At 58.1% G+C, this 66,680-nt stretch overlaps 4 protein-coding genes and 1 long non-coding RNA gene across 8 annotated transcripts; 1 reads left to right on the plus strand and 4 right to left on the minus strand.

The window, feature by feature from the left end:
- Window positions 1-965: 965 nt before the first annotated feature.
- On the minus strand, window positions 966-6,501 carry Chrng (cholinergic receptor nicotinic gamma subunit). The gene is made up of 12 exons (XM_070021752.1): window positions 6,438-6,501; window positions 6,176-6,315; window positions 5,950-5,994; window positions 5,690-5,799; window positions 4,975-5,130; window positions 4,461-4,558; window positions 3,826-4,026; window positions 3,539-3,653; window positions 3,196-3,310; window positions 1,852-2,068; window positions 1,546-1,676; window positions 966-1,278 (listed from the first exon to the last, which is right to left on the minus strand). The coding sequence occupies exons 1-12, from the start codon at window positions 6,490-6,492 to the stop codon at window positions 1,105-1,107; spliced, it is 1,557 nt and encodes a 518-aa protein (XP_069877853.1). The 5' UTR covers window positions 6,493-6,501; the 3' UTR covers window positions 966-1,104.
- Window positions 6,502-11,109: 4,608 nt separating this feature from the next.
- Window positions 11,110-18,678, minus strand: Chrnd (cholinergic receptor nicotinic delta subunit). The gene is made up of 12 exons (XM_070021837.1): window positions 18,627-18,678; window positions 18,289-18,434; window positions 17,968-18,012; window positions 17,493-17,602; window positions 17,181-17,336; window positions 16,949-17,058; window positions 15,137-15,337; window positions 14,342-14,453; window positions 14,046-14,160; window positions 12,602-12,806; window positions 12,400-12,518; window positions 11,110-11,490 (listed from the first exon to the last, which is right to left on the minus strand). The coding sequence occupies exons 1-12, from the start codon at window positions 18,676-18,678 to the stop codon at window positions 11,308-11,310; spliced, it is 1,554 nt and encodes a 517-aa protein (XP_069877938.1). The 3' UTR covers window positions 11,110-11,307.
- Window positions 18,679-19,319: 641 nt separating this feature from the next.
- Prss56 (serine protease 56) lies at window positions 19,320-24,448 on the minus strand. Its single transcript, XM_070021934.1, has 13 exons — window positions 24,349-24,448; window positions 23,361-23,468; window positions 22,972-23,025; window positions 22,391-22,580; window positions 21,959-22,058; window positions 21,723-21,882; window positions 21,242-21,384; window positions 20,998-21,157; window positions 20,696-20,875; window positions 20,443-20,607; window positions 20,308-20,370; window positions 20,022-20,128; window positions 19,320-19,526 (listed from the first exon to the last, which is right to left on the minus strand). Exons 1-13 carry the CDS (start codon window positions 24,446-24,448, stop codon window positions 19,320-19,322), a joined length of 1,737 nt encoding a protein of 578 aa, XP_069878035.1.
- A 4,375-nt stretch (window positions 24,449-28,823) lies between these two features.
- LOC138826753 (uncharacterized) lies at window positions 28,824-37,015 on the minus strand. Of its 3 annotated transcripts, none has more exons than XR_011371860.1 (6): window positions 36,929-37,015; window positions 34,429-34,676; window positions 30,710-30,812; window positions 30,292-30,444; window positions 29,038-29,080; window positions 28,824-28,923 (listed from the first exon to the last, which is right to left on the minus strand). It is a non-coding gene; the product is annotated as an uncharacterized lncRNA (long non-coding RNA). The 3 variants fall into 3 exon arrangements; XR_011371847.1 differs by having other exon boundaries at window positions 30,710-30,838; XR_011371868.1 differs by lacking the exon at window positions 36,929-37,015 and adding an exon at window positions 35,904-35,943 and having other exon boundaries at window positions 30,710-30,838.
- Window positions 37,016-53,246: 16,231 nt separating this feature from the next.
- Window positions 53,247-60,677, plus strand: Ecel1 (endothelin converting enzyme like 1). Of its 2 annotated transcripts, none has more exons than XM_070022176.1 (17): window positions 53,247-54,104; window positions 54,594-54,662; window positions 54,762-54,872; window positions 54,947-55,039; window positions 55,188-55,312; window positions 55,943-56,165; window positions 56,674-56,772; window positions 56,985-57,059; window positions 57,192-57,295; window positions 57,803-57,861; window positions 57,935-57,986; window positions 58,756-58,823; window positions 58,987-59,111; window positions 59,287-59,352; window positions 59,729-59,824; window positions 60,089-60,165; window positions 60,281-60,677. In XM_070022176.1, exons 1-17 carry the CDS (start codon window positions 53,247-53,249, stop codon window positions 60,378-60,380), a joined length of 2,400 nt encoding a protein of 799 aa, XP_069878277.1. In that variant the 3' UTR covers window positions 60,381-60,677. The 2 variants fall into 2 exon arrangements, with proteins under 2 accessions (XP_069878277.1, XP_069878362.1); XM_070022261.1 differs by having other exon boundaries at window positions 57,192-57,289.
- The last annotated feature ends 6,003 nt before the right edge of the window (window positions 60,678-66,680 follow it).

A 66,680-nucleotide genomic window follows, 5' to 3' on the forward strand; every position in this document is an offset into this window, starting at 1 on the left:
TTCTAGAGTGTCTGAGATTGAGTCAAGTCAGAAATTCTGGACTCCTTACTTTGTGAACCACCAGTGTTCTTTTCTAGAGCATTCCTCTTACTCTGGACTCACTTTGCTCCTATGAAACAAGGGAGAATAATGACTCATGCCTGTCCACCCTTACTGCTGTGAAACCTTTCAATAATGGAAAAAGACAAATTCAGGAAATCTTTTGGGATCAATGGCAAAAAAAAAATGCACATGAATGGAAAGGCACCACTGCAGCTGAGTACTAGTGCTTATGACACTCAAAACACCTTAAGAGGCCAGATGGTGTGTGCTACTGCCACACACACACACACACACACACACTCTTACAATGCTGGGGATGTTGCCTAGGCCCTCACATGCATGTGAAGGACCATTGCTCCATACTCCAAACCTCTCCTACTCTTTTGTTGTTTTGTGTGTGTGTGTGTGTGTGTGTGTGTGTGTGTCTGTCTGTCTGTCTGTCTGTCTGTCTGAGTACTGAAGCTTGAACTCAGGGCCCAGGCACTGTCCCTTAGCTTTTTCACTCAGGGATGGTGCTCTACCATTTGATGCTCAGCTCTACTTCCAGCTTTTTTTACTGGTTAATTGGAGATTAAGAGTCTCAAGGACTTTCCTGCGAACTTTTGATATGCAGTCCTCAGATCTTAGTCTCCCTTAAATGAAGAGAGCTCTTTCAAAGCTGTCTTGACTGCCCTCTTTCCCAGAGGGACTCATAAAAGGGAAGATGTTTCCAGAGGGACAGGACCATGCCCAGTTAGGAGCATTGTGCAAACCATACTCCTTAGGGCTTTCAAATGACTTGGAGGTCAAGAATGCTTGGCTGAAGTGAGGGCTGTGCTATGTGGAAGTGTGGTAAGTGCAAAGATGAGCCAGCCAATGCCACACGGACGGTGACCCCCATTCCCTGATCACAGCCCAGCCCCAACCACTCCAAGACTCCAGCTCCATATTTTATTTCTCCCAGATCTTCTCAGGCCATATGGTTACCTCCCAAACAGCCCATTGGAGCCTCAGCAGCTGAAGAACACCATGTGTAAGACAGCACAAATATACCTCTGCTGGGTCCAGCAGCAATTAACTGGTTCAGTTTGGTGAGGGCAGGTAGGGGCGGGGGTCTCCAGGGAATGGCAGGGCTGGCACCCTGTTGTAGTGGGCCATGAGGAAGATGCCAGCGGTCCCACAGATGAAGAGTGAGAGCATAGCCAGAAAGCAGACCCGGTCCAGCACACGGCCCACTAGGAACCACTCCTCGTTTCCCTGCACATGGGAGGGCACAGGGGAGGGAGCGGAGGGGATGATCGGCAGGGCCCTCAGGCTGCCTGACACCCTCTTCCATGCTCTAGTTTCCAGCAAGCCTCCATTCTCTTTCCTTGAACTGTTTTCCCCAGGCCCTAGCCTATCTTCTTCCATGATCCTTGTCCCCAATTTCCTTGTCCCCAGCTCTGCTTGTCCCTTCTCACTCCCTTTGCTGGACACCCCACTCACCCTACCCCAAGATACTCCTTCCAGACCATGCCAACCTACACTGTCAAAGTGATTCTGCTGGTGTTGGGCATGGGCCATGAGGTTGCAGGCATCCACACAGGCCTGGATGGCGGGGGCAGCTTGTTTCAGGCTGCCACAGAACTGACTCTGCCCGGTCTCTGGGCCTTTTTCTGATGGGGCAAGGTGTGGAAGTAAGATGAAGATCAGGAAGAGCAAGTGGCCTCTCCTTAGAGTTCCTGGCCCCTTTCTCCCAAATCTGGACCCTTTCCCAGAGCTCCTGCGCGTTGCAGCTCCCCGGCATGTGCCTGTGTGTATAAACGTCCCCCGTGGCAGCCCAGGCCTCACCCAGCTTCTCCAGAGCAGCTCGCACCAGCCCATCGCGTCGCCGCTGCCGGAAGAGGAGCTCGCTGCGGGGCAGGCAGAGGCCCCCCTCCTCCCCCGTTGGCATGGCCCAGCCTGAGGAGAAGCCGTTCTGGAGCTGGGGCCGGATGTCCTGAACAGCTGCTGGGGCCAGTGGGCGGACATGCATGCGCAGCAGCTGCGGCAGGAGCCGCAGGAACACCTGTGGAGGGCAGGCTCCCGTTGGCTGAGTTTGGGCAGCTAGAGTTTGAAGCTAGAGGTGGGCATAAAAGGCATGAAAGCCTTACACAGCCAGGGGAGGCAGCATGTTCAAGGTGGCAGCTGGCCCCGGGACAGCTTGGCTTTTCTACCCTGTGAAAGGAGCATGGGGTCCCAAAGGCACTCGTTACAAACACAGGTGTGCGTACGTGCGTGCGTGCGTGCGTGCGTGCGTGTGTGTGCGTGCGTGCGTGTGTGTGTGTGCGTGCGTGCGTGTGTGTGAACTCAGGGCCTGAGTACTGTGTCTTAGCTTTTTTGCTCAAGAAGGCTGAGCACTACGACCTGAGCCACAGCTCCACTTCCCGCTTTTTTGGTAGTTCACTGGAGATGAGTCTCATGGACTTTCCTGTCTGAACTGGCTTTGAACTGTGATCATCAGATCTCAGCCTCCTGAATAGCTAGGATTACAGTCATAAACCACTGGCACAGATTCTTGTTTCCATCCAGTGACCTGAAGTGGACCTAGGAATCTACTTTTTTTTTTTTTTTTTTTGGTTGTGGGGCCTGAACTCTGGGCCTGGGCGCTGTCCCTCAGCTCTTCAGCTCAAGGCGAACATTCTACCACTTGAGCCACAGTGCCACTTCTAACTTTTTCAGCTTATGTGGTGCTGAGGAATTGAACCCAGGGCCTCATGCATACAAGGCAAGCACTCTACCACTGAGCCACCTTCCCAGCCCTGGAATCTGCATTTTTAACCAGAGCCCTGGCTGTCCGAGGCAGAGCTCACAGACTCTAGGATCAGAATCTTACCTCCTTCACCTTCTGACTGAGCGACCCTGGACAAACTACCTAACCTCTCTGTGCTTCTCATCTGTTAAATGGAAATGTTACTAATTACTTGCTGGAGTTTTGGGGAAATTAAATAAGTTAATATTTGTAATCTCCCTGCCACCCAGTGGGTACCCACTCTGTTCGTTCACTTTGGCACATGCCTGCACGTTCATACAGGGTAGGTTTGCCACCAATTTCATATAGAAGAGGAAGACGGCCAGGGATGGAGTGCAGAGGGAGTCACTCCCCAGAGAGTGGGCGGGGCAGAAGGCTGCCCACGCGGGAGGGGGGTGACTTGCCTTGCGAACGCCTCGGGCCATGGAGTGCGTGTGTGGGGACCTCAAGGACACGTTGAGCACGACCACGGCATTCACAACGATCAGGATGGTCACCACCATCAGGAAGGTCAGGTATCTATTGGTCGGCAGGGATAAGCTGGTACCCCAGATGCACATGTCACCGGATGCCACCCACCCTTAACCACAGTTCCCTTTGGATCAGTTGATGGAGAGCTAGGGAGGTGGAGGCATGGAAGGAGGCATGGTGGGGGAACGGAGCAGGGACCTGGGGAGGAAGCTCCGTGGCAGGGCACTTGTTCTGGAGGCTGGGAAAGGAGGAGGCAGGTGGGAGACCCAGACTTACTTGCTGATGAGTGGCACGGCCTGGGAGGTCTCAGGCACCTTCTTGGCCACGAGAAAGAGGAAGACAGTCTGGGCCAGGAGCACGTTGATGGCCACTGTACACTTCTGGCCACCGGCTGCCCATGAGCAAGAGTCTCTCAGAGGGGGTCTTCCCACCCCTGGCGTCCCTCAGAGCAACTGCCCAACCCATGAGAAGCCCACTGTCCCAGTTCTGGATCGCAGTGCCCCCTTCCCCCCCCCCCCCCCCCCCGGGCAGGGCCGGCCCTGGCCTCCCAGGAACCCAGGTACCCTTGGCAGGAAGGAAGTAGATGAGGATGGCGACGGAAGAGATGAGCACACAGGGGGCGATGATGTTGATGACGTAGAAGAGGGGCTTGCGCTGGATGAGGAGGTAGAACACCACCTTCTGGTGGCCTGCCTCTTCGGCCGGAGCCTCTGTGTCCAGCAGCATCTTGGCTGGCCGGTGCTGGATGGCCCACTCCCCGTTTTCTGTGGGGGTGGGGGCACAAGGGATGAGTGTGGGCAGGCCTGCGGGCAGGGGGCAGATGATGGGTGCCCCAGGGGGCAGCAGCAGAGGGACCTAGATTGGATGTTAATTCTCCACCTTTCGTGATCAGTCATCATCACAGGAGAAGTGGGGATTCCATCGGATCTCCCTTTGTATTCTTTGAGAAAAGCTGTCTGGATAGCCCAGGCTGGCTTTAAACTCCCTATCCTCCCCCCCTCGGCCACCTGAGCGCTGGGATGACAGCAGTGCACCACCTGGCTCTTCATCGAATCATTTTGGAAAACTTAAAGCTAGAGTTTTCATTTAGAGCTACGCGGGAGGGATGCGGCCCTTGTTTGGCCTTGCCTCCAGAGCGACACCTAGTGGGAATGCTGTGGGGCTGCCAGGGAGCCTCTGGGAGCCAGGGAGCTGCTACCTGTGAAGGCCTCGGGATCAATGAAAATCCACTCGATGGTCTGCCCGTCTTCCTGGCTCAGCTGCAGGTTAATCTCACTGGTACTGTAGGTCTGGGACCTGAGGGCCCGGAGGAAATAAGGATAAACTGCCGCAAGGGAGAGCCACCCGTGAGGTCACAGACATTGGAGGGCAGGGGTGAGCATCTGGCTTTAACAAATGCAGCCCTGAACTTCTGAGGCTTCCATAAAGCTTTGGTGGGAGAAGGGAAGGAAAGAAGAGGGGAGATGAGGGGAAGGGAAGGGGAGGGAAGGGCTAGGAGGCTATCAGTTGATGCCATCGCCTGTCCAGAGAGCCCAGGGCCACTCTAGCCCTCCCACTGATGAAGACCACAAGGTAGAAAACACATGCCTGCCACGAGAGGACCTCTTGAGCCTCAGATGGAGCCAGGTCCCTAGCCTCCAGGTGACTCAGAAAACTCATCTCCCACCTCCACCCAGGTGCTGCTTCGCCCTCCCCTCCACCAATGGCCTCACTGGAAAACGAGGGAGCAGTTCTGCCAGTCAAAGGGGAAGTAGGTGACGGAGACGGAGCAGGCCGAGCGGAAGATGGCAGGTGGCAGCCAGTAGATACAGCCATCAGGAGACACGAGCAGGTTGCAGTAGAGGGCCACTTCGAAGACGCCGTCCACACTGTGTGCAGAGGCCAGACTGAGACCCCACAGCCGCAGAGCAGTCCTCTGCCTGCAGGAATGGGCGCCTGGGGACACCAACCCTCCGGTCTGCTACCACCCCCTGGTGGATCCACCTGGAGCTACCACTGCCTCCAGCAGTGGACAGCCTCCCTGGGGCTCCACCTCCTAGTTTTGCTTCTCTTCGAGGATGATCCTTTGTGGCATCAATCTTGTCTAATACTGTTAAGCTTTCAGTTCCAGATAGCACCCAGGGAAGCTGCATAGAGCGAAGGGAGTGGCCCCAACCCATGGCCTGGCTCAGGGGGCAAAGCCAGGACAGAGGGAGGGGCGTGGCCTTACCAGATGATCCAGCCCAGGGGGTGGAGCCAAACTAGAGGGCCCAGCCCATGGTACAGAGCCAGGCTGAGTCAGAACCTACCCTGGGGCCCCAGCTCAGCCCTAACGTCCCTGATCAGCACCCTCCGCGCCTCTGTCTTTGCCCAGGGTCTCCTAGTTCTGCTGGTCCTGACCCTGGCATCTCCCCTCGTCCACCCGCTCTGTCCACACCCGCTCCTCACTTGTTCTCCAGCACGATATCTGGGCGCCACACCATGGTGGATGGCACCCGCAGCACCCACAGGCCTTCGTATTCCCCAGGGTCCCAGCGGAGGCGATAGTCACACCACTGCTGCAGGGGTGAGGGCCGGGAAATAGGCCAGGCTTCGGTACCAGCGTGGCAGGCCAGCCAGGTGGCCCAAAGGGCTGGCCAGACGACTTTCACAAGGGGAGCCAGGGCCCTTGATGACAGGCAGAGGAGGGTGACAGGGAGGCGTCTTACCATCTCAATCCAGACGTTGGTGGTGAGCGCCTCCTCTCGCTCATTCTGGGGGTACAGGAGGGAGGACTAAGCTTCCGGGCCTTTCCAACCCTATCCCCACTGGCCAAGAAGGAACACAAGAGGGCCCCAGGCTCTTGAGCCTCGCCTCACACCCTCCTCCCTTGGGGTTCTTCTCCACCCGGAGTGCTGGACAGGGTCTTCCTTCCCCTCCCGCCCTGCGGCTCACCAGGGAGATGAGGTTGGTGAGGGTTAGCTTCAGGCTGACATTGACCACGTCGGAGTCTCGCTCCGCCGGCCTCAGGAGAGGATCGTAGTTGCGCATCAGGTCAGCGAGCAGACGTTCCTCCTGATTTCGGCCCTGGACCCCTGCAGGCAATAAGAGAGCCCGGGTGCGTAGAGGTTTTGGGTGCCAGGGCTAGGGGAGGCCCATCAGCCTTCCAGAACCTCCATCCCCTGAGGCCTCGGACCCTTACTCCCCCAGGTCATACCCAAGAACACAGCCAGCAGCGGCAGGAGCAGCCGAGGCCTCTGGATCCCATGCATGGTGCCTCTGCTCTCTCCAGTGACTGTCCCCAGGTCCAGCGCAGAGATGGGCTGGGGTATCATGTGACAGCCTACCCTCCTGCCCTGGCCTGCCTGAGCCCCACCAGCTGTCTGACCACAGCACTGTCAGCTGTCCCAAGATGTGCACAATGTGGGGCTCAGATTACCTGGGCAGCCAGGGGAAGAGGGGCCCCTTCGGCATCCTGGTCCCAACAGAGACGGCCCAGCCCCCAGCCGCTCCCGGACTCAGGGACTCAGCATATAGCCAGGGACAGGTGGGTGAGGGAGAGAAGGTGGGGACAAGGAGACTGGGGCTGGGGCCGATTTGGCTCCTTCGGCCTGTTCATTCTGGCAGTTGGGGTCTGGTTAGGTATAGAGAGGGTAGTCATGTGTGGTATGTCCGAAGGGCTCCTCAACGGGGCCATGATGGAGACCCCAGCATGTAGCAGACACAGCCCAAGGCCAAGGATGTACCCAAGCTGCTCATGGAACCCATGCATGGCCCGTGGGAGCAGGTGGATAAGAATCAAGACCATGGAGCCAGGCACTGATGGCTCACACCTATAATCCTAGCTACTCAGGAAGCTGATATCTGAGGATCAAAGTTCAAACCTAGCCCAGGCAGAAAAGTCTGTGAGACTCTTATCTCTAACTATCCAGCAAAGAAGCCAGAAGCGGAGACCCAGCTTAAGTGGAAGAGCACCAGCTTTGAGCAAAAAGCCAGGTGAGAGAGCACAAGGCCCTGAGTTCAAGACCCAGGACTGGAATGCATGTGTGCACATGTGCGTGCCCATGCAACGTCAAGACCGAATCTCTTAGAGGCACATGAGAGGGCCAGAGGGTAGGCAAAGCTGGAGAAGGTAGATTGTCTGCCTTGCACTTTGTGATGAGCCACGCGAGAAGCTGAGACTTGGGAGCCAGGTTCTGCTGCTGGCATGTCTGTGCTCAGGCTGCCTGCCTTCTGTCTGTCTGCCTTTCTATCCATCCATCCCAAGTGGACAGGTCAGAGTGTGTCAGCACATGAACAAGAACAACTCAAGAGCCCATCAAGTGGTAGGGTCTTGGGGACAAGGCAGTAAGAACCTTTTGATTATTGAAAGACAACACAATGTCCCCGTGCCTCATGACTGGGGTCTGTGGAGGTCAGGCTTGGAACCCAGCCCCTGAAGGGCCTCAGGTCCTGCCTGTCTTTCCATGACCCCGAGAGTAGAGGCATGCACAATGCACGCCATCGGGGGGAGGGGGGAAGGCAGTAGTGACACCTGTCCTTTCCAGTCATTTCTAATGTCAACCTTTCTTCCACTGAGTTACCCTGTGGATGGTTTGTCTGCCGCCCTTGTCAGTCCTATATTAGGCAGCACGGTTTCCTCTAATGGCCCCCAGGCCCCTCCAAGCACCCAAGAGAAATCCTCTTTCCCTGGAGTTTCCAAAACCAGCAGCTCCCCACTGGGGATGCCTGACCTCTCCACGCAATCCACCAGTGTCCCCAGATGCAGTCTTCCACCAAATCCCAGAGAAACGAATCCAGCTCTTTATTCCCATCGAAGCCCACCTGCGCTCAAGACTAGTGATGGCCTTTATGGTGAGCAGAGGAGGTGAGCCTTGGCCATTCCTTCCCCGCAGTGGCTGGGAGGAAGCGCAGGGCATGGAACCTGCTTTCTGTAGTGATGTGAATTGTGCCATCTCCTTCTGGGGCGATTCCCGTTCTTGACACTCTCTGCTCCAGGCTGGGAGGTCTCCTTTGTTACCTCCTGTTATGGAGGCTGGAAAAGCCAAGTAGAGTCATCTCTCAGTATCAGCAGGGACAGTGTTTTTGGACCTCCCCAGATACCAGAATTTCTCCCGTCTCCTTGTATAGAATGGTGTAGTATTTGCATGCTGTGTCTGTGGTTCTCCTGCACAATTGAGATCAGCTCTAGATGGTTTATTTTTATTTATTTATTTATTTATTTTTGGGTCTGGTCATGGGGCCTGAACTCTGGGCCTGGGCACTGTCCCTCAGCTCTTCAGCTCAAGGCTAGCGCTCTACCACTTGAGCCACAGCGCCACTTCCAGCTTTTTTCTTTTTGCTTATGTGGTGCTGAGGAATCAAACCCAGGGCCTCAGGCATGTAAGGCAAGCGCTCTACCACTGAGCCACCTTCCCAGCCCCTCTAGATGGTTTATAATCCCTACTAAAGTATAAATGCTATGCAAGTAGTTGTTATAGTATATTGTTTAGAGGATAACAGTCCAAACATGTCTGTATAGGCACATTTTCCCCATATATATACATATATACATATATTTATAGATATTGTGTGTGTGTGCCAGTACTGGGGCTTGAACTCAGGGCCAGGGCACTGTTCCTGTGCTCTTTTGCTCAAGGCTGGCACCCTACCACTTGAGCCACAGCTCCACGTCTATCTCTTCCTTAGTTAATTGGAGATAAGAGTCTCAGTTTCCTGCTCAGGTTAACTTGGAACTGTGATCTTCAGATCTCAGCCTCCTGGTTAGCTAGCATTATTGGCATGAACCATCAGCGCCCAGCTCCCAAGTGTTTTTGATGTGTGTCACCAACACGGGGGGCTGACTATATTTACTTCCCAGGCTCCCTTGCAGACGGAGGTAGCTATGTGCTGTGTTGAGCAATGGGATGCCTCAAGGCGTCATGGAAGACGTTAGCTTCTAGAGGAGAGGCTGAGAGCCCTTTTCTGCCAGGACACAGATGTCATCTGTGGAGCAGTGGTAACCAGTTCCCAGCTCATGGCAGCAAGCGTGAGAAATGAGGCCAGTGTGCTGGACAGGAAACCAAGAGCCGGGTCCCTGATGGCTTTGTTGAATGAACAAGCCAGTGAAACCATCGCTGCTTCTTGGAGTCTTTCTATATGAAAAAAAGACAGTATTGTTTGCTTAAGCTGTGGTTTTCTGTCCTTCCAGCACTGTGTTTTCCTATTGGATTCCCTGCTCGGTGAGCGGGTGGGCAGCCCTGTTGGAATGGAGTAAGTGAAGGCCACCTGTGGCTGGGTGTGACATTTTGGGAAGACCTGCAGCCACCTGTGTTGGTCTTGATACACCAGAGTCGTCCCTGGAGGCTGGTTCACAACCCACTGCCAACAGCGCCACCGTGTGGCAGACAGTGGCAACGAGCGTGGTGGAAGGTCCCAGCTGCCTGACCCCTCCTGTCTCTGCGGGCATGGCAGGATGAATCCAGAGATGTCCTGAGCTCCCAGCTCTGCAGGTTTCCCTGTTCCCAGAGGAGCACTGAAGATTTGCATCCTGAAGTTTTGGGCACTTCATACAAGGAAGTAGAACAACTTAGGATGATCTTTTTTTTGTCAGTTGTGGGGCTTGAACTCTCGGGTTGGGTGCTGTCCCTCAGCTCTTCAGCTCAAGGTGAGCACTCTACCACTTGAGCCACAGCACCACTTCCGGTTTTCTAGCGGTTTATTGGAGATAAGAGTCTCACAAACTTTCCTGCCCGGGCTGGCTTTGAACCACGATCCTCAGATCTCAGCCTCCTGAGTAGCTAGGATTACAGGCATGAGCCACTGACACAGCTAGAGACCCATCTTGCATAGCCCAGGCTCACCAATGAGGAATGGCTAAGTAATCATTCCTTAAATTTACAGGATACAGATGAGCACCTTTCCTGCGACTTGCAAATTCAATGTTACTGCACCAGGTGAGCCAGAGTATCATCCACGCCTCGTGCAGATCAAGAGCCAAGAGCCAAGGGAGGCAGCTCACCCAAGGTCACACTGAGGAAACACACCTCTCAAACTCAGCAAAACAACAGACATTTATTCTCTCACAGTTTCTGGGGGTCCAGAATGCAGGAGCTAGTGAGCAGGGCAGTGCTGGGCAGTCTGGACTCTAAGACTTCCCCGGGGCCGACGTCTCATCAGGAGACCCCAGTGGGAGTGAGAGGACTTGCTTCCAAGTCACCCGTGTGGCTGCGGACAGGAGGCCTGGCCCTGTGGCTTCTCCATGGGCCTCAGCAGCTCAGCTGGCTCTCCTGAGTGCCAGCCGCTGGTGTAAGTGCCAGCGAGCAACCGAAGCCGCGTCTTTGAAATGCCATGCCGCCCCAGGCTGCGAATGGAGGCGGTGAAAACCACATCTCCCAGCTCCTGCCGCCTCCCGCTCGGGCCCCTGGGATGGAACCCAGGGTGGGCTTCAATTGGATAGGGTTGCCAGAGACAGTAACTGAAAACACAGGTGCCCAGTGAAATGTGAATTTCCTACCAACCATACCTCGGAATACACAGGTGCCAAATGTTGTACCGCAACCCTCCTTTGGGAAGGAGGAGGAATACGTGGGGTGGGGACCTTTTTCGGTGCCGAGTAGTCCTCTGGGATTGTGTGTGTGACCTCAGCCAGGCGGGGTAGGGATGGGTGGGGGTATCTTGGAGGATGCCAAGCCTGCCCCACCCACTCCAACCCCCAGCTTCCCAGAGGGATGATCCAGATAGGCCCAGGCAGAAAAGGCTGGAAATGACACTGAGCCTGCTGCTCCCACACAGTGCCTGAGCCTCCCTCCCCTTCCCCCCCCCCCCCCGTATTACCCTCCCCCAGCCAGATCGCTCAGATTCCTGCCTGCAGCGGACGCAAGAGAAGAAGAAGCTCCTTGTCCCCATCCCTGGCCTGGGAGCAAGCCCCCTTTATCCCCCCAAATTTCAGGGGGGCTCCTTCCGCCCATGTCCACACTCAGTCCATCTCAGGATTCTAGGGTTCCAGCTTGAGGAAGGGGGTGTCTGCCTTGCCCTTGTAGGAGCAGCTGGGCACAGGCTCAGGGCCCAGAGCTGACCTTCCTCCCACTCTGGTGTCCCGGCCCGTCCTAGATGAAGCGCCTGTCTCTCTCGTCGTAGGAGAAGGGATCCCCGGGGAAAGGCTGGGGCGGGGGCTGGTTGTAGACTCCCTGCAGGAAGATCCAGGCCGTCCCCACCGCCATGACGGGCGTCACCACAAACAGGCAGAGGCGGTCCATCGTGCGGGCCACCTGGTTCCAGCTATCCTTCTCCTGGGGGGGGGGCAGACACGGCGGGGTAAGGGGACCCTCAGATTGCAGACCCACATCCTCAAGCCTAGGCCAGTAATAGAGGCAGAGGCCTGGCCTCGTGTGTCTCGTGGGGCCACCATGGGCTGGCTGCAGGCAAGATGGCTGGACATTGTCCTGGGCCCCAGGCAGGGCTGGTTACTGTGCCAGGCCTGAGGAGGCAGGGCCGTGGCTGCCATCCCTCCTTAGTGAGGGGTTTCAGGGACTGCGGACAGTGATGGTCCCCCCTCTCTTCTCTCTGAGCCCTGAGACACCCAGACACCAAGTCCTGAATCCTTGTGTGACGTGGGGAAAAAAATAAATGTCCTTTTGGGGGCTGGGAATGAGGCTCAGTGGTAGAGTGCTTGCCTCGCATGCATGAGGCCCTGGGTTCGATTCCTCAGCACCACATAAGCAGAAAAAAGCCAGAAGTGGTGCTGTGGCTCAAGTGATAGGGTGCTAGCCTTGAGCTGAAGAGCTGAGGGATAGCGCCCAGGCCCAGAGTTCAAGCCCCACGACTGACAAAAAAAAAAGGTCCCTTTTTTGGGGGTCAAAGGAGAATTATTTCAAGACAACCATTACAGCTACACTTTAAATGTCTGGCTTTGGAGTATCAATGTTGGGTTTGGGCGGGGTTAGGAATGATTGGCAGCTAGGAGAAAGGAGGGAGGCTTAGACGGTGGCCCGGCAGGGTAGGGCCCCTGAGTGTGTAAGACCCCCCCCCCCCAGGCTGCTGTGGCCTTCTGTGCACGAGTCTCTCCATCCCTGGGAAATGGTGCACCTGGGAATCTGCACCCACTGTGAATTCCCTCATCTAAGTTGGTCTGTGTATGTGAGGGGACCCAGTGGCTCAGCGCACTCCCTGAACCCCGGTGCACACCTGTGGCCACTCACCTCATTGTAATTGTTCTGATCCCGCATGTGGTTGACGATGAAGTTTGCTCCATCCACGGCCGGCTTCAGCTCATTGAAGAGTTCCTGCTGGGCCTGCTCAGAACTTGCTGGAGGTCGACCTATGGACATGGGCCACAAGAGATGATGCTCCCCACTCCCCCTCCCCTGGATGGGCCTTGCCCCAAGGCTACCAGAGACCCACGTGCGGTGGTGAGACGCCGGGCTAGCCCATGCCGTTCGGACTGCTTCTCGAACATGAGGTCACTGCGGGACTTGAGGGAGAAGTACTCCTCGGCTTTAGAGATGTAGCCCAGGGAGCTGCTCCTCCGGATCAAGGCCCTGGGGCCGGGGCTTTCGTCTGCTGGGCGGGACATGTGCAGGAGCTTCGGCAGGGTCTCCACGAAGAGCTTTGGCAGCCAAGGGGACATGAGAAAGGCCATTTTACGAATGTGGGGGTGGCCTTGGCACCTCTGAATGTGCCTGACTCCGTCCCTGGCTGTCACACACTGCTCCTTCCTTCCCACTGAACTATCTGTGCACTGTCTCCAGCCCCCTGCTGATGGACGCTCCAGATAGCCCTCACTACTCACAGCCCAGAGCAGAAGCTAGTCACTGAACACAGATAGTGAAAACCAAAAGGTAAGCCAGGTGTGGCGGTGTATGCCTATAATCCCAACACTGAGGCTAAAGCGTCAAGGGTTAAAGGCCTAGTTGGATACAGATGGTTCACACATGTACCTGTATACTTTGTCCTCACTTTTTCTTTTTCTCTCTCTTTCATCTTTCTCTTCCTCCTCTCCATCCTCTTCTTCCTCTTCTTTCCTTTGTTTTGTTTTGTTTTGTTTTGGTTCCCATTCTGCAGCTTGAACTCAGGGCCTAAGCACGATGCTTTTGCTCAAGGCTAGCATGCTACCAGTTGAGCCACAGCTCCATTTCTGGCCTTTGGGTGGTTAAGTAGAGATCAGAGTCTCACAGACTTTCCTCCCTAGCTGGCTTGAACTGAGATTCTCAGCTTTCAGAATCCAGAGTAGCTAGGATTACAGGTGGCACCTGGCTCTTTCTTTTTTGTGTGTACTAGGGCCTAATGCTCTCACTTGGCTTTTTCCCTCAAGGCTGGTACTCTATCATTTGAGTCACATCTCTACTTCCAGCTTTTTGCTGATTAATTGGAGATAGAGTGTCAGAGGCTTTTAAGCCATGGCTGGCTTTGAACCACAATCCTCAAATCTCAACCTCCTGAGTAGTTAGGATTACTGAGCCACTAGTGTCTGGTACTCACTTAAATATATATATATATATATAGCTTTTGCAGTGCAGAGAATGGAAGCCAAGACCTCACTCGTGCTAGACGCTTCTGTCTTCTTATTTGACAAAACCCTAGGCAAAACCTTCCTTCCTTGTGTTTGACACGGAATACTGGATGAATCTTACAGTGGCATCTACTGCAGAGTAAGGTAGCGACGTCCCTCCCTCGGCCCCCACCCCTCTTGCCTTCCCAATTTCCAGCAGAAAGGCTGTGTGTCTGTCCTTGAACTCCGGGCGTGTGTTCTTCAGGCCTGGCCTCTCTCCTGCCCTAGGTACGGCTGAGCACACATCCCCAGCCCCTTACCCCTTCCACTTCCCCGCAGCTTTTGGCTGTTGCTCACCTTCTTGACCGCATCGGACAGCACGTGGGTGCTGGGTGTTCGGAAGTGGACGTTGAGCACGATGACACAGATCACCACGACCATGGTGACCAGCACCATGCCGAAGAGCAGAAACCTGTGGGCACAAGCTCAGCCTGGTGCCCAGGAGCGGGAGGGGCGGGGCCTGAGGTGGGGCGGGGCCACGCGCCTTTGCCAATCAGCAGGGCCTGGGTGAGGACCTGAAGTGGGCGGGGCTACGCTCACTTGCCAATCAGCGGAAGCTGGGTGGGTGAGTGGGCGGGGCTGGCTACACTCACTTGCCAATCAGCGGGATGGCCATGGACGTGGCTGGCAGCCGCTTGGAGATGAGCAGCAGGAAGACAGACTGGGCCAGGAGCACTGAGATGGCCACCGAGGTCTTCTCTCCGCCTGGGGAGTCAGATCTAGCTGTAGCCTCAGACCTCGAGCACACAAGAGTCCTCTAGGGGCCACACCGTGTCCTGATAAACGCTGTGGTATTATAGGCTACAGGGAGGGAGGACCTGGGTCTATCAAATCCTGGCTGTCACTTACTAGCTGGGTGATCTAGACAAGTAGCACAACCTCTCTGTGCCTGTGCTCTCAACTGTTTCATGTTAGGGGAATGTGCATTAACAGACACTCTTCCTGGACTTGGGTAATCACCGCCCCCATAGCTCTTCTGAAGCACAGCTCTGTATGTGTGGCTCCTGCCCCAAAAGCACCTGGGTCTCTTCCTGGGGCCAGGACAGTACCCCACCAAACAGCCCTTCCCATAAACCGACAGCCCAGGTGACCTGTCCTTCCACACGAACTCCTACACACCAGTCCCACCAGTTCTGCCCCAGCCTCCTTCGTGGACATATTCTGGTTTTACCCCAGTCCCCAACATGGGCAGGGACTAGGTAGTCTTTGTCCCCAGGACCCACTGGGGCCTGTTTTCAATAACTATTCAGACTGGTTTCTGTGCCCCTCCTGCCAGCTTCCTGGAGAGATGCCTTATCCACCAGCTGGGTCATCCCTGGGCGCCCCTAGGTGCCAAGCCCGTAGCCCCTGCCAAGGTGAGCATGGCGGGCGGAAGCAGTAGAGCTCACAGTCGCCAGGCAGGTAGAAGACCAGGTTGATCATGAAGGAGATGAGCACGCAGGGGACCAGGATGTTGATGACGTAGAAGAGAGGCTTGCGGCGGATGATGAGGTAGAAGGTGACGTCCTGGTGGCTGGTGCTGTCCAGCGGGGCGCTGGGGTCCACGTTGACCCTGGCTGGCCGGTGCACTATCTCCCACTCCCCGTTCTCTGCGGACGGCACAGGGACAGCTTAGGATCCGCCCCGGCCTGGGGCACAAGGGGCCTGGGACAGGATGAGGAGCTGAGGTGGAACTGGGCCAGGGGCCCAGCAGGAGGCCCGGGAGGATGTGAGGTTCAGAGGGGGCATCAGGCTGGCAGGGAGGGGCTCAGTCTGTGAGTGGCCCACGCAGGGTTCCAATAAGGAGTGTGTTTTGCCTCAAAAGATGTCCTGGGGCTGGGATGTGGCTCAGTGGCAAAGCTCTTGTCTAGCAAGTGGCACATCCTGGGTTCAATCCAGAAAAGGCAAAAAATACAGTCAAAACCCCCAAACAAACAAATAAGATATCCTGACCTCAAACTAGGTCATGTGCAGATTAAAACAAAACTCTCTCAGTCTTTAAATTTGTTTTCTAATTAAAAAATGAAGCTCAAGGGGCTGGGAAGGTGGCTCAGTGGTAGAGCGCTTGCCTTGCATGCCTGAGGCCCTGGGTTCGATTCCTCAGCACCTCAGAAGCAAAAAGAAAAAAAAGCCAGAAGTGGTGCTGTGGCTCGAGTGGTAGAGCGCTAGCCTTGAGCTGAAGAGCTGAGGGACAGCGCCCAGGCCCAGAGTTCAGGCCCCACGACTGGATCCCCCCCCCCAAAAAAAAATGAAGCTCAAGCCAAACATCAGTGGCTCTCACCTGGGATTCTAGCATCTTAGGAGGCTGAGAACAGAAGGATCATGATTTGAGGCCACCCCAGACAGAAAACTTAGTGAGACTCCCTTCTCAACCCAGAGTTGGGGACAGTGGCACATGCCTGCTGTTCCAGGCTACTTGAGGGATGGGAGTATGACACACAGTTCCAAGTCAGCCCTGGGTAGAAAACTCCATACTTGGCTTTGTCCCAGTGGACAAAGGTGGGCAGGATGCACATATCTCCTCCCAGCGACCACAGGAAGGCCAAAATAGGCAGATCATGGTCCAGGCCCATGGCTAGAGCAGGAAATGAGACCCTATCTCAGAAATAACCAGGGAGAGACAGGATGAAAGTGTGGCCCAGTGGTACAGTGTTTATCTAGTAAGCATGAGTTTAGGACCCCAGTAGGGCCAAAAAACAAAGCACAGAAAAACAAAAACAAAACAAACTGAAGCCCAGGACATGACTCTGAAAGACTATGAGCTGGTGAGAGTTCTGTGCCCCCCATAACATCCCCACCTTGAATCCAGGTCTCCTCTGATGGACAGGGTGAGCAGCAGGCCTTATAGCTCTGAGTATAGACGCAGAGGGTCCAACACAACAGACCAACCAGTTACCTGTGTCACCCAGCCCATCCTCAGACTTCTGGGTGGCGTTTGAGCGTTTTAGGGCTGGATGTGGTGGGGGTGGGGGGGCGGGGGTGGTGGTGCTGGCCCTGGCTTCCTGCCAGCTCTGCCTTTGGAGGTCTTTTTGTGTTGTCCGTGTGTGTTTCTCTGAATGTGAGATGTGTCTGCCTCTATCTATGTGTCTATGGCTGCATTGTAGCTCTGGGGGGGGGGGGGAAGGCAGGGGGGGAGGTGGAGGGGGAGGGGGAGGTCAGCAGGCATCCATGGCTGGTGTGGCTGAGTCCCTGTGCCTACCCATCCCCTGCTAGACAGATACCTGTGAAGCCCTCAGGGTCAATGATGATCCACTCCACGGGGTACGCACGGTTGTCCTCCAGCTCCTGCTTCAGGCTCAGAGTGATCTCCTTGGCCGTGTACTTGAGCGAGCTGCGGAGGGCAGTGGGCAGCAGGTGACCCTCAGTCCTGGGCCGGGGCCACTGCGGGGGAAGGACCCATAAAACAAGGAGAACCCATCTAAAGGATGGAGGGGGCCAGAGAAGGAGGCGCACCTGAACTTGAGGGAGCAGTTCTGCCAGTCGAAGGGGAAGTAGGTGACCGAGATGGGGCAGGAGGAGCTGAAGATGGCAGGTGGCAGCCAGTATACATAGCCCGAGTCATAGACCAGCACGTTGCACCAGTAGGAGATCTGGAAGGAGCCGTCATTGCTGGGGGACAGGGACAGGGTCACTGGGAGCACTGGCCGCCACGGCAGGGTTGGGGGGGCAGCAGAGGAAGGGCAGGAGGGCGCCTGGGGCTGGCCGGGCGTGCGGAGAAGGCCTGGAGCACGGGGGGAGGAGCGTTGGGGGAGGACTCCACTCAACTTGTTCTCCAGCACGATATCTGGGAGCCACACCATGTCGGGCGGCAGGCGTAGGACGCTGATGTTCCCAAATTCATTGACATCCCACTGGAGCCGGCTGTCTGTCCAGCCCTGGAAGGCCCAAAGACATGTGGGCAGTGGCCTGTGCCACACTCCCGTCCCCATTTCCCCAGGGGAGCCTGAGCCGGGTCTAGGAGCCAGCCTTGAAAGCATGGGGGCGCGTGTCCATTGCGGACAGCTGTGTGGTAAGGTCTGTGTCCATGCCTTTCTACTGTGACTCCTAATGAAAACCAGAATGGAGTCACCATCATGCCAGCGGGCGGGCAGGTGCCGACAGAGCGAGCAGAGGCTCGGAGGATGGAAGGGCAGCTGGGCTTCTGTAAGGATGAGGGGTCAGGCCCTCCGAGGGGACCATGTCCAAGGCAAGCTGGGGTTCCGGATTACAGGGAGCCGGGCCCTGGGAGGGAAGTTCTTACGTGCTCTATCCACACGTTGGTGGTGAGGGTCTCCTCCACTTCTTTCTGTAATCAGACAAGAGGGCTGTCCCTCAAAAGGCCACACCCACCTTGCATCCACACGCATTCACTGGGCACCTAACCCTGCCACCGCCGCCGGCGCCAGGAGTCCCGTGGACAAGGGCCAGCCAAGTCCCTGCCCTGAGCACCACCCCTGGGGGTGGGGTGGGGGAGCATGGGGTCACTGAAGGGTGACAGCCCAGACCTGGTGCTGAGGGCTGGTCCCGCAGGGCATGGGGCGTGGGCACCCCTGGGGAGGCCAGGCGGGAGGCGGCAGCTCACCAGGGAGATGAGGTTGGAGAGGGTGAGCGCCAGTGAGATGTCCACGCTGTCCTCCTTGCGGGCCACGGGCCGCAGCTCCTTGTTGTAGCCCTTCTCCTTGAACAGGTACCGGATCAGACGCTCCTCCTCGTTCAGTGCCCAGCTGCCTGAGAGAACGAGGGGTGGGACCCAGCTGGTAATCTGTGCTGGGGCCTGCGGCGTGGACCGAGCCAGGGGAAGTTACTCCTCCCTGGGATGAGGGCCCTGGAGGTCAGACAAGGGGAGGGGGGGAATAGGACCTGGGAAGGGGCCTGATGGGCACAGAGGGTGCCCAGGGAGGAGGTGATAGCCACCCTTACCACACACAGCCAGGGAGGCCAGCAGTCCCAGTGTCAGCACAGGGCCCTCCATCCTCACCGTCTGGCTAGATCTCGTGTCTGTCCCTTCCTGTCTGCAGACTGTGGAATGGGAAGGGGTGGGGAGAGGGGACAGGTGCAGGCTGGGGGGGGGGGAGCAAAGGAAAGAAGCAGCCGGAAATGCAATCTGACACCTCCAAGCAGGTGATGAGGGGGTGGGGACTGGCTAGCCAGGGCGGATGCCCAAGGACAGAAGGCCGAGATCCCAGGCCCAGCTTAGCAGGAAGGCGAGCTGGGTAGAGACACCCAGGCCAGGGCCGGCCTGCCACAGACGAGAACCAGCAGCTGCCACTTGGGAGGCAGAGGATTTGTTAGGACAGAGGCCTTGTGTCTACCCAGCTCCTTTGTGACATCTGCCAGCTGCTTCCGGAGACTGAGCTCTGCCTGTCCATCTCCCATCTAACACCCACCCACACGGGTCCCATCCCAAGAAAGTTCCAGTTTGTGGATTATAAATAACATTTATTGAAGCAGCTTTGACTTTGATCATACAACGGGGAAGACAAGGGGGGCCAAGGGCTACGGCTTAGGTTCTTTGAACCTCCTTAGTCCCTGAGGGCTGTGGCTCCTGCTCCTGGCAGCCTGAGGGCTGCCTGGATGGTGCTCCTTCCTGCGCTTTCCCCTCCCCTCCCCCACTCAGGGCCCCTCCAGCTCTCCCTCTGCCAGGGCTGCGGATCGGAAGGCCTGCAGGGCCTGCACAAGCAGCCTGGGGAGGCTGCGAGCCAGCGTGGCCGGCTCTAGTCCCACCAGGCCAGGGAAGACCACGCGCCGGTCCCCCAGGCCCGCCTGCACCCAGGCTCTGAAGAGTCCAGTCAGTGTCTTGGATCCCAGGTCTGCCAGTACCTGCAGAAGACCCAGAAACCCAGTCCTGAGTGAGAACGCTGGGGTCACCCTCCTGGAACCTAGAATCCAGGGGTTTGGATTTAGGCTCCCCCACAATCCAGCTATTTCCACTCACCTCTCCACCTCTCCTGTGTGTGTGTGTATGTGTGTGTGTGTGTGTGTGTGTGTGCGCGCGCGCGCACGCGTGCCAGCCCTGGGACTTGTACTCAGAGCTTCTTTTGCTCAAGGCTAGCGCTCTATCACTTGAACCACAGCTCCACTTCTGGCTTTTTAGTGGTTAACTGGAGATAAGCGTCACCTGGATTTTCCTGCCCCAGCTGGCTTCAAACCTCAATTCCCAGATCTCAGCCTCCACAGTGGCTGGGACTACACCAGACTTGGGCCAAGACACTCCCCACCCACTTCCTGGACACCCTTTGGGCCTCCTGTCCCTTCTCTGCACCCAGGCAGAGCCAGGTGGTCTTTGACAAGCCACTGGGAAGCCTAGAGACCTACCTCGTGGAAGTTCATGGCCAAGTGCTCTGAGGGGAGCTGCAGGACCCAGGCATGGGCCCGCTGAAGGGCGGCCAGCCTCTGCTGCAGGGCCTTCATCCCAGGGCAGTCTGCAGGAAGAAGAGCGGCTCGCAATCGTAGAGAACTGACAGAGGCTGTGCGTGGGGCTTGGAAGGGTGAAAGAACTCAAAACCCCACCAAGTCTGGTACCCTTGAGGGGGTTTCCCGGGACCCAGCAGTCGGCCCCGGGGCTGCTCGCCTCCGAAAGGCCGGCAGGGGGCGGCATTACCCTTTGTGTCCCCGCGCGGCTCGGGCCTCTGCTTCGCCGAGGTCTCCCCAGCTGCCCGCAGCCCTGGGGAGACGCGGGATCAGGGACGCGCCTCGCCGGGCGGGGGGGGGGGGGGCTCGAGGACGGCGGCGGTACCTGAGGGCGTCCGCTGCTCGCGGGCCGAGTGCCCCGCAGGTTCCCGGAGCGCCCGGGCAGGGCGGGAGGAGGCCGGGGCCCGACGCCGCAGGCCCGGGCGCGGGCCGAGCAGGTCCTGGGCGCCCCGCAGCAGGCCCAGCAGCGTGTGCGCCAGCGAGCGGAGCTCTGCGGGCGGGAGCGGGGCGTGAGCGGGCGCGGGGCCTGGCGTCCTCCCCGAGGGCTCCCGGGCGCGGGGCGGGCGGGCCGCACTCACCGCACCGCCGCCGGCGCTGCAGGCACTGCTGGTGCGCCCGGCGCGCACAGGCGCCGTCGGAGCGCGGGCACCGGCGGGCGTAGAAGGCGCAGAGCCCGGCGCCGTCGGCGGGCGGCTCCGCGGGCGCGGCCCAGGCCAGCAGCTCCCTGCAGCTGGGCTCGCGGGCGGCGGCGGCGGCGGCTGCGGACAGGCCAGCGGCGTGCGGGGTCACTTCGCGGGGCCCTCGGCCCCCCAGCCCACCCCGCTCCGAGGTCGGAGGGGCACCGCCGGGCGCGGGGCCCTGGGGAGGGCGCGCTCACCGCTCATTTGCTCCTGGAGCCAGTCCTTGAACACGGCCACGCGGGTGTAGACCCCGGGCTTCCCCGGCTCCCCGCAGCCATCCCCCCAGGAAGTGACTCCGAAGAGGACCTCCCTGGGGCGGGGGCCGGGCTCCGAGCAGGTGAGGGGGCCTCCGGAGTCGCCCTGGGGGACGGGGGGGGCTCTGTGGCACCGGCCTCACCCCTGCGTCCTGCCCCCCACGCCCCCCCCATCAGTCCGAGCTCATACCTGGCACGAGTCCACGCCTCCCGCCAGGTACCCGGCGCACAGCATGGAGCTGGGGCGCAGGCCGGGCCCCAGGGCCCTCCTGCAGGTGTCCTCGCTGAGCAGGGGCACCCGGGCCTCCCTCACCGCCTCAGCCTCTGGCCCGTCTGCGGGGAGAGGGTCCGTGGGAGGGGATCAGGTTTGGAGGCAAGAGGCAGCGACTTTTAGTTTTGGGTCGGTCGTGGCCTTGAACTCGGGGCCTGGGCGCTGCCCCTGCGCTCTTCGCCACTGCGCCACTTCCGGTTTTCTGGGTGGCTCCTTGGAGATAAGAGTCCCCCGGACTTTCCTGCCCGGGCTGGCTTTGAACCGCGATCCTCAGATCTCAGCCTCCTGAGCAGCTAGGGTGACAGGCGTGAGCCAGCTGTGTTTTAGGGGACCCCCCTCCACCGGCCTCCAAATCCCCGTTCACCCCGCGCGGCCAACCCAGGCCCCGACCTGACCCTACCTTCGAAGAGGGCCCCCCAGCCCGCGATGGAGCACGGGGTGCCGGCGGGGGGCTCGGGGGGCCCCCGGGGCAGGCACACGGGGCGCGCCGGGCCCGCAGGGCTCACGGGCGTCCACAGCTGCACCAGGGCCAGGTCATTGTGGAAGGTCTGCGGGTCAAACTGGGGACGGGGTTCAAGGTCAAGGTGGAGAGGGGGTGGGGCGCTGTTCCCGGCGGGGGGGGGGCTGCCCCCTCACCTTGGGATGGGGCAGGATGCGGTTCACCGGCACCTCCTCCGCCTGCTCCCCACGGGGCCCCTCGGCCAGAGCCACGGTCCACAGGAGCTCATTGGAGGCGCTGCAGGGGGCGGGGGTGGCGGGAGGAAGGACAGGGGGACAGGCCGATGGATGGAGTCTGTGTCCCTCCGAGCACTGCCCCCGCCCCGGGCCTGTCCAAGGGACGGAGGACGGGGAGGTCTGGGTCCCGGAGTGGGCGAGTTGGCGCGCTGGGGTCCGGGCCCTGGGGTCCGGCGCCCCGGCCTCTGCCTGGGCCCGGTGGGAACGGCGGGACCCGGCCCGGCGGCCGCCAGGGGGCAGCAGAGAGCCGCTCTCCCCGCCGCCGCCGGGCACCGGCTGGACCTGACGGGGGGAAGGGGGGGCAGGTGCCTGGGAGGAGGGGGGCTGACGTACCCCACGAAGCAGTGGGCAGCCGTGAGCACCCAGGACGCGGCCACCAGGACGCCGCCGCACAGAGGCTGCCTGCCCAGCCGCAGCCTCACGAGCCAGGGCCAGGCCCCCGGCGGGGCCGCGCTGCCCCCGACGATGCGGCCGTGAGCCCGGGTCACGTTGGCCGCACCCGGGAGTCTCTCCCCGCATGGCCCTGGGATGGCAGGAGTGGAGCCGTGAGGGGCAAGGCGTGGCTGGCCGCCCGCCCATGGAGGCTCGCCTGTGCTCAGGCCTCCTCAAGCCTCTACTTGGTTATTATTTATCGTGCCCGTACTGGGGCTTGAACTCAGAGCTTGAGCAAGGCCTGAGCCTTGTCTTTTGCTCAGGGCTTTTGCTTTACTCCTCGAGCCACAGTTCCACGTCTAGCTTTACTTATTTATTTTTGCAGCTAATCAGAGATAAGAGTCTCCTTGACTTTGCAGCCCGGGCTGGCTTCGAACTGTGAACCTCAGATCTCTGCCTCCTGAGTGGCTAGAATGACAGGTGTGAGCTGGTGCTGTGATCCACAGGGGCCTGGCCCTCCTCTCAAGCTTTTTAAACCTCACCTGGCTCTGAGGGCTCCTGAAGGAAGGAGGCCAGATGCCTGGGATGTCCGGGTCCTGCTGAGAAAAAGCCTTATCACTCCTTCGGGCCCCTCCTCCCCCCACCTCTAGGCTGGGCCTGAGCATCTCGATTCCCTAGCAGCTCTTCCTGGCCCCCTCCCCACACATAGGCTCCATTTGCACAGCCACGGGTTCACCACATGAGCCCAGATTTCCCCCCACTTTTCTGTCTTTGCACACGCAGTGCCCAGAGCCTAGCAGAGAGACCTTCACGAGTCGTGTCTGGGTTGTAACACACCCCATCGATGCCCCCCCCCAAGATGGCTGGGGAGGGAGAGGGAAATGAGCACAAGTTCACAGGAGGTGTGAGTGTGTGGCATTGTTGGCACGACCTTGGCACCCATGCAGCCTGTGCTGGATCTCCATGGCCAAACTCATTACGGCCCACTGGGCGTTCCTCCGGGCAGCCTGGAGCACCTGTGTCCCCTGAGCCGACAGAACTGTGGAAACACAGGATACAAAGTCATTCTGGGCGGTAGGGAAGAGTCTCAAGGTAGTCGTCTGCCCTAGCTCCCAAGCCTTGCTTTTGTGGGGGGACCACAAGAAAGCAGGGTGAGCTTCCTGAGCACCCGGGAGGCGGGAGGCTACGGACAGGGTGCCGGGCCCCCAGGCTCCCAGAGGCCCAACTTTCAGAGCAGATGTTCACAGAGTTCTTAACCCAGGATCCGGCTCGAATTCAACTGAAATCCCTGCAACGCCCTTGTACTTCAGGCCTTCAGGGAGGCAGGCTCTGGAGAATCACACCTGTCATCCTAGCTACTCAGGAGGTGGAGATCAGAGGATTGCAGTTAGAAGCCAGCCTGGGCAGGAGAACCTGTGAGACTCTGTTTCCAATGAACCACCAAGAAGCCAGAAGTAAGTGCAGCTGTAGCTCAAATGGTAGAGCTCCAGCCTCGAGTGTAAGAGCTAAGAGACAGCACTCAGGTCCCGGGTTCAAGCCCCAGTACTGGCACCAAGAAAGAAAAAAAAAAGTTTCAGAGGAAAAACACTCTTCCAGATGGAGATATTGCAGATCTCAGATCTGGTGACCTAATGTCACCGTGGCTGAGGTGTCCTGCCCACCTTTGGACCCAGATGGCCGAGGCATGCTGCCTGGGCCTTGTCCTGGATCTACCTGAGCCATGTCTAAGTACCCTTTGCCAATACTTGGTGGCTCCGTTTCCAGTGCTCTGCTCCCTGTCTGCTCCTCTCTCACTCCTTTACCTCAGTTGCTGGCCCCTTGTCCCAGCAAGTGGGCCGAAGGGCCTACAGGTGTGTTCACGTGAGTGTGCCAGGCTCATCTTCATCGATGCCCTCCCTCCTCACCTGTTCCCGGCTCACCTTGCAGGGTGCTGGGGGGCAGGCGCATGTACAGTGGGTGCCCGTGGGCAGTCCTGAGGCCTGGCATGGGCAGCAGCAGCAGCAGCACAGCCAGTAGCATGGTGACAGAATCCTCTTTTCTCCTGGGACTCACTTCCCCACACTTCCTCTTTAGTGTCTGCCTCCCATGTCTCTCAGCCCCCACGCGTGGAATCGTTTGCCACTGATATGGAAACTCACTCGCTTGCCATGGTCTGCGCTCACCTGGCGATCACCTCCCTCGAGCCCTCCGGGAAATGGGGCTGCGGGGGGCTATATAGAGGACAGAAGGGGGGGTGCGTGGGAGGGCAGCCAGGACTGGCAGAGGGAATGAGGTAGTGGGCTCGACCCTCACCTTTGATGTCCCATCATCCCCGCTCTGAGCCCCCTTCTGTCAAAAGAGCCCTTGTTTCTGCGGTTCCATCAAAGAGGCTGAGACAGGGAAGAAGAGCTGACGGTTGGGCCAGGGGCCAGGCAGAGGGGGGCTGGAGGGCAGGGACTGGGAGGGGGCACCCCATCTGCTTCTGTGCCCCCCCCCCCCCGCCTGGGGAGTTTACAGCCATGATGGGGGCAGACACTCTTAGGGGAAGATGGGCAAGGGGATGTTTGGGGAGGGGGGGGTCTTCCATAGCCCCACCCCCAGGAGGAAGCCACTGAGATCCCAGCCCTGTGTCCCTAATTGCTTGGCAGCGCCCTTCCCCAGTGCGGCCATTTCTAAAGATGATCAAAGCATCCTAATTAGCGCCGTAATTGCCGCGCTGGAGGTAGTGGGGTGGGAAGAGGCGATGGCAGGCGGATGCTGGAGTGGCCCACAGAGGAAGCGCGGGAGATGAAAGGCCTCACAGTGGCCCAGTTTGGGGAGGACAGGCCCTAGAAGCTTCTGAGGCTCTCCCAGACCCCGTCCCTCTCCCCCTCCCTGCCCGCTCAGCCTGCCCAGCATTGTGTTCAGTTGCTGTGGTAGTGATCTAGCAGGAGGGGGTCCCTTAGGGAGGGCCACAGATGGGCAGCTCTCCTGGCATCCAGTTACCCATGGGGGACAGGGGTGCCCTTGGCCCTGTGGAAAAATGCCCTGCTCCCCAATCCATGCTGGGGAGACCGGGGTCACACAGGAGTGTCTGATCTGTTCATCTCCAGAGGCCCTGCGGGGGGGACAGCTCCCCGCACAGTGCCACCCTCACCCCGGCTCCCCTGCCCAGCTCCTCGCGCTTCACAGTCCACACATGCGGGAAGATGCTGGGCCTGGACCATCGTGAGAAGCTGAACGTCACACTGGAAATCACTCATTCATCAGTGTCTACCGTGCAAGGTTTCTTCCCCTTCTTCTCCTCCTTCTCCTCTTCCTCCTCCTCCTCCTCCTCCTCCTCCTCCTCTTCTTCCTCTTCTTCCTCCTCCTCCTCCTCTTCCTTCTTCTCCTCTCCCCCCTCTCCCTCTTCTTTCTCCTCCTCCTCCTTGTTGTGCCGGCTTTGGGGGCTTGAATTCAGGACCTTCTGCTCTTGCATGGCTTGTTTTTGCCCAAGTCTGGTACTCTACCACTTGAGCCACAGCTCCACTTCTGGCTTTTTGCTGGTTAATTGAAGATAAGAGTCCCATGAACTTTCCTGCCCCAGCTGGCTTTGTACCTCAGTCCTCAAATTTCAGCCTCCTGAGTAGCTAGGATTACAGGTATGAGCCACCAACACCTGGCCACACAGCATTTTCTTTTTCTTTTTTGCCAGTCCTGGGGCTTGAACTCAGGGCACTGTCCCTGGACTTCTTTTGCTCAAGGCTCACAGTCTACCACTTGAGCCACAGGGCTACTTCCGGCCTCTTCTGTTTATGCAGTACTGGGGAATCGAACCCAGGGCTTCATGCATGCTAGGCAAACACTCTACCACTAAGCCACATTCCCAGCCCCTCAGAGCATCTTCTTATGCATGACCGTCAAATGCTGGGGCAAGAAAGTCTGAACTCAACACTGCCTACATTTGCCCCTTTGGCTCCTGAGTTCCTCGGGACCCTACCGAAGGCATGCAGCCAGGCTGTGGCCTCCATTCTTTGGCCAGAGCCGCTCAGGGTGGGAGGCCTGGAGAGGGGCACCTGTTCCTCCTACTCCAACTCTGGGTAAGAACCCAGACACCGCCCAAGAGTTACTAGAGCCCTTGAAGATTGCAGTCCTGCTCTTCCACGTCCTGCCCCCCCCCCCACTCTGCTCAGTTCTCTGGCTTCTCTACCCACCCTGTTCCCAGCGCCTCCTCACCAGCCTCGGCCTCTCCACCCCCAAGTCTGGGTCAGTCTCGTTCACTGCCTCAGCAACTCTCTTCAGATCCACATCAGAATCCGTGGCTCCTGACCTCGGTTTGTTATTGTTATTTGCGCCTGCGCCTGCAGTGTAACCGCTCCTACCTGCTTCTACACTGGGATATGATGGAAAGGTACTTCCTGTCACTGTCCTTCGCAGGTCCTTAAGACCTGGAACACACACACACACACACACACACACACACACACACACACACACACACACACACACACACACACACACACACACACACACACACACACACACACACACACACACACACACACACACTGGGAATGGGAATGGGAATGGGAGGGAAACTCACCCAAGACCTGCCTGCAGCTGCCTTTAGGGGTAGTGTCCCTAGTCAGGGCAATGGCGCCTGCCACCATGCCTGCTCTGCTGACCACAGTGTCCTCCTGCTGGGCACAGAAGTGGCCATGAGCTGGCATTTGATGGACCTGAGTGCAGGGGTGGTTGATGTCAGAGCCATTGTGGGAAGAGAGGCCACTCAGCCATGATTCAGAGCTCAGACCTAGGGTTCCGATTGCACCCCTGGGTAAACTTAGGTGAGTCACTTCCTGTCACGGGCTGTATGACAGAAAGTCATGTCTCTTCATAAAGATATTCTGGAGGTCTAACGCCCAGTGCCTTGGGACATAACCTTAGCTGGCTATAATGGAGCTGCCTATGTACTTCGTAAAAACAAGGTCATCCTTGGGACTTTAGTGCCTCACGAGAAGCACAGAGATGGTTGCAGGGGCTGAAGTTGGGGCAGACACTGGGGGCAGACATATTTGCAAGGCAAAGAATGGCAAGGATTGCCAGCAGCACCGGAAAGCCAAAGACCATGGAACAGAATCTGTCATGGAACCTTCAGGAGAACAGGCCATGTATCCTTTCCTCCACTTCAGACTTCTGGTTTTTCAGGACAGTCAAGTTCTGTTCAGTCCTCCAGCCATGCCAGCTAGTGATGGCGGCCCTGGGAAGCTGGGCCTTTCCCTCCGTCCTCCTGTTCTCATCTGGGAGATGGAATAACATTCACCCAGTCCGAAAAGGCAAAGTGAGGCCTCCACACAGTCTCTGGCAGGGACCAACATTGCCATTTGCGTGATGGGTGTAGATCAGTGCTTTCGACAAACGTGTGGTCTGGCACAGAGCCGCTCTGCCTGGATGCTGAACAGCGGGCCTCAGAGAAAACCGGAGAGAAGGGACATGGTAGTCGCAGGGGGAGAGGCTCCCCAGGGTGTATGTGGCCGCCCCTCAGAGGGCTCCTCTTTCCCATGGGCTGAACTTGGTCTGCTGGGCCAGTGCCTGCTGGGATCGGGGCGGGGGGGACAAAGCTGGACTGTCCCCTGCATTCTCCTTGCATCTTGAGAATAGAGTAGTGCCAGGCTCTGCCAGGCTTCCTGTGGCCGGGGAAACTCCTCTCGACGTAGCACTACCTGCGCCACTGAACATCACTAGACTTGGGACCTGGGGGCTGCCCCTTAGATGTTGTTTTCCAGGCTAGTGCTCTACCACTTTGTGAGACTCTTATCTCCAATTAACCACAGACTTTTCTGCCCTGGCTGACTTTGAACCACAATTCTCAGATCTCAGCCTCCTGAGTAGCTAGGATTACAGTACAGGCGTGAGCCACCAGCACCCAGCTCCACTTCTGGCTTTTTGCTAGCTCATTGGAGATGTGAATCTCGTGGACTTTCCTGCCTGGTTTGGCTTCGAACCTCAATCCTCAGCTCTCAGCCTTCTGGGTAGCTAGGATGACAACCGTGAGCCACTGGTGCCCAGCTTCAGATTTCGTCTATTTTTTTTAATATAAATTAAAACCAGATTTAATAAATGATAGTGAAATGTTCAATAGGATCGTTACTTGCAGCAATATTTCTATAAATCCATCTCGCTTCTATCTGTTTCAGTGTCAAACCCGACTCCTGGAAATGGTGGTTGTTCATTAATAATGGCTTAATTTCTGAAATCAAGATGTGTTTTCCTATGGTGTTGCTTTTTTTCTTTCTTCTTTGTGCTTTCCTGAATTGCTGATCTTTTCAAAGCAGCAGGTAGCATTTATGAAAATACGAAACATCAAGAGCATTTTAACAACCGCAGGCACCAAGTGAAAACCTTATTACCTTATTAACGATGCCGAGCAATATCGATGCAGTATTTCACCCCCAAATATTTATTAATGCCAAATGCTGATTGAAAACAGGCAGCATTACGATGTTCCATGTATGACAACGTGTTAATCCCACACAAGAATTGTTTAAGACCAGTTGCTAAAAATAGAAATGAAAGTAAACCTGGGGCTGCCCACACTAAAGGCCACCTCACACCCCCGTACCCCCCCCCCCCGCCCAGCTCAACTGCCTGCATCCGCGCTACCTACTCACCCTGAAGGGGCTACCCCAGCTGCTGACACAAAGAGCGAAGGATCTGGAATGAGAATGGAGACAAAGGCTTTGCCCTCCCCGCCCCCCCCAAAACCTTTGTGAGGACCCCTGGGGGGGGTCCCCACACAGGGGACAAAGCAGATGTCAGGTTCCAGCACCCTGGAGGTGTGAAATAGAGCCAGAGGCCCACCAAAGCCTCACCAGGTTGTACAAAGTCTTTTCACAGTCTCAGCATCCTGTACCCCAGGACCAGCTTGACCAATGCTCCCCCAACCCCCAGGATTCCTGAGGTCCAGAACCTTCCTGGTTCTGGGTTTCAGCCACCCTGTTTGTGTGTATCTGCCAGGCATGGGGTAAGAGGACTTGCACGGGGCTGGGAAGGTTGCTCAGTGGTAGAGTGCTTGCCTAGCATGCATGAAGCCCTGGGTTCCATTCCTCAGTACCACATACACAGAAAAGAAGTGGTGCTGTGGCTCAAGTGGTAGAGTGCTAGCCTTGAGCAAAAGAAGCTCAGGGACAGTGCCTGGGCCCTGAGTTCAAGCCCCAGGACTGGCAAAAAGAAGGAGGAGGAGGAGGAGGTGAAAGAGGAGAGGAGGAGGGGGTGGGGAGAGAAAGGGGGGGGGAGCTGCGCCCGTATTAGGCGGCCCCTTGGCTGGCTGCACCTGCCCTCCAGCAGGGCACTGGGCCCCCTCCTCAGCGCCCCAGCCATTCTGGCCCAGGGTCCAGCGGAAGCTGGCAGCCAGGGCAGCGACTAGAGGCAAGGCCTTGAGGGTACAGGGCCAGCACACAAAGCCAATAAATCCCCCAAGGCAATTACAGCAGTGAGTGAGGCATAAACAGGGCTCTTTGGGTGCCGCAGCCACACGCAGCCACACACACACACACACACACACTCACATACACACACACACACACACACACACACACACACACACTCACAGAGCCCATTTGCAGGGTAATGGCTTTGCGACAGCAGGAATTATGGAGGTTGCTTCGCTGGGTTGGGACAAGCTGGGGGCAGGGGCTTCAGCCTAAGTCTGGGGACTCCCAAAGGAAAAGCTAGGCCCCCAAAGGCCAGCCCCTGGGCCCAGTGGAGCCTGGGGTTGGGGGTGGGGAGCGGAGCATGGGCGGGGCTGGGAGGGATTGGTGAGAGCCTGGGCCAGATGTGTGGTCTCTGTTGTAGCCCACAACTCTTTCCCTTTCTACTTCCAAGGTCCCTAAGTGGGCAGATAAGGAGGAGGACTGACTTAGGACCTGAAACGCCTCTGCTTTGCTCTGGTCTCAGCGTGTCCTGTAGTCTCTGGCTGCTGCTGGCCGGCTGGAGAGCTGGGCAGGGCTTGCTTTAGTTGATTGCTTCTCTCTGTGACTGATTGTCCCTGGGAAGTCGGGCTGGGCTGCAGGGCGGTGCTGGGGAGGAGAAAGCTTCAGAAAACCACATCGGGAAGCTGGGAGAAGCCTCCACTGGACCAGCTACCTGTTTTAGTCTGAAGATGAGAGGAGAGACAACCTCCCCGACCATTTCCCCTCAGCCAGCAGCCTTGGTGGCAAAACCCCAGCCAGGAGAGCAGGGTGAGCTAGGGATTCTCAGACCCCTGATACCCTAAGGGAGTTGCAGGGTGGAGTTGATCTCTGGGAGCCCTTGGGGGCTCTGCCTCTGGGTCCCGCCACCCACCTTCTCGGCCAGGCCTGGAGGTGCTGGCTGGTGAGCCACGCCTGTCAGCTTGACAACAAAGCTGGGTTCGGAGACGCTGGCAGCAACAGAGCATCCTGCCCACCTGCGGACACCCCCAGATTGCATTTGCTGAAATAAATTGCAGGAGAAAATAAATCCTGTGCACATGATTAATGGGAGGCACAGGCAGGCAGCCGCCACGAGGAGCCACTGGGGATGAGAGTGACACTCGGGCACAGGGCCAGTACAGATGCCAGGCCTTCCAGAAGGAGGTCCGGAAACTGCAGGACCTGCTCGCTCTGCACAGGGTGCCTGGCTTGCAGGATTACAGGCCCCAGCCTCGCCCATCATCGCAGGGCAGGACAGGCTCTTCCTGGGCCTGGACCTCGGACTTGGTTACTGAGGGCCCCATGGACCAGAGTAAGAGAAAGTAAAGTCAGGGTCTCGGGCAGAGCACCTCCCGTCTGTGAGCCTCAGCCCCCTCCTCTGTTCAAAGGAGCTAATAGCCTCTGGACGCCAGTTGGCTCACACCTGGAATCCTAGCTACTCAGGAGGCTGAGGGCTGAGGATCATGGCTCAAAGCCAAACCAGACAGAAAAGTCTGTGGGACTCATTTCCAATGAATCACCAAAAAGCCAGAAGTAGAGGTAGAAGTGTAACTCTAGCTAGCCTAAGCTGAGGCACAGTGTCCAGGCCCTGAGTTCAAGCCCTAGTACCAGCGCGCACACACACACACACACACACACACACACACACACACACACACACACACACACACACACACACACATGTGCCCATGAGGGTCCCAGACACAGGGGTCCTTCCTAGACAATGAGGGGCTCAGCAAGGACCAGGGTGTGGTCTTGCTCTCCTGGGGTTGGTGGTAGGCCATTACTAAAGAAATCATGGCGCCGTAGGTAAGACCATTGGCAGGTGTGTGGCACTGGGAAGGGGAGCGCCTGAGTGGGGCTGGGTGGGAAGGGGGCTTTTAGATAGCCAGATTGTCAAGACAACATCCTATGTTACCTTGTGCATAAGAAGAAAAGCAAGAGCATGCAACGTGCCCGAGTAGAGCTGGCTCTCACCCAGAGACAGGGATGGGAGGGGCAGGGAGACTTCTATTTTGAATTGCTTTGACTTTTTGAATCACATAAATGAATCATCTACAATTTGTTAAAAAGTATTTCCGGAGCTTTTATTCTTTCTGGAGGGTGAGGGGGAAGGGGGGGAGAGGGGAGGGGAATGAGGGGAGAAGCTTAACGTTCTGCATGAGTCTGGATGAAGCAGTCAAGCAGGCAGGGGTGAGGCTCACAGGACAGGGAGTGGCAGGGGTCTGGGATTGGAGCTGGCACTGAACAGAGAAGGCCCACCCCGTGAGCTTGCGCTGAACCTGCCCAGACCCTCAGCACCAGCCAGGAAGAGGAGCAGCCTCCTCTGGTGGCCAAACCCCACTGGGCCGGGCCCTGCAGCACGAGCAGGAGAAGGGCGCCGCCTGGTGGCACTGCAGGTGGCATGCAGGCCTGGCTGGGCTGGGAAATTCTGGCACAGAGCTAACCACATCCACGGGAAGGGAGAGGAAGGGAGAGCAAGCTCAGTGACTGTCCCCAGCCTGTGACTGTGAGTGTTTGTGATGGCCCCTTCTCCACCAGCTCATTCTGGCAGAGCCAGCAGGTGGGCCCGGCTATCCTGGAGATCTGGGCGCAAGAAAGTCTGCCTATAGCTTTTCTGCCCACCCTACAATCTTTCTATTCTGCAGCCCACGGTTCTGAATGAAGTTCACCCTCCGTATTTCCCAGACATCCCTGCCCATTCAAGTTCTGGCTGTGGTCAACGCGGCCTGCTGGGGCGAGGCCTCTGGTCTCTGACAATTCTTCAAGACCTCATAAAACCAAAGGGTCCAAGAGCAGCACCCAGGGAGCTGAGTAGGGCTCCGAGGGGGGGAGGGCAGGGCTGAGGATGGGAAGTAACTTCAGTCCTGAAAGCAGGACAACGGGAAAGCCCATCCTCTCAGGAGGCCCTAGACGTGGGATTAGGGAATCCCTCTCACCTCATGATTGTGTCTGAAAATCTCTACTCTGGGAGGTCCCCAGTCTATCTCCTCACCCCAACACATGTGTATGAATAAGCGGGACTCAGAGCAGGGGGCTGGGGTGCCGGGCCGGGGCCAGCCTCTCTGGGCCAGCACTCCTGAGTGCTTGTATGGCTTGTTCCACTGAGCCTCACAGGGAACCCATTTTGCCGCTGGGTATACTGAGGCCTGCATAGATTTGGTGCTTACCCAGGTAAGTCAGGATCCCCAGGCCTGAGTATAAATCATGGAGAAAACACATCGGAGAAAGAAAAATGAGGCACCTATACAGTGGAGGTCTGGGAGAAACAATAAAATTCATAGTAACTCTTTTTATGTGTATGCCAGTACTGGGGCTTGCACTTGGGGCCTCATGCTTTTGGCTAGCTTTATGGCTGAAGGCTGGTCCTCTACCACTTGAGCCACAACTCCACTTCTGTCTTTTTTTGTCAGTCATGGGGCTTGAACTCTGGGCCTGCGCGCTGTCCTTGAGCTCTTCAGCTCAAGGCAAGTGCGCTACCACTTGGGCCACAGCGCCACGTCTCTGTTTCTGGTGGTTCATCAGAGATAAGGGTCTCACAGATTTTCCTGCCCAGGTTGGCTTTGAGCTGCGATCCTCAGATCTCAGCCTCCTGAGTAGCTAGGATGACAGGCGTGAGCCACCAGTGCCCAGCTCACTTCCAGCTTTTTGCTGGGTAACTGGAGCTCAGCGTCTCACCTGTCTGTGCTTTGAATCTTGCTCCACAAGTCGAGTTGACCCAACTCACCTGTTCTAGGTATCCTGCAAAGATGATCCAGAAGCTGCATGGATGTCGAAAAAGCACCCCATCCTTCAGACTGGAAGCCCAGGTGGGCCAGCTCTGCTCAGGATTCCAGGTGAGCCTGAGTTGTGCTGAGAGAGCAGGCTAGCCACGGCTCCATCTGTCTATCTCTCATTCCTTTGTCTCAGGGTAGCCGGGTCTCTGAACCTGGGCTCTAAGCTTGGCTCCATCTCTCTCCTGACCCAGCCAAGAAGCTCTGAGTTGGAGCTCACCTTGGTAGAGGCCCCTTGACCCCACTCTATGTGGGTCAGGTCCCCCTCCTTTCCCCTGAGCAGGCTGCTTGGAACAGGAGCTTTCCACATGGCTGGCTGGAGGCCCCGTCTGCCAGCCTCAGAGTCTGGCTGGGACTGCCCACGCGCCCAGCCCCAGGAGACTAAGGATCAATAGACAGATATCCAGTGGCTTTCCTGCCTCCAGCCTGGTTCTCTCTGGAGACCTGGGGCCATAGTCTCCACCAGGAATCTGAATCCTCTTCACAGGACAGTCTGCCCACCTGCCACTCGACTTGTGATCTGTGGCTTGAATTCCTCATCTGTCTCTGTCTCTCCCTCCTCCTTCCTTTCCCTCCTCTTTCCCTGCCACCTCTGCTTGGGGTCCCCCCCTCCGCCCTATTTCTGTCCCTCAGTGAGCCTGGTCTCTACCTGTCTTCCTCTCTCTGTTCCTTCCCTCCCCCCCCTTCCCCAATCCTCCCTCTGCCCCCAACTGCCCTTCCCTTCCCAGCCCTCCCCAAGCCTGCTGCTCTCCAAGCTCTTCCCGGCCTGGCCGGGGTGGTGGGGGAGCTCATTTCTTCTCGTCCAAGCCTAATATCTTAATGCAAGGCCATTACTCACCCAGCGTCCAGGCAGGCCAGGCCTCTCCCCTCCTCGTTTGTCATCCGGAGTGAAGCCTGCACGCCGTTCCTCCGGGATCAGATTAAGAGACTGACGGCTGGATGAGCAAATTCAGCTGCCAGCACCGCCCCTGCCTCACAGGTTCTGGGTTCTGGGCTTTGAGAAGGGGAGGCCTGGGGCCAGTCTTGTTTCTGCTTCTGCTCCCCCAGTGCCTGACAAGTAGGGAGGGGACAGGGATGGCCTTTGTCCTGAGAGAGAGAAAAGAGAAGAGATGCTGGGCTCAGACCCCTGGGGGCTGTGAGTCAAACTTGGACAGCTAACACTCTAGATGGTTCTGAGAGCCTGCTGGACCTGTTTGAAGTGCTAAATTCATTCAGTCAATCTTTACTGACCTTATAGGGTAGGAACTATTACCATTCCTTTGCTGGGGGGTGGGGTGTGCACATGCCTGGTGCTGCCCCTTAGCTTTTTTTTGCAAGCTACTGCTTTACCACTTGAGCCACAGCTCCACTTCTGTCTTTTTCTTTTTTGGTAGTTAATTGGAGATAAGAGTCTCCCAGACTTTCCTGCCAGGGCTGGCTTTGAATCTCAATCCTCAGCTCTCAACCTCCAGAGTAGCTGGGGTAACAGGCCACCAATTCCTTTTTTTACAGGGCCCAGAGAGGCCAAACCACCTGTCCACGGCATAGCTAGGGAAGAACATGATCAGGCATAGGGTTTTGAATCTTTGTTAATTAAAAAAAAATGTTTTTTTTACATTATCTTTAGTTTTACAAAAGGTTTCAACTCAACAAGTCGGTTTATTAGTATAGTACATTTTTTTTTGACAGTCCTGGGGTTTGAACTCAGGGCCTGGGTGCTGTCTCGGAGCCTCTTTGTGCTCAAGGCTAGTGCTCTACCACCTGAGCCACAGCGTCACTTCTGGCTTTTTCTGAGTAGTTTATTGGAGATATGAGGTTCTCAGACTTTCCTGCCCAGGCTGGTTTTGAACTGTGATTCTCAGATCTCAGCCTCCTGAGTAACTAGGATGACAGATGTGAGCCACCAGCAGCACCTGGCTGTATAGTGCATCTTGACCACTGTCCTTTTTGACTTTTCAACATGCTATCTGTGGGCAAAGGGGCTTGTATGTCCCCATTTTATAGATAAGAAAATAGAGGTGCTTGCCTAGCTCCAGAGCCTTCTGGCATAACCTTGTCGTGGCCCTGTCATGGGACACTGCTCTGTGGACCCAGCAAATCTGGGAAGCAGAGGTGTGGGGCTCCCCTGGCCTGGCCTGTCTTTCCCCGCAGCCCCATTTGTGGAACCACAGCCTCCACTAGGGCTCTTGTTTTGCAGGAACAGCCCCCAGGGTAACCCACCACCGAAGCCACGCCTCTCTCAGGTTGAATTTCTGGGCACCTAAAGCCCAGCATTGGAAGCCCAGCCACTCAGAGCTGTCCCCGACTGGAGTGGGAGCGGGCCAGGGAACTGACCTAGAGCCTTCCTGTTCCTGCCAACTCTTTCCACTGTTCACATCAGCCTGGTTCCCATAGTAACCTCCAGCTTGCTGTCTCCTAGCAACTAAGTGGTCCTCAGAGGGGAAAGCGAGAGGAAGGCAGTGTCTGACATTGGAGGCCAGAGCACTTGGGTTCAAGTCCCAGCCGTGTAAGAAGGTAGCGTTGAGGTTTCTGGCACATCTCTCCACCTCTCTCTGGGAGGGGGTGGACGGGACTGAGGATGCTCTGGGGCTGGGTGTGCAGCTCAGGGTGCCTGGCTGGGGCCGGCGGGGCCGGGGGTCCCGGCTGGGCCGGGGCGGCGGGGCACCGCTGTGGGCATCCTCCCCACCAGCCCAGCACCCCAGCTGGTCCTATTGGCAGTCCCCGCCCTCCCCCAGCCGCCCCCCCGCCGGACCCTCCCTCCCCCAGCCCATCCCTCTGTCACCCACCCTCCCTCCAGGCTCCCCCAGCCGCCCCCCGCCTGACCTTCCCTCCCCCCGGCCCTCCCCCAGCCGCCCCCCCGCCGGACCCTCCCTCCCCCCGGCCCTCCCCCCTGCCCTCCCCCAGCCCGCCCCCACCGCCGGACCCTCCCTCCCCCAGCCCGCCCCCCTGTCACCTACCCTCCCTCCAGACTCCCCCAGCCCGCCCCCCCCGCCGGACCCTCCCTCCCCCCGGCCCTCCCCCCTGCCCTCCCCCAGCCGCCCCCCCCCCGCCTGACCCTTCCTCCCCCAGCCCATCCCCCTGTCACCCACCCTCCCTCCAGGCTCCCCCAGCCGCCCCCCGCCTGACCCTCCCTCCCCCGGCCCTCCCCCAGCCGCCCCCCGCCTGACCCTCCCTCCCCCCCGGCCCTCCCCCCGGCCCTTCCCCCCTGCCCATCTCCTCCCCCCCCCCCCCCCGCCGTCCCGGCTTTGACCTAGATTCACCCAGCGCTCCGTCTCCAGCCGGGTCTAGGGGAGCCCCCCCTCCCGGCCGCCCTCGGGCGGAGCCTCCCCCGCCCAGCCCAGCCCCCTCCCGGCCGGGACCTGGGGTCGCCGCGCAGCCCCCGCAGCTCATTCAGTTAACCGATTCCCGACAAGACAGATGTGCGGCTCCCGGGCCGGCGCCCCGGGCGGGGCGGGGCGGGTGACGTCACGGCCTGGCGCTGACGTCACGGCGCCCGATCGGCGGCCGCCGGCAGAGGGGGCGTCGGCGCCCAAGCCGGGGTGTCCGGGTCTCCAGCCTCGCTGCTCCCCACGGAGGGGACCTTCCCGCCACACCCTCGCCCCTCCCCCGGGCCTAGCGCTTCCGCTCCAGAAACCCCCGTGCCCCTCCCCCGTGCCCCCCCGTGCCCCTCCCCCGTGCCCCCCCGAGCCCCTCCCCCGTGCCCCCCCGTGCCCCTCCCCCGTGCCCCCCCGAGCCCCTCCCCCGTGCCCCCCAAGCCCCTCCCCCGCCTACGCCCCTCCCCCCGTGCCCCTCCCCCGTGCCCCCCGTGCCCCTCCCCCGTGCCCCTCCCCCCGTGCCCCTCCCCCCGCCTGCGCCCCTGGGTCTTGAACTCAGGGCCCGCTGCCCTTCCGCTCCGGTCACTCCAGCCACAGCTCCGCTCGCAGCGCGTCGTGGTGACTTGGCTGGGCCTGGCTCAGGTGGCAGAGCGCCCGTCCTGAGTTTAGGCCTCAGGACCACCAAATAGAAAAGCAACGTCACAGAGCCTCTCGGAGCGTCCGGCCCAGCGACCCCGGCCTCCCCGGCCCGGGCTTCGGCGCGGGCACGCCCAGGCCTGCACACAGGTGTGGCCGCAGTGGCGGAGCGCGGGCACGCCCAGGCCTGCACACAGGTGTGGCCGCAGGGGCGGGGCGCGGGCACGCGCGGGCACGCCCAGGCCTGCACACAGGTGTGGCCGCAGGGGCGCGGGCACGCGCGGGCACGCCCAGGCCTGCACACAGGTGTGGCCGCAGGGGCGGGGCGCGGGCACGCGCGGGCACGCCCAGGCCTGCACACAGGTGTGGCCGCAGGGGCGCGGGCACGCGCGGGCACGCCCAGGCCTGCACACAGGTGTGGCCGCAGGGGCGCTGCGGACGCTCAGTGGGCCCCGGCCCCTGGGGGTCCCCCGGCCTCGAGCAGCTCAGCCGCGCCTCTGCCAGGCTCCGAAGGAGCAGGGGAGGGGGGCGGGAAGCCTCGTCAAGGACACCAGCAAGGGAAGGGGGGGAAAATGAAGTGGAAGAAATAAAATCAAAAGGCTTTTAAGGCAGCTCTCCTCAAGTAGTTGATGTCTTGGCTGCGATTGCCAGCAATGAAATATTGTGCTCTCTGATCGCTAATGCAGGGAGCCGCGCGGCCCCCTCCCCCTGCCCACAGCAGGGCCTCCCCTCCCCCCTGCCCCCTTCTCCCTGGCAGAACTCCTTCCTTGCTCCCAGAAGAGCTCAGGGTATAAAATGGAATGCACAGCCTGGCACTGACCCAGAAGCCACAGATAGCCGGGGTACACCGCTCACAGCCTGAGCAGGAGAGAAGTGCCCCCAGCTCCTGGCCGGGGACCCCGGTACCCCTTAGTGTGGTGCACAGGGCTTGACTCTGCAGAGATGCCCACGTGGGGGTAGGACACCCCCAGCCAGGCTGATGGAATCCTCTAGTCGTTAAAACCCTGAGAGGCTGGGGGCCAGAGGACCCGGGGCTGAGGCTCTTGGAGACTGATAGATAGGTGGGGGAGGGGAGGGAGGGTGAGCTGGCCTAATTTTCAGGGTGTGTGTGAGTGAAAACTGAGCTCAGTAATGGTTCCAAGGCCCGGCTTTAGGCCTCAGCTCTCATTCCAACTCCATCTCTTCCTCTTCTATGACCTTGGGCGAGCTTGGAGCCTCCGCTGCCCAGTTCTACCCCAGGAAGAACAGAGCAAATAATAGAAATGGCCTCATAGGGTTATTGCAGGATTAAAAAGAGAAAATGTATGCAAAGTGCTTAGCACAGGAGGGGCCGTGAATGGGGCTAATTATCTCTGTAATCTCCCCCAGTGGCCCCACCCCCCTTGCTGGATGAGGGGCCCCAGCCTGGAGCAGGCAGAGAGATGGGGGTACCTGCTGCCTCTCCTCCCCTCCCCCTCCCCCTCTGCCCCTCCTCTCCTCCTCCATCTCCTCCTCCTCCCTCCCACCCTGGCTCCCTCATCCTGCCCCACCCCCAGGCAACCACTCTCTCTGGGTGTCTTTCTGTCAGGGCCGCCAAATTGGCCAAATCTCCGTAATGCTAAAAAATTGGTCCATTAGCTGGCAGGGAACATTGACAGGAGCGAGCGGTGAGTATGGCCGCCACACAGATGCCAGGGGTGGGGGCTCCAGGGCCTCAGGGGGAGTCAGCCAATGTGTGTATGTGTGTGTGTATGTGTGTGTGTGTGTGTGTGTGTGTGTGCACGCACCCCCCCACTGTGTGACACCCATGCCACTGGGAGCTTCCACTACATCACCTGGTAGAAACTCCACCATGTCCTGAGAGGTTGGCCCTGTCCAGATTCCTGTGCCACAGATGAGGAAACTGAGGCTCAGGAACAAGGGTGCCTCTGGCAGGGGCTTCTCTGCAGGTGTCGAGGAGAGGAGATATTCCTCCAGGATTCCACTGGTCTCCACGGGGCCCTTCCGAGACCCACGGAGTCCCCGTACACATGAGGGACTCAAAGCTGTGCCTCGCTCCAGAGCCTCCACCTCTCTGCCTCCTGGCTCTGCCCCTGGGAATTTCTTGGACTACTGGGGCAGCTGCCAGGGGGATTTATCCAGTTGCATGGCCAAGCCAAGGGAAGAGAATGTTGGAGGAGAATGGTAAGTGTGGGGGAGGAGCCAGTGGTTGGGGGAGGGGCCAGTGGCTGGGGGGAGGAGCCAGTGGTTGGGGGTAAGGAAGCCTGCAGGATCTGGCTGGCTCCAGAGGTCCTGGGTGCTGGACAGCGCTGTCCACACTGGGCTGTCCCCTGGCTTCTCCCACCAACACGAGGCTCTTCTCTGCTCTCCTTAAAAGAGCTCTTGTTTAAGTCTCATGAAGCCCTGGCAGACATGTTTGTCCCCATTTTTCAGATGAAGACGTTGAGGCTTACAGAGGACAGGTAACCAGTGTACAGCTGGTGGCGGATGCAGGGACTTCCCATTCCAGGGCCAGAAGTTATCCTCCCCTCCCATCCCCTCCCATGCTCTCTTCTCTCTTTCCCTCTCTTCCCCTCTGGGCCTCATACTTGTTAAGCCACGCCCCCAGCTCATTCTTTCATTAATATGAAGTATCACCTAGTCCCTGTGCTGCCCACTGGGGCACAGAAACAATCAAGGCCCTTTCCTGCCCTCGGGCCAAGTGTTTGCATACAGATGAGACAGCCCTGCCCACACCCACAGACCCAGGGAGTCCCCAACATCTCCCTCCTCCCTCTACCCTGGATCTACTCACCTTCCTGTCAGATCACAGAGCTACTGCAGCAGCCAGTAGGATGCAGGGGTTGTTAGTCCTGCCTATAGGGGTCAGTACCTGCTAGTGGGGCTCAGGACCCCATCCTTCCTGTGCACCTGTGCAGTGCCCCAGGCCCTACATCTCCAACCCCAGCACTCCCATCAAACACTAGCAGGGTGCTAAGGGCCTGGCTGGACCCTGAGGGGGGTATGACTGGCCTCCCCAAGCTCCCTAAGTAACCAGTGAACTAAAGCTAATGGCCCAGCTAGGTCTGAGGGTGGGGCAGGCTGGCAGGCTGGAGGAGGAGTCCTTTGTCTTGGCCACAATCTGTCCTGTGTCCTCTGCCAGGAGCCCAGCTGGGCTGTGCATGCCCATTATCTGTATGGACTGCCTGCTACTGTCCCTCAAAATCATGTGTTTCTATCCCTCCATCCCCCGTGGTAATATTTGGAAAGGGGACCCCTGGGAGGTGAGGCTAGCCTTCATGATGGAGTCCTTGTTCTTATAAGAAGAGGCATGAGAGGGCTTGCCTCATCTCTCTGCTTTCCATGATGTAAGGGCTCAAGAGGACAGCCATCAGCCTCCCACCTCCTCTCTCCCCTTTCCTGTTGGCTCAGTTTCACAACCCCTAGACTGACAGGGAGTGAGATGCAGCCTCTATGACTGATTTCTGGGATCATGTCTTTTTTTTTTTTTCCTTATTGGTTGTGGGGCTTGAACTCTGGGCCTGGGCTCTGTCCCTGAGCTCTTCAGTTCAAGGTGAGCACTCTACCACTAGAGCCACAGCACCACTTCCATTTTCTGGTGGTTAATTAGAGATAAAAGTCTCACAGACTTTCCTATCCGGTCTGGCTTTGAACCATGGTTCTCAGATCTCAGCCTCCTGAGAAGCTAAGAGCCACCGGTGTGAGCCACCGGTGCTGAGCTGATCAAGTCATTTTGATTCCAATTCTTCTTCTGTGACTTCTCATCTCTGTGACTTTGGAGAAGACCTTTTCTAGTAAGCTTCAGTTTTCACATCTGAGAAATGGGAAAATAACAGTTGCACAGACTTCTTGGGTGTTATGGGGATTTAATGAGCTAGGACAGTGCTGGGCACCACGGTGCCTTGATGGTAATGAGGGTGGCGGTGATTGGTGACGGTGATGATGATGGTAAATTTGGTGGTGATGGTAGGATTGTGACGATAATGCTGTCCATCGCTGCCAGTGATGATGGTGGTGGTGAATTTGGCAAAGATGGTGACGATAAAGTGATGGTGACGATAGTCATGCTGACAGCGATATCGAGGGAATGATGCCAGATGAGAGGGATGCAGTTCTAGACCCAAATGAAGAGAGAAAACAGGCAAACAGGAAGCTCAGGAAGGCAGGATAAGCAGCAGAGAGGTAGCTAAGTGTGATGACACACCTGTAATCCAAGCACATAAGAGGCTAAGATAGGCTGGTCACCATTTCTAGGCTAACTAGGGTTACACAGTCAGTTCTAGACAAGCCTAAGTTGCATAGAGAGACTCTATTTTTTAAAAGTATCTAAAAATGTTGGGCATAGGTGGTTCGTACCTGTAATCCACATTATGCAGGAGGCCAAGATCTGAAGATCACAGTCCCAAGCCAGCCAGGGCAGAAACATCCCTGAGACTCTTATCTCCAGCTAAGCAGTAAAAAGCCCAGAAGTGGAGGTGTGGCTCAGCCTTGAACAACAAAGCCAGGCAAGTTCTCAAGGTCTTGCGTTCAAGACCTATAACTGGCACCAAACCCAAACCAAACCAAACAATCTTAAAAGTAAGCATGTATGGCAATGTCAAAATGAAACCCCTTATAATAAGGTACAGTAAGTTCAAAGGAAACAAAAATCAAAAGGAGCAGAGAGGAACTGCTCAGGGTGTGGAACCCACTGTTAACTCAGTTCCCCCAGTAGGAGTAAGTGCTGATCGCCGGCCTGCCTGGCTGGGCAACAGCTTGGGCTCCATTCCAGGGCCAGTGCAAACGCTGACTCACCTGCCCCATGGGACCTGCTACCAGGGTACCAGGGGCTCTAGAGTCACAGGCATGGACTGATAGTAGACACAGACAGGGGTCCCAGGGCCTTGGCCCTTCCCACAATGCTCTGAGGCAGGTCAGGGAAGCCCTGCTCGAGGCGAGAGGTACGTGGCTGCACAGGCAGTTTGGCATATGCTTCTGAGTCTGAGATAGAATCAGTTCAGATCCAATCCAGATCCAGTCCTATTCCTGGTAAGCTGAGGGGCTTGGCTGTTCCCTCATCCCGCTGGGTCTCAGTTTTACCACAGCTGCAACCTGGAGGTAATAATTGCGTCTCCCTAGAAGTAGTAGTTGTTTTCACAAGTTAGACTGTCAGCAAGACACTTGTGTGTGTGTGTGTGTGTGTGTGTGTGTGTGTACGCGCGCGCGCATGTGTGCATGCACGCACGTGTATGCATTGATCCTAGGTCTTGAACTCAGAACCTGGGGGCTGTCCTGAGCTTTTGTGCTCAAGGCTAGTGCTCTACTGCTTTGCACCAAGGCTCATATCTGGCTTTTCTGGGTAGTTAATTAGAGATAGAACTTTCACAGACTTTCCTGCTCAGGCTGGCTTTGAACCACAATCCTCAGATCTCAGCCTAGGATTGCAGGCATGAGCCACCTGTGCCCAGCACTGCCGACTTCATCACCAAAGACTTTGCTGGCTCTGGTGGACTGTGTATCCCATTCAGCATGCTCCTAGGCTGGGCCAGGGCCAGGCTGGGGGCTCCTGACAGGCTAGCTGGGCTCAGTGTTCCACCTCTCTGACCCCTCTGTGTGCCAGGTACCCTGTTCTCCATGGCCCCCAGCCTCTAGCCTCCCCCTGCGCCCTCTCCACAGCCTGGCGAGGGCTCTGACGTGTGAAATAAAAAGGGATTTTAATTACCTCTCAGCAAAACAGCAATTAGAGAGAATCACAGCACATCAGCGGTCCCCTCCTCCATTCCCCCTGCCAGCCCCATCCCTCCCCAGCACAGAGAGGCTCTCCAGTTCCGCTCAGACTCTCTGCCTCTGTGCCCTAGGAGGTGGGATGTCTGGGGATGGGATGGGGGGGAGGGGGGGTGGTTCAAGGGAAAGCCTCCCAAAAGTCACAGTGGGGTGTCATGCCTACATCTTGGGATGGCCCATACGGTGTCTCTTTGGGATCTGCATGGCCACCACAGGCTAGGCACCCACTGTGGGAGCCCCCGTATCCATCCCTGCCTGCAGATGTGGCCTGCACGTGTGACTTGCCTGTCATCACCCGGGGCAGAATAGCCTGGGGACAGGCGCTGCGCTGGGCAGGAAGGACATTTCCCTCAATAAGCTTTTAAAATAATTGCCTGTGGCCTTGAGCTGTAGCTCTCTGGCTTACTGGCGGCCCCCACCCCAGGATCCCGCTGCTGAGGTCATATTTTCTGTCCCTCTGCAGAGCGGGGGCTTCTATGCTGTGTCTGGAGGGCCGTGGGATGGGCGGGGAAGGTGTCCCCCGTGGGTGGCCTGAGGCTGGAGGTGGCGGGTAGTGGGTGGCTGATTGAAGCAGTAATTGCAGGCAGCAGGCCCTAGCTAATGCACGTTATGATTAAGCCCCATTACCAGGGAGGGAGCTCAAGCGCGGGGCGGGGGCGGGGGCGGGAGGCGGGAGGTAGGGGCTGACTGACAGCCTTCTCTGGGGAGGGGCAGGAGGTTCCTGCCTCCTAGGTACCTCTGCCTTGCTGAGGGTGGGGGTGGGGAAGGCATACCAGTCAGACGTGTCCACAGAGGGCAAAGGACTGCATAACATCACAGGGTAGGGGTGTCAGCAGCAGTTTCCTGGCTATTCACCTTGGGGTCCTTCAGGCTATGAGGTGTCCAGCCTCAATGGTAGAGGCCTTGTCACTGGGCCGCCAGTTTGATGGCTGGCATCTGTGACCAGCTTCACTATTTCATCGGGTGCCGCAGATGCCAAGGTGCAGCAGTTAAATGCCAGGTGGCTGTGGAGGACTGGGTCAGCCTCCTGGGCCGCTGGAACCTAGGTCGGCTCGCAGTCTGAGCTACCTGTCCCGGGAGGCCAGATCTCAGCGTACTTCACCACAGAGACCAGGATGGTTACCTGACTTTCCCAAGAACACCCAGCAAGGGCCAGATCACACCCTGGGTACCCGTGTGTCTCAGCATGGCCACTTAACCAGCTGTGCAATGACTTTGTGGAAGTCACTCAGCAACTCAGTTGTGTCTTCCATAAAATGAGGACTGCAGTAGCGCCCACTTCAAAAATTGTTGTGAGGTCTGAAAGCCCAGGAGCTCAGCACTAGTGTTCTTAGCTTGGCTTTGATCTCTCATCTTTATGGCAGTGCCCCCAAGATTCTCAGCTCCTATGTCCACTCCCCCCCCGCCCCCCGCTCCCATACCTCCATGTTATTCAACCAAACAAATCTGTGTTCTGCTATGAAGGGATTGTGCAGATGCAATCAGGGCTCCAGTCAGTGACCTGAAGATAGGGAGATGATTGGCACAGGGCTGACCTATCACAGAGCCCTTTAGAAGCAGAGGGTTCTCTTGATTGGTCATTGTGGGAAGACAATGATGTGAAGCATAATGAGAATGCTTAGGTAGGGGAGGATTCTTTGTTGCTGGCTTTAGACATGGAGAGATAAAGGCAAGAAATAGGGGTGACTCCTGGAGCTGAGAGAGCAGTCTCAGGTTGATAGTCACACAGACACTAGGAACATATAATAGCAAGGGACTGAATTCTGCCACACCAACAAACATGGCAGATGAGCTTCAGCCTCAAGTGACAGCCACAGTCCTGACTGATAGCTCAATCTCAGCCCAGTGGGACCTTCATTAAGAATCTCCCAGTTGGGCGCTGGTGGCTCATGCCTGTAATCCTAGCTACTTGGGAGGCTGAACTCAGGATTGTGGTTCGAAGCTGGCTCAGGCAGGAAAGTCTGTGAGATTCATCTCCAATTAACCACCAGAAAACCAAAGTGGCACTGTGGCTCCAAGTGCTACAGCACTAGCCTTAAGCGGAAAAGCTCAGAGACAGAGTCCTGGCCCCAAGTTCAAGCCCTGCAAAAGAAAAAGAAAAGAATCTCAAGCCAGGCATTGGTGGCTCACACCTGTAATCCTAGCTACTCAGGAGGCTGAGATCTGAGGATCACAGTTCAAAGCCAGCCTGGGCATAAAGTCTGTGAGACTTTTATTTCCAATTAATCACAGAAAAAGTCAGAAGAGTGGACTGTGGCTCAAGTGGTAGAGCACTACTCTTGAGCAAAAGAGCTCAGGGACAGTGCCCAGGCCCAGAGTTCAAGTCCCAGAACCGGCAAAAAAAAAGTTAAGAAAGAAAGAAAAGAAGGAAGGAAGGAAGGAAGGAAGGAAGGAAGGAAGGAAGGAAGCAAGCAAGCAAGCAAGCAAGCAAGGGAGAGAGAAAAGAATCTCTCCAGGCCATACCTGGATCTTGGGTCTGCAGAGAGTCTACCTGTGTTGTTCTGGATGATTGTGGGAGCTTGTTATGAAGGAGCAGAAGATGAAAGCTTCCTGTGACCATGTGGCAGAGACTCTGGGCCATCTTGGCAGGAGGGGAACTTGGTGCTAGTTTGAGGGCAGCCTCAGATGTGACTGGCATCAGCACCTGGCTGCTGGCGACCAGCGATGGGGCTAGAGTACCTGCCCAAGAGGCCAGTGGGTAAGAGAGAGGGCAGACATTTGGCAGCCAAGCTCTCCTGCTCAGGGGCCAGGCTGAAGTTGGGGGGCTCTGATTTGCCACCCATCTTCAGATGTGACCTGTTGCCCCCTCTAAAGGATTCTTCCCTGAACCCCTTGCCAAGGTTGGTACAGTGGGCTGAAGTGGGTGCAGGCTCCACGGGTGTCTCCATTACACATCCACTTCACAGACTCTCTGGAACTGCCCCCTCACCCCCAAACATGCCCCACCCAGTGCCAGAGCCCTGTGTGCATCCTCCTGGGACCCCCTATCCTCCAGGCCCTCTGTCCCCTGTCCTCTGCAGCCCCGTCCTCTCTCCTACAAGGGACAATTAGTTCTCAGCTTTAATTAGCTAACGATCGCCTTCCGTGCCAATCACTTGAAATGATGATGGAGTGCTGGGGGAAGGGACCTCAAGTCCAGGGCCCCTGTGAGCCAGGGAAGATTCCTTTCACATCCCTTTGGCTTCTTTACCTGGGCCAAGCCCATTCTTTGCAGTAACAGGTGCTGGGTCATGGTGACCCTGGCAGGAAGGAATGCCCAGGGGCTGAGACCCACCCCCCTCACGTGCCTTCACCCCATTCCTTAGGAGCAGAATCGCCAGTTTGTTCCTGCCACTCAGTGGGGCTCGGTGGTCTGGGAGTTAAAGCTGCAGGCCTGCAGGCCTCAGACTCTACTGTCCCATCGCCCCAGCCCCTTTGGTTCGGTCAGTCTGTGCCCTACTTCCTCCCCCCCCCCCCCCCCCCGCCCTGTCCCCACCTGGTTCCACGGCCTTCCTTGCTGGGCAAGAAGCACAGGGCAATGGGAAACTCCACATCCAGCTAACTGGGGACAACAGACTGCCACTGAGGAAAGACCAAGTCACAGATAATGTCAGGTGGGGACACATTCGGTACAGGATGCATCTGGAACAGATACTGCTGCAGGCAGAAAGATGCAGAAAGGGTCCCTGGAATGCTGGAGTGGGAACATCTGGACAGGAAGCCAGGTCCTTTTCTCAGGCCCTGACACTTGCCCAAAGTCTCTAGGTAAAGCCAGCCTTGACATCTGCCCCTACTCAGTACTACAGCTCCTAGATCTGAGGACACCTTTGGGCCCAATCTCTGAGCTGCCTTCATCTGGGCTTCAGGGGTCCCTGTTTTCTCCTGTGGAGCCAGCCTTTCATCTCCTTGCTTGTGGCATGTATGTCCCTAATACTGTGAGGCAGAAGACATGAGTTCAAAGCTCAGTTTAACACTTACTAGCTGTGGACCTGGGCAGCTGTTTCTGCTTTTTCTGGATCTTTCCTTTTCTGCAAATAAAAGCCAGCAATAGAGGGCTCTTTTTTTATTTGCCAGTCTGGGGCTTGAACTCAGAGTCTGGGTGTGTCCCTGAGCTGCTTTTTGCTCAAGGCTAGCACTGTACCACCTGAGCCACAGTGCCACTTCTGGTTTTTTCTGTGTATGTGGTACTGAGGACTCAAACTCAGGGCTTCATGCATGCTAGGCAAGCATTCCACCACTGAGCCACCTTCCCAGCCCAAAAGGGTCCTTTCTTTCCAGGAACCGCTGTGGAGAAGCAGGAGGGGGCATGGCTCACAGCATGGCTGTCGGGGCTCTTCTGAACATGACACAGGCGGTAGAGACGCTGAGTGCTGCCTCTGCCCAGTGCTGTGTATGAGAGGTGGTCTAGCACCTCCTCACCTGTACATCCCAGGGTGCCTACTAGGGGTCTTGACCACTGGCGACAGACCTAAAGGGACCCAAGGGTGTGAATGACGCCCCCTGGTGGGAGGGACAGCTGGAGCAGGGGCCCAGGGGTGGGGGCTAAGTAGGGTGAGCTTGAGTGGAGTAGGCACACAGGAGATGTGGCCAGAAGAGCCAGGGGGTCTCAGAAGCCCGTGGTCAGGGATGCACAGGGAGCTGGTGGCGGGGTACACAGGCTGGGAGGGCTGGAGGGACAGATAAAGGGCCTTCAAATGTGTTCTCTGCAGGTTGTGGGCCATCTTTTGAAACAAGGATGTGTTTCCCGTATGCCTGATAGCGTGGATGTGGAGGGAGGTGGCCATGTGTGAGAGGTGGGGAATGGAAGGGAGGGGCAGAGAGGAGGGGAGGAGCAGCCCCTTCGCTGGTGGACGGGTGGCAGAGCAGAGTGGTGGCGTGTTCATGATGCCAGACGCTGAGTGGTTCTGCGGGTGGCTGTCGTTCCCGGGGTGAGGCCTGGTTGATTCTTCACCCGGGGTCTCCATACTCAAATCAAAGCTGTCATCTGAGCTGATTAGACGTTCCTCTGTTATGGTATCTTTGAAGGAAGACCTTTGCATCCAGTATAATGAGGGCCTGAGGAGCAGATCACCAGGCAATGGACACAGCACCTGACGAGAAGGGAGGGACCACTCCCACGTAGCCAAACAAACAAAATAAAGGACTGGTAATTGGCCAGAAAGTGACAAAAGAAAATGTTCCCGATAGCAAGTGCTAAGGCCCTGAGGTATAAGTGAGCCAGCTCTGTTCTAGGAAATAAAAACAGATCAGAGCCACAGAGGGGAAAGGGAGGGAGGAGCGGAGAGACAGGCTGGGAGGGACATAGAGGAGGCCACTGGCCTGTAAGCCACAGAGGGGTAAATGAGATCATTCATGAGGGTTGAAGGAGGGGCGGAGGCCAGTGGAGCTGTCCAGCATGGAGAGGGGACAAAAAGGGATCAGGGCCTGGGAAAGCAGCTCAGCAGGAGGGTGTGGGCAGGGTGGAGAGACTAGCTTTCCTCTCAGCCATCCCGGCCACTGGGAAAGTCATTTGTCAAAATTTAGAAAATCAATTCTAGCCAAGCGGCAGTGGCTCACACCTGTAATCCTAGCTACTCAGGAGGCTGAGATCTGAGGATCATGGTTCAAAGCCAACCTGGGCAAGGAAAGTCTGTAAGACTCTGATCTCCACTACACGCCAGAAAACTGGAAGTGGCGCTGTAGCTCAAGTGGTAGAGCACTTGCCTTGAGCCGAAGAGTTCAGGGACAGTGTCCAGGCCCAGACTTCAAGCCCCATAACTGACCAAAATAAAAACAAAATCAATTTTATAAGTCGGGTGCCTGTGCCTCATGCCTATAATCCTGGCTTATGCCTGTAATCCTAGCTACTTAGGAAGCTGAGATTTCAGGATCTCTGTTGGAAGCTAACCTGGGCAGAAAAGTCCTTCAGACCCAGTTAAGCCAAGAGCTCAAAGTGGTGAAAAAGCCAAGCAAGAGTGGGAGGTCCTGAGTTCACAGTACCATATTCCCCCCAGAATCTATTTTGTGGTCAGACATGGTGGTGGTACATCATGCCGGTAGTCCCAGACACTTGGGAGAGCGAGGGAAGAGGATCACAAACTCAGGGTTACAGACTAACCTGGACAACGTGTGTTAAGGCCCTGTCTTGAGAAAACAAAACAAAACAAAACACAATTTTTAAATGCCAACTTGTGCTTTGAATAATCGCGGGGATTTTTCTCTAAGATTCTGGGTGGCTAGGCAGGGAGGGCCAGGAAGCCTGGAGAAGTGATAGACCCAGCCAGAAGCCAATCACAGGGCTCTGAAGGCCAGAAGAGCACAGCATCCAGCCCCTCCCTCTGCCCCCACCCTGGAGCCAGGCAGGACAGATGGGTAACCCTTGCCCTAATTGGTCATAGCCATAGAGCAAGTAGAAAGGAAGGAAGCACACCGCCAGCCTCTCCTAGCTGCCTTGTGACTTCCAACCTTCCCCCCGCCCATCTCTACCACACCAGCCACTTGGGAGAGTCATTTCATTTCTCAAATTAAAAATCCATTTTGTGCTGTGAATAATGGATGGATGAGCCGGGGGAGGTTGGGAGGAGGGCAGGAAGCTGACTGAGGCTCCAAAGGCAGCATGGCACTGCTAGAGGCTGGGGCTTGTTAGCTGGCCAGGGTGGAGGCCACAGTGGGTCTCAGAGGCAACTCCTGTGCTCTGGCACGTGGCAGGGGCCTGTGCAGACTGAAGCACTGCTGGGATGGGTCTGCCCAGGGCCAAGCCTCAGGCTGGATGGCCTGGCTTCATGCTGTGACCTTCTTTTGGGGTATATCACATGGCACCCTCACTGGGTGAATGCTCCAGAGATCAGATCTGAGTCCTTGCATGTCCGCTTTCCCCCAAAGAGGGCTGGGGGCCAGGCTACTGAGTCTCCAGCGGTGGCGGGGATCTGCCCTTTGCCAGGGCAGGGGCAGAACAACTCCCAAACCACTTCCTTGCACTCCCCTTCTCCCGGGCCTCCTCTCTCCGCTGCAGCCCGGACTGCTGCCCATGTCCTCCTCACTGACTCAGGCCTTGGCTGGGCTTAGCTGTGTCCTGTCGTGTTTTTCTTGCTCATCAGTCTTGAGGTCACCTTGGAATGTGTGGGAGGAGCTCTGCAAATCTCAAATTGAAAATGAGGGAATTAGGGGTTAGACTGCAGCAACCCCACTCACTTGTATCCTCTCCCGCACTTCCCTTTTCTGAGAAGAGGCAGGAGAAGGAAAGATGTGGCCCTCGGGCCTTCTCTTTATGAGCAGGCTGACCAGGACTGAGTGGTCAGCCGGCCTCATCACAGGCCAACTCCCAGTGGGTCTGGCTGCTGAGCTCAGGGTTGGGGTCAGGCAGAGCTGCCCAGCCCGGCCAGATGAATGGATCAATGAAAGGCATTGTGGGAGATCTGACCAGAAGGGGGATCTGAGTGCTGACCCGGGAGGCAGGGGGAGGGGCTGAGAGCTTGGGTCCCCCATCCTCCTGTGGCTGGAGCCCAAAGTCCCTAGGGATGGGTGGGTGGTAGGGAAGCACGTTTGCTCTGGTGTCTTGCTGTGGGAGAAGAGTCAGTTTCCTGAGACAATATCCATTTTTATATTTCTTGGAAAATTCGTGGCATTCATTTCAGGGAAAATAAAAGCTGTCATTGCTGGAGAAATGATACCAATCAGGGTCTGAAAAGGCTGGAAAATTATCCTCCCAGAGACGAACGTGGAGGGGAAAATGCAGATTAAAAGCACAAAGAGCCACTCTGCCACCGCCCTGCCCTCCCTCCCCCTCTCCCTCACAGAACCACCACGTTTTTGCATAACTCCATCTCTCCGTAGAATTCACTGGACCTGAGAGAATGCACAGGGCAGAGGAGGACCCTGGAATGGCCAGAGCTAGAGACAGGATGGCCAGAAACAGACAGCGGTGGCCACCAGGGCTAAGGGTCTGGGGGATCGGTTGGAGAGAGCCCCAAGGGAGGACAGCAAGATGGCAGGCTGCTCCCTGGAGTCCCCACCAGACATGACATTGCTTAGGAAGTGCTGGTGCCCCGTGGGGAGACAGAATTCGTCCGGGAAGCCCCAACTTCTCAGTGTCAAAAGTGGCCTGGCCCTGTGGGGAGGCGGGCAACAATACGACTCTTAAGGCAGGAGGGGACTTCTTCCATTTAAATACCAAGTCCAGAAGGAAGAAGGGAGCGGGTGCAGAACTTCACCCCACACAGCCTGCTCCCGGGACTCCCGCACAAAGGACCAGGCAGGCGGCTTCCTCCCTCGTGGTGAGGAGCTCCAGGCCTTTCCTCCTACCTGGGAGAGGGGCCAGCCAAGCTCGGGGAGGCCGCGGCCTCAGCCTCTTCTCGCAGCCTCCCCGGGGCTGGGTAAAGGGCTCTTGGGCAACCAGACATGAGCCGATGTGGGCAGGGGTTAAAAGGAGGACAAGGAAGTCTGCCGTGGAAGGTCTCTTGGCGCCGGGCAGCGCTCCGGGCAGATGCACGCGTTCCGTCTCTGTCTCCCCACGGCCTGGGGCCGAGCTCTAGTTTGCTGCGCTTGTCCGGGACGGCCCACGAGCGTCCGGATTTCCAGCTTCAACCCCTTTAAAGCCCGCAGGCTGGCAGGCAGCTCGGGGTCCCGAGTGGAGAAGGAGCCGCAGCCGGCCGGGCGCACTCCCGCGCACTCCTCGCGGGACAGAGCCAGACTCCCAGTCCCCGGAGTCCGAAGCCGGTGGCACGACGCTCCGGAGCGCGTCTCCGCGGCCGCCATCCCGATCTCCGCGCTGCCGCCGCCGAGCTGACAGGTAGCCGGGAGCTGAGCAGGAAGGAGGGGGCGCGGGGGGCGGGCGGAGGAGGGTGGAGCCGCCGGCGCGCCCCCTCCCTCGGGGCCGGCGGGCGGCGCGGCGGGCTCGGCACGGCGGCAGAGGCGGCGGCGGGCGCACGGAGAGCGCGGCAGCTCGCCCCGCTCCGCTCCGCCTGGCCCGGAGCTCCGGCCCGACTCCTCCGTCCTCAGCCGTCCCAGGCGCGCACCTTGCCGGGTAAGTCCGCGGCCGCCGCGGCCGCGATCGCAGCCGCCTCCACCACCCCCGCTGTGGCTGCTGCGCCGGGCCTCCCGGCTTTGTCTGCGTCCTCTCGGCTGCGGCGGTGACTCCGGGACTGGGTTCTCGGGCTCCGCTGGCTGCGCAGCGCCGCGCCGCGCGGGAGGCTCTGATCCCCGGGCTCGCGAGGCGCCGGGGGGGGGGGGGAGCGGGGGAACTTCGCTCAAGTTTGGGATCTGGGGAGAACCTGTTGGAGCCAGGAGTGGCCCGGGGCGGGGACGGGAGGGCGGAGGACACAGCCGGGCACCCGCGCTCCACGGCAGCCGTCGAGGGGGCGCGATGCCTTTCCAAACTCCAAAGCTGGAGGCTGTCCAGTTGGGGAGAGGTTAGAGAACGTTTGGGCCGGGCTGGGAGGCCCCGGAGGGAGGGGGCACCGCAAGGACCAAGTTTAGTTATCTGGTCCTTTTCTTGAGGTTAGATGTGGTGCTGAGAGCCCGGGGTCCTCAGAGGCGCGCCCCTGACCACACCTCCCCCCTCCAGCCTCCGCTCCCCCGCCTTCCCCAGCCTACCCACGGCCGATCAGAGACGGTCAAAAACAAAGGCAGGGACTGAGGCGGCTAAGGAGAAGTCCTACTATGTGCCAGACCTCGAGCCTTCTGACCGTGACCCGTCAAGCGAACAGGGCACTTAGAGAGGGGTCAGGTTAAAACAAAGCCGGGCTGTGCCCCACGCCAAGGGTCCACTCGGAGCCCCCTCCTTCCCTCCTTCCCTGCGGCAAAGACAGGCCAGGCCCCTGCGCGCTGGGGCTCCCGAGGGCCTCCAGCCTCTGGCCCTCGGCCGCGGCCCGCGGGCGCCCGGCTCCTGGCCTCTCTGAGTCGGCCTCTGCCTCCCACAGCTGCACACCAGGGGCCATGCGGACGGCGGCCAGGAGGCCAGCAGCCCGCGGCATCGCGGCATAGCCGGCCTCGACCGGCCACCGGGGCGCGGGGCGCCGGCCGGGGCGCCATGGAGGCCCCGTACTCCATGACCGCGCACTACGACGAGTTCCAGGAGGTGAAGTACGCCAGCCGGTGCGGCGCGGGCAGGGGCGGCGCGCGCGGGGCCTCGCTGCCGCCCGGCTTCCCGCGGGCCGCGGGCCGCGGCGCCGGCGGGGCCCGGGCCGGCCTGCCGCGCTGGAACCGGCGCGAGGTGTGCCTGCTGTCGGGGCTGGTGTTCGCCGCCGGCCTGTGCGCCATCCTGGCCGCCATGCTGGCGCTCAAGTACCTGGGCCCGGGCGCGGCGGGCGCGGGCGCGGGCGCGGCGGGCGGCGGCGCGTGTCCCGAGGGCTGCCCCGAGCGCAAGGCCTTCGCGCGCGCCGCGCGCTTCCTGGCCGCCAACCTGGACGCCAGCATCGACCCGTGCCAGGACTTCTACTCGTTCGCGTGCGGCGGCTGGCTGCGGCGCCACGCCATCCCCGACGACAAGCTGACGTACGGCACCATCGCGGCCATCGGCGAGCAGAACGAGGAGCGGCTGCGGCGCCTGCTGGCGCGGCCGGCCGGGGGCCCCGGCGGCGCGGCGCAGCGCAAGGTGCGCGCCTTCTTCCGCTCGTGCCTCGACATGCGCGAGATCGAGCGGCTCGGGCCGCGGCCCATGCTCGAGGTCATCGCCGACTGCGGGGGCTGGGACCTGGGCGGCGCGGGCCCGGCGGCGGCGGCGGCGGCGGGCGAGCGGCCGGGGTCCGAGCGGCCCGGGGCGGCGGCGGCGGCGCGCTGGGACCTCAACCGGCTGCTCTACAAGGCGCAGGGCGTGTACAGCGCGGCCGCGCTCTTCTCGCTCACCGTCAGCCTGGACGACAGGAACTCCTCGCGCTACGTCATCCGCGTGAGTGCGGCCCGGGGCCTCGGGGGCCTCGGGGGCCTCGGGGGTCCCGCGGCGCTGCGGGCCGCTCGCCTGGGCCCGCGCGTGCTCGCGTCGCCGGGGCCCGGGCCCGGGGTGGGGCGCAGCCGGCGGAGCGCGGGAGGTGGGCACCAGGCATTTGCTGCTGCGAGTGGCCGCGGAGCCGCGGGAGCCGCGGTGGATTCCCAGCCTCTGCGCAGCCGGGCCGGCGGGCGGGCGGGCAGGGGGAGGGGGCAGAGCCTCCACCTCCCGGGCCAGGCCCGGGCCCATGGCTGCTCCCACAGTAGCCCAAGTGAAGGAGGGTGGGGCAGGGGTGCAGGCTCAGCCCTGCAGGATGGGGTTTGGGGGCAGGGGAGGCAGGAGCTGGTGTGGGCGCCCCTCGGGCTTGTGAGGACAGGTGTCCCGCGGGTCTTTTGGGACATGTGGGTGGCTGGCAGTTGACCTCTGATGTGGGGTGCCCTGTCTGCCTCCCAGATTGACCAGGATGGGCTCACCCTGCCCGAGAGGACCCTGTACCTAGCTCAGGATGAGGAGAGCGAGAAGGTGCCTGGCCGTGGGGAGGGCTGCGGGGAAGGGGGGGCGCAGCAGGGGGGACCTGCGGCCAGGCCTGTCCACCCCTCAGGAATGCCTGTGCTGCCGCAGATCCTGGCGGCCTACAGAGTGTTCATGGAGCGTCTGCTGAGACTTCTGGGAGCCGAGGCTGTGGAGCAGAAGGCCCAGGAGATCCTGCAGCTGGAGCAGAGGCTGGCCAACGTGAGCAGGGGTCAGGGGCTGCTGGACGCGGGCAGGGGCAGGGGCAGGCAGGCTCAGTTCTGGTCTCCACCCAGATCACCGTGTCAGAGTATGACGACCTGCGTCGCGATGTCAGCTCCATGTACAACAAGGTGACGCTGGCACAGTTGCAGAAGATCACCCCCCATGTGAGTGCCGAAGCCCTGGTGCCTTGTGAAGGGGCATCCTGGCTGTAGAGGGATGGACAAGGCCCTCCAGGCAGCCGGGGTCCGTGACCTCCATTCCTCTTCCTCATCCTCGCTCTGTCCTCTGTGGCTGCTGTCCTGGGTCCCACAGCTGCGGTGGAAGTGGCTGCTGGACCAGATCTTCCAGGAGGACTTCTCAGAGGAGGAGGAGGTGGTGCTGCTGGCCACAGACTACATGCAGCAGGTGTCCCAGCTGATCCACTCCACGCCCCGCAGGTGAGGCTGCTGCCTCAGACCCCTGCTGGGCACCCTGGGCCTGTTTACTTGGCAACTGTAGGGTGGCCACCTCTGTGCACAGCCACATCAGGGGAGCCAGGTGGGAGCACTGTAATAGGAGTCCAGGTCCCAGGTTCAGACAGGAGCACTGTTAGGGGAGTCCAGGTCTCCCAGTTCCAGAGGCCGTTGCTCCTTCCTACCCCAAGGGAGCCTGGGCAGCCTTCTATGTGAAATTTTTCCCTGGGTCTGGGGAAACTGAGTCAAGTTGATTCCTAGGGAAGGTGTAGCATGGTGGTCCTGCACCAGGACCAGGTGTGGAGGTGGTTGGTTGGTGAAGGCCAGCCCTGAGGCCGGCTCTGCTCAGTATCCTGCCCGATGGAAAGGCAGGAAATGGTGTGGCCTGTGCCATCAGGCCCTGCGGCCCTCGGGACCAGGAGCATGTCCTGCGGTGTGACTAGTCTTAGCAGCCATCCAGGCTGAGCTTCTGTGCGCCTAGATTGCCGTCTCACCCGTCCAAGTCCTTCCCAGGCGGGTACTGGGTGGCCCCCAGTGTGGGGTTCCAGGGGGACCAGGATGGGATGACCCCCCCATCTGCACGTCTGTGGATAGCCCTCCCTTCCCTGGCCCCAGGATCCTGCACAACTACCTGCTGTGGCGTGTGGTGGTGGCACTGAGCGAGCACCTGTCCACCCCGTTCCGGGAGGCGCTGCATGAGCTGGCGAGGGAGATGGAGGGCAGCGACAAGCCCCAGGAGCTGGCTCGCGTCTGCCTGGGCCAGGCCAATCGCCACTTTGGCATGGCTCTTGGTGCCCTTTTTGTACATGAGCACTTCTCGGCTGCCAGCAAAGCCAAGGTCAGGCTGCCCTGGGTGCAGGGTGGGGTGGTGGGTACAGAACTCGGTATGGAGCGCCGGTGTCCTCACACATTTCCTTCTACCTCCCACCTCAGGCTCGGGGGAGGGGTCTGGGTAGTCTTCATCAATCTTCCTCCCCCAGACCCAGGCTCAGGAGCTGTCCTCTCCCTGTGGCCCCTTTCTGCCATGACCCTGTACGCCTATCTCAGCCATGCTCAAGGGCATAGCCTTAGGATCGGACAGTGTGTTTTGGAGCATTCTCTCCCTTCCAGAGGACGGCTCATCATCAGGGTAGCTTGCAGGGACCCCCACCTCTTTCAGGGTAGCTTGCAGGGACCCCCACCTCTTTCAGGGTAGCTTGCAGGGACCCCCACTTCTTGAGGCTGTGCTCACTGCTTCCATGGTACCCTGAGCTGAGGATGTTGTACTGGATGTAGGTAACCAGCAACTGGGACCAGACCAAAAGCCTCCTTGATTGACCTTTGACCCCTGGCCTTTGACCTGGCAGGTGCAACAGCTGGTGGAAGACATCAAGTACATCTTGGGTCAGCGCCTGGAGGAACTAGATTGGATGGATGCCCAGACCAAGGCAGCTGCTCGGGCCAAGGTGAGAGGGGATCTGAGTCTGATACTGGTTCCCAGACCACTTTTCTGAGTGCCTACGGTGCCAGGCATTGGGGGATAATGAGAAAACAAAAGAAACAGAGATGCCTTAGTGGAATTGACACCCTTTGGTCTGCTCTGCCCCCGTCTGGACTGGCACACCAGGCTGGCCTCAAGCTTTTGACCTGAACCATTCTCCTGCCATGTCTCCCGCAGCTCCAGTACATGATGGTCATGGTAGGCTACCCAGACTTTCTGCTTAAGCCGGAGGCTGTGGACAAGGAGTATGAGGTAGGCCCCTCCCCCTGGCTCTCCCCCGTCCTATGGGCAAGCTTTTCCAGGACACACACAAACTCGTGGAGACTCAGCTGTCGGCCTGTTCTTTCTCGGCCTACTGCTGAGTGCTGCCCACCCCGCATACAGTTTGAGGTCCACGAGAAGACCTACTTCAAGAACATCCTGAACAGCATCCGCTTCAGCATCCAGCTCTCCGTCAAGAAGATTCGACAGGAGGTGGACAAGTCCACGTGGGTGCTTAGCCGAGAGCTGGGGGTTGGAGATGGTCATGGGAGACAGCTTGTGGAACAAACTACCTCGGAGCTGACGTGTGGGGTGCATGCATCTGTGCAGGGTACGGGATGGCCCCAGCAGGGTGCTGCCCAGCCTGGAAAGGCCCAGAGGATACTCATTATCAGAATCTTACTGTAGCTGGACCATGGGGAGCACGTTTAAGAAGACTAGAATGGGCCCGGCATCGGTGGCTCTGGCCTGTAATCCTAGCTACTCAGGAGGCTGAGATCTGAGGGTCGTGGTTCAAAGCCCAGGCAGGAAAGTCCGTGAGACTCTTATCTCCAATAAATCACCAGAAAACTGGAAGTGGCACTGTGGCTCAAGTGGTAGAGTGCTAGCCTTGAGCTGAAGAGCTGAGGGACAGCACCCAGGCCCAGAGTTCAAGCCCCATGACCAACAACAACAACAACAAAAGGCTAGGGTGTGAGGGGCATTCCAGGGCTGACTCCAGCTTCCCTCCGCAGGTGGCTGCTTCCCCCACAGGCGCTCAACGCCTACTATCTACCCAATAAGAACCAGATGGGTAAGGAGGTGTGTCCTGATGGGGGGGCAGTCCCTAAAGTAGGCGTGCCTCTCACTGACCACGCCCCTCTTAGTGTTCCCAGCTGGCATCCTGCAGCCCACACTGTATGATCCTGACTTCCCACAGTGAGTACATGTGGCTGAAAGGCAGGGCTGGGCTTGTAGATCTTGCCTGGAGGTTAAAGTGGAGGAGCTGCACTGCTTCATAACTGGGCTGGGTCTTACATGCTGCAGACACTGGGTTCCCAAACTTGCTTGGCTTTTTAAAAAAGAATTTGTAGGTTCTGCTGGGCATTGGTGGCCTACATTTCTAGTCCTAGCTAGTCAGGAGGCTGATATCTGAGGATCAAGGTTTGAAGCTAGCCTAAGCAGACAAATCTGAGAGACTTATTTCTAAGCAACCAGCAAAAAGCCAGAGTTGAGGTATGGTTCAAGTGGTATAGTGTTGCCTTGAGCAAAAAGGCCAAGCCAGGAGTACCAGATCATGAGTTTAAGCTCTAGTATTGGCATGCATGCGTGCGTGCACGTGCACACACATACACACCATTGTTTTTTATTGTTTCGATTAAGATTCATGGGCATCCCTAACCTATTTTAGGCTTATTTAGGTGTGTCACATGTGAGTGCCTCAGTTTCCTTCCTGTCTCCTTGTGATCATGTCCACACCCCTCACTGCCCTTCTTAGATGTTGTTCCCCAAAAGGTGTCTGGACAGGTACCATTGGCCTTCCACATAGCCCATGAGGAAGATGAGGATGAGACATGTGCTCAGGGCCTCTCAGAAGTGTCTGTGGCCTCCCTGGTCACCTTGTGGCCTGGCCGGGGCCCTGGGCGGCAGCATGGGGCTCTCAGAGCACAGCCAAGGACTGGGCCTGATGCTGCTGCTGTGGACTCAGGTCTCTGAACTTCGGGGGCATTGGCACCATCATCGGGCACGAGCTGACCCATGGCTACGATGACTGGGGTGAGGCCTGTTGGGGCCGGGGGGAGCGGCCAGAGATGGGGAGGACAGGCAATGGGAGGCTGGTGGGTGGCAAGCCGATTGGGTGTATAGGAAGGGCTCCTGTGCCCAAGCTGGCTCTGAGGTGAGGCTGAATATCAGTAGCCTGCTGGCCCATTGTCCACAGGGGGCCAGTATGACCGCTCTGGGAACCTGCTGCACTGGTGGACTGAGGCCTCGTACAGCCGCTTCCTGCGCAAGGCCGAGTGCATCGTCCGTCTCTATGACAACTTCACTGTCTACAACCAGCGGGTGAGATGCCACCCCGGCCTGTGTGCCGCAGCAAGGTCCCCAAAGGCTTTTCTCCAAGGCTCTGAGAATGATCAGGAGGGGATGGCTGGGGATTGGGACAGGGGCCCAGGAGTAGCCAGGGCAACAGTGGGCAGCCAGTGGCCCCTGTTCAACCCCTGCGGTCCCCTTGTGACAGGTGAATGGAAAACACACACTTGGTGAGAACATTGCGGACATGGGTGGCCTCAAGCTGGCCTACTATGTGAGTGATCTTGCCTGCTCTCCGTCCCTACTGAGGGCTGGGTGGGAGCTGAGGAGGACAAGAGGCATGGCCCCCCTCCCTGCCTATCCTGCCTTGGACAGGGACAGAGCTGATGCCTAGGTCCACAGGGTCCACTGGGCAAGGATGGAGCCATGGGCCCCACCATCACTGAGTGGGGAGGGTGGTGTTGGTCTGGGTCAGCCTGCTTGGAACCGTGCAGGGTGAGTGGCTGGACAGGAAGCACAGTGAGGTAGTGATGTACAGAGCTGAGCTGGTGATGGAGGGGGGCGTGGCTCCGGGATCTTGGCTGAGGACGGAAGAGGGGCAGTGCTCAGGATGGGTAGACACAGCAGCTCCCCTCTGCTCTGTACTCCAGGCCTATCAGAAGTGGGTGCGGGAGCACGGGCCGGAGCACCCGCTGCACCGGCTGAAGTACACTCACAATCAGCTCTTCTTCATCGCCTTTGCCCAGGTGGGCCGAGTCCGGGCCGGGTGGAGCTGGGGGTGGGGACACAGTAGCCAGTAGCTACTCTCAGCCCTAGCTCTGCCTTACTCAGACCTTACATGGCTGTCCCCGGGGTCCAGCCGGTCTCCCATCACCCTTGTGCTCAGAGCTGGTGGCCCTGGGGCCGCTGATGGAGTCTTAAGTCCGGTTGTGGGTGGTGGAGAAGGGGCAGGTGTGACCTCCCCTCCTCCTCCTCCACCCCCCCCCCCATCTACCCACTCTGGGACCTAGAACTGGTGTATCAAGCGGCGGTCGCAGTCTATCTACCTTCAGGTGCTGACTGACAAGCATGCTCCTGAGCACTACAGGTATGCCTGCTGGCCTGGGATCTGTTTGCTCCTTGGATCTAGGGTGAGGGGTGGGGTGGGCAGGGAGGACGAGGTCAGTCCTCATCCTATTGGGGTCTCCCCTCCCCACCCCCAGGGTCCTGGGCAGCGTGTCTCAGTTTGAGGAGTTCGGCCGGGCCTTCCACTGTCCCAAGGACTCGCCCATGAACCCCGCCCACAAATGCTCTGTGTGGTGACCCCGCCCCTGCACGCCCCCCACCGCCCCGCATGGATGGCCTTCTGTTGGCTGCTGGAGCAGGCATGTGTTCGGTGCTGCCCCACGCCAGGCCCACCCACCCGCCTTCCCAGGTTCTCTGGCACTCTCCTGTCCCCTGTGGTCCCTCGCTTCAGGGAGCCTAGAATGGGTGAGGCCGGGTTCCAGGGACTTGTGTGTATGTTTGGGGGTTGGGGGAGGGGGACCTGAGGTCACTCCCCCAGGCCCCCTGCTGGACTGGATTGTTCAGGCCCCACCTTTGCTGTGTTCTTACTGACAAGTCTGGTCAATAAAGCTGCTCTGCCGTCCCCTTGGCCTCCTCGGGGGCCCCAGGGAGATGGGGCCGGAGGGGCCTCTTTGGGTGGAAGACTCCAGCCCAAAGAACCGCTGGGCTCTGGAGCGGGCCTTTGTGTCCCCTCTGGTTTTCCTGGCTTGGTTGATGGTCCTACCTCCTGGGCTGTGTTGTCCTCTCCATGTCCCTCCTCCTTGCCAGCCTCTGTCTGCCATACCCCTGCCCAAGGATCCATTCTAAATACTCACAGGCAGCTTCCAGGCCTGTCAACCTACATTTGTGGGTGATGTGGTACCTTGCTGGCAGTGGAGAGCGGGCCATGCTTCCGCACTGCCGAGTGGGGTTCCTGGGGAGACGAGAAGGAGCAGAGAGGCTGAGTGTGGAAGAAAACCAGGAAGGACTACTTGGGCTGGACACAGCTCCCGCCTGGCACTGCCCAGACTTGGAAGATCAGTAAGTGGGAGAACAGATGTGTGGGTTGGGCAGCTTGAGTTTCTCTGGGGCCAGTGGGCACCTGCTTTTCCTCCCAGGTCCATCTTGTTCTGTGAGTCCAGTCTCTGGCAAGCTGAACTCTTGTCATGTGCAGAGAACAGCCGATCAGTGTCCCAGCCCTGGGTGATGGATACGACGTCTCTGTTGTCTGAGCTTTGGGTACACCAACATGTGTCCCTGAGAAAGGGACATCCTTTGAGACCAAGAAGACCGTCCCCCCCTCCACGGGTGGGCTGTCGAGGAGGGGCAGGGGTTCTTCCTCCTGGTCTGTGTGTCACCACACAGGGCTCTGAGGGATGGGAAAGGCTGCAGAGCATGCCCTGCTCAGGCCTGGGCCCGGTGCTTGCTAGGAGCTACCTGTTGGGCTGCTTTGGGGCATGCTCCATCGAGGTGGGCCTGTGTGGTCTGGGCACCATGAGGCACTGCGTTTCTGGACCATTCCCCCTGTTCCTTGGGCAGCTGGGTCAGAAACACTCAGCCTTTTCCTGCTCTCTGCTGAGTATCTGAAATGGCTCACCCCATGCTTCTGGCCTGGGCTCATTGCTCCCGTGAGGCCCCAGGCCCAGCCCTTTTGCCCTTGCCCTGGGCTCTCTTGAGTTTCCCGGATCCCCCCAAAAGCAATCCCTCCCGTGCCTATGCCTATTTTGGGGAGGCTTCAAGACACTGGTGGCCAGCAGAGATGACTTCTGTTTTGTGCAAGGGATGGAATGCAGGAGGCCAGGTCACTCCTGGGCTGGCCTCTTTCTTGGCTGTGGACTTGAGTGAGCTTCCTGACCCTGAGGCTGCTTCAGAACAGGTGGCCTGAGATCCTGTCATGAGTGTCACCACTAGTCCCAAACTGCTTTTCCAGATAGGCTCTAGCAGCCTCCTCCCGGCCACCCAGTGAGGTGGACAGAGCGCGGGTCACCTTGCTGGTGTCTGGAGGTGGCCACGTCTTGGCTTCTGAGTCTTCTTGAGCTAGGATGTGCGGATGGCACTCAGCATTGGCTCCCGGGTTCTGCTAGAACACCATACACGCAGTACACGCCACCGGCATGGCTTTCTCTGCAAAGTCCAGTGTTCGGAGTCACTCCTCATGTTCTGGGGGTAGAGTATAAGTGAGCTCAGCACAGCTGCGGAAACCAGGCCTCAGTTTCCCTTGTGTCCCGGGAAGGGGTGTCAGTGCGGTTCGGAAGGCCCTTCCCAGGGTTGAGGTGATTCTGGAAACCATAAGGCGTGAGCTGTGGGGCTGGCTCCACCCGAGCTCACCCGTGCAGCCATGTGCTCGGAGAAGCTCATTGGGATAACAGAAAACAATTTTCTGCTAAGCACATAATAGCAGGGAAATAAAGAACCTGGGATGGTTATGATTGCACTTAAGCATCAGGCAGTCACCTGTGTGCCCACGTGCCTAGGCCCTCCTCCCCAGTGCTGCCTGAGCGTTGTCCTGGGCCTCCTGCAGATGACATGTCTCTGCCACTCATAACTTAGTGTCTGGGCCTTGGGTCTAGGGGTTCCTGCTGGATGACTTTGGTAAGGAAGCCGCCCACCCTGGGGCCCAGGGTCATGATGGGCACAGAGGGGCGTGGATAGCCCCCCTCCACCAGCTCACCGCCACCCACAGTGGCGGAAACATACGTGCTCTTCCCTCCCAAGGACTACACAGCCGTGACTCCCCCCAGGTGCCCCATCCTGACTACCAGACGTGGTCAATCACGTGGCTCAACTTTCTCTAGAGCTAAAGATGCCAGGGGTGCCCCTTAGCCCGAGGCTACACCTCTGTGCAGCTTGGGGAACGATTTAATGCTAGCTGGAAAGATGGCAGAGCAGGGCCACCAGTGAAGGTGCGCCTGGCTCCAGCACGGTGGCTCTGGGATCTCAAGGGCGTTCAGGAGGACACAAGATGCCCGGCTCCAGGCTGCTCCACCCTCCTCACCCCCATCCCCCTCTCCGCTGGCTTGAGAAGCCTACTTTCCCTTGATTATTAAAAAGGACAATTTTCAGCCAGGCACCGGTGGCTCACATCTGTAATCCTAGCGCTGAGAGCTGAGGATCAAGGTTTGAAAGGAGCTCAGGCAGACAAGTCTGAGAACCTTATTTCCAACTCATCAGTAAAAAGTCAGAAGTGGAGGTGCGGCTCAAGTGGTAGAGCAGAATGCCAGCCTTGAGAAGAAAAAAAAAAACGCTAAGCAAGAACTGAAGACCTTGAGTTCAAACCCCAGCATCAGCACACACACAATAAAGGACAATTTACCCTTCTTCCTATGGATTTCTGACTTGCCTAGAGCCTGAGCATTTTCTACTCCTCCACCACCATATTTTTCTCTCCAGCACCATCTTGTGCCAGGGCAGGGCAGGACAGTGGCAGGGCTACAGAATCTACTTTTCCTTTCCCTCCCTTACTCCTTCCTTCCCTTCCTCCCTCTCCCCCCCTCGTTCTTTCATTCTTTTTTTCCCTTCCTTCCTTCCTTCCTTCCTTCCTTCCTTCCTTCCTTCCTTCCTTCCTTCCTTCCTTCCTTCCTCTCCTTCCCTCCCTCCCCCTCTCTTTCTTTTCTTTTTTGGGTCCAAGACTGGGACTTGAACTCTGCACTTGATGCTTTTGCTCATTGGCAAGTGCTCTACCAACTGAGCCACGCCTCCAACCCCACCTCTGGTTTTCCTTCACCTGTCCCTAAGGCCTCTGTAGAAGAGAGGTTGCAAGGGGGTAGAGTTTTATAAATTGTAATTACTTTGCCTCCCACCCTAAAAAGGCTGAAGGAACACTGCTGGTTTCTGGGTAAGAGTATGCATGTTCCCCTTTCCAGCCCCCTTTGAGAGGGGCCTTAGGCACCTTCTGTCACCTCCCCTGGCCCACAGGGGTCACCAAGGGGCTCCCAAAGAGGCTAGCACCCTCAGCCTTGGAGTCAGAGCCAGTCCTTCAGGTCTAGGGCACTGCACAAATGGATGTGAGGAGCTGGTCCTTGGAAGTATTTCTTGGAGAAAGACCACAGCCACACCACTCAAGCTATTTATAATTCTTTCATGTGCTTCTAGAAGGTTCAGAATAGTGAGAAGCTAAGCCCATCCTGGAAGGGAGGGCCTTGTTTTTGAAGCTCACTTGTCATTGCCTGTGAGATGTGGGTGCCGCATAACTGACCAAGAGCCCAGAGCTGGGTGGGACACAGTTCCCTGCATCGCCACCGTGCTGTGGCTCAGCCTTGCCTAGGAAACCACCCAGGGCTGCGACTCCAGCTCCCTAAGGTGCCTTCCCCCTGGGAGACATTGCACCTCTGATCTCAGGCAAGCCGCACCTCCTGCCCTTACAGGCTGTTCCATTTCCCGTCCAGTTCCCTGCATCCTGATTGCTGCTCATGTGACCTCTGCACTCCTTTTAGTCTTCTTCGAGGGTCACCCACAAACCCCGCTGGCAGTGACCTCCACCCTCTGCTATTGCTGGGGCCTCATTTTCCCCCATGTCGCCAGCTCAGGCCACCCTCTGCCCCCCACTCTACTGATCGCAGTAGCTGCTGCTTGCTGCTTGCCCTCCTGCAACCTGTGCAGGTTCAAGGTGCCCACAGGGCTTGCAGGGGCCACGGGGTTCCATCCTGAGTCGGCCACAGTCCAGTGCAAGCTCATCTGGCTGAAAGGCAAGAAAGTTGCCTGGCTTCCCTCGACCTCAGCTGCGGCCCAGGATCTGGGAGCTTCTGGCAGCTGCTCACAGCTGATTCATGAGGCCGGCAGACAGCTCAATCCCCAAGTCCCAGTCACATGATTCTATTAAACTGCGTCTCTCCTTGTCTATACATTGCATAAAAAACACCCACCAAACCTCCCATCTTTCCATGGGACCAAATGGTGACGGCTGCTGCCCGAAGCTGCATGCCCAGATCTGAAGGTGGTGCTTTGGGGAGCATTGTTCTCTCACCTGAGGAACCCCAACAGGGTGGAGAAGGGGTAGGAACGCCATGCTGGGTAATCATGACAATGTGCAAATTTATCAAGTAAAGAAAAGACCAGAAGAGGGTCCAGGGCTGGGACAACTCCCCTTAAGGGTGCAGGGTGGCCTTACCATTTGGGACAGCAGCTCAGGATCCACAACATTGCTTCCCGCTCCGTGCCAAGTTCACCAGTGAGGACTGGCATCCCTGGCGGGCAAGGTTCTATCAAGGGGAACTTCTGGCTGCTTGTCGCCAGAAACACAGCCGCTTGAAGCAGCAGAAGTAAGCAGGCCCTGGAGCCGCCTTAGATCAGAGGGGTGATTGCAGATTCTGCACGGCTCAGGCAGGCCTCTGGGGGGCCCTGAGGCTCCAGTCCACAGAGGAGGAGGAGTCCAGGGTGACAGCCTGTAGTACAGATGCTCAGGAGACAGGGCCACCTGTTTGTTGGCCTAGTGGGGCCAATGTCAGAGCAGTGGCAGCTCCAAGGTCAGGAGGAGGGCACACCTGGCGCCGGCCTGCCCCTCCTGTGAGACTGGGAGGCAGCAGGCCCATTTCTGCCCACCGTGGCCCTTCCTGTGCCAGCTTCCAGAGCTGAGTGGGGCATCTGTGAGCTGGCACAAGTGGAAACACCGGTGGTCCCCTCTGGGCTGCATGCCATTGCAGGAGTCCAGCCCAGGCCCAGCATGTCTGGACCCACTTGGGCCCCCAGGGCACGACAAGGGGCATCATCAGACCCTCCTGAGGGCCTACTATGTACTGAGCTGACCGCAGACGTTACCGCTGTCACCTGCCTGACTTGCTTTGCTGCAGTCCTTTTCAGTGAAAGCTATGAGCACTTGTTATATTGAATATTGAGCTCGTTGCTGGTACTTTCCTCTTTTCAGCTGAGCAATCACCCTATATGATTCTCTTGTGTTCCAGAGGAAACGAATGGGGTGCCTGAGGCTGACGCAGCATCCCTAGTACCTGCCTCCCCCCTCCTCCCGTTCTTTCTAGTGTATTAGACTTGAGTGTGCTTTTTCTAAGTGGATTTGTGGCTTAGGCAATCAAATTTTAAGCAAGCTATTACTCCAACATGGTCAGGCAGCTTGAAAAAGATGCCCGAAAGAACTGCACGAATAACCCTCAGCCAAACCAATCTCAAAACAGAAGTGGTCGGGCTGGTCATTCATGACTCCTGGGGCCCGCAACACAGATGGTAGCCGGAAGTTAGCTTCACATGCCGAACAAACAGAAGCACCAGACGTTCGATGTGCTGTCCCATCATCCTTCCCCACCAAGCCTGAGTAGCCCCGCCCGCTGCCCTGAAACACTCATCAGCACCCAGATAAATCCTCCTCGTTCTGCAGGCATTGAAAAACAGGAAGACAAACACCCCGAAATCCTCTTCTGCGTTGTTTAAAGTTATGTGCCATTCAACTCAGTTCTTTTTGATATTTCCCTAAGCAACAATAAATATTTGGAAAGCTGTTTTAAAGTTTGTTGCATAAGAGTAGAAGGCAAAATAAAACAACAACAAAAAAATCCTCCACCTACCACCAGGCAAACACTTTTTCTTTCTGTGGCAGTAAAAATGGCAGAAACAATGAACAGTAAATGATCT

The sequence above is a fragment of the Dipodomys merriami genome, unplaced genomic scaffold (genome assembly GCF_024711535.1).
Source record: "Dipodomys merriami isolate MVZ:Mamm:240054 unplaced genomic scaffold, mDipMer1.0.p SCAF_1, whole genome shotgun sequence".
Taxonomy (NCBI): Eukaryota; Metazoa; Chordata; class Mammalia; order Rodentia; family Heteromyidae; genus Dipodomys; species Dipodomys merriami.

Bases quoted from the DNA above. Each gene is read 5' to 3' on its own strand.
- Chrng (XM_070021752.1), bottom strand. From the start codon at position 6,492: ATGCATGGGATCCAGAGGCCTCGGCTGCTCCTGCCGCTGCTGGCTGTG. The intron at 2,069-3,195 runs GCAAGTCACCCC...TGCCCTCCACAG, and splicing joins TGGCCCGAGGCGTTCGCAAG to GTGTTCCTGCGGCTCCTGCC. The intron at 1,677-1,851 runs GTGAGGCCTGGG...TTGCCCCATCAG, and splicing joins AGCTGCTCTGGAGAAGCTGG to AAAAAGGCCCAGAGACCGGG.
- Chrnd (XM_070021837.1), bottom strand. From the start codon at position 18,678: ATGGAGGGCCCTGTGCTGACACTGGGACTGCTGGCCTCCCTGGCTGTG. The intron at 17,337-17,492 runs GTTGAGTGGAGT...CCTGTCCCCCAG, and splicing joins GATATCGTGCTGGAGAACAA to CAATGACGGCTCCTTCCAGA. The intron at 12,519-12,601 runs GTGGGTCTCTGG...CCATGTCCATAG, and splicing joins CCGGCGTCTCACCACCGCAC to GTCGACCTCCAGCAAGTTCT.
- Prss56 (XM_070021934.1), bottom strand. From the start codon at position 24,448: ATGCTACTGGCTGTGCTGCTGCTGCTGCTGCCCATGCCAGGCCTCAGG. The intron at 21,883-21,958 runs GTGAGGGGGCAG...CCCCGTCCCCAG, and splicing joins GCATCCTGCCCCATCCCAAG to TTTGACCCGCAGACCTTCCA. The intron at 21,385-21,722 runs GTAGGGTCAGGT...CTCTCCCCGCAG, and splicing joins CTGGGGGGCCCTCTTCGAAG to ACGGGCCAGAGGCTGAGGCG.
- Ecel1 (XM_070022176.1), top strand. From the start codon at position 53,247: ATGGAGGCCCCGTACTCCATGACCGCGCACTACGACGAGTTCCAGGAG. The intron at 58,824-58,986 runs GTGAGGCCTGTT...CATTGTCCACAG, and splicing joins CCATGGCTACGATGACTGGG to GGGGCCAGTATGACCGCTCT. The intron at 60,166-60,280 runs GTATGCCTGCTG...CCCCACCCCCAG, and splicing joins CATGCTCCTGAGCACTACAG to GGTCCTGGGCAGCGTGTCTC.